Below are 60,948 nucleotides of genomic sequence, written 5' to 3' on the forward strand. Positions count from 1 at the left end.
TCCATATTGCAGATTTGTACCGGTCGACTGATGAAACAGTCGAATTAAAATGCATACAATACAATATAGTAAACGTTAGAGGATGTTACATTTTAACAAAAATATATAGTAAATTCACTTACCTAGCAAAAAATGCGTTCTCCCACTTGACAGGTATTGTCTTGTATTCCCGAGTCCGACTGATTCCCTCCGTACATTCAGACGTCTTGACCCCGCCTTTGCTTCATTTTCATTGGTTGAAGCTGTAAACCAATCATTTTCCTTTCTGACCTCAGAACATTTTTGAGTAAGTAAAACTCCTATCTGCTCAATCTACATTGCTTGGACAAAGTTCTAGTGACTGTGTGTGTAAACTGGATTTGATCACGTCTGATCAATTTAGATCTAACAATACATACAGTTGTACCTTTATGACTTTATTTCTTTAGTTGAACACAAAAGATGTTTAATGTTAGCCTCAGTCTCCATCAACTTTCATTGTATGTAAAAAAAAAGATGCTATTAAAGTGAAAAGTGACTAACATACTGCCTAATATCTCCTTTCTACTCAACTGAAGAGTAAATGATGACATAGTTTGTATTTTTAGTTGCAGAGTTTTTTATTGCTCATCTTAACTAGATTCTGCGCACCTTGTCAAATCAGAAAATAGCGTTTCTTATTACTTTTTCATGACAGAATTATCTTATTTTCTCACAACCTCTCATTCTTAACTCATAAATCTGTGGCTGCCACATGTTGCATAGGAGGAAGGCATTTGAGGGGTTCTTGTGAGACAACCACAGTGTCATCCCCATAAAAATGGACATCTGAGAATTGCTCTGTTTTTTAAGTTTATTTATTTAGCTCTGTTGTCAAGTCATATAAAGTGACTTATATGATGTCACTTCCTCCTAAAGAACCTTAACTGCAGTTGCACTTAGAAGACAAAAAAATCAAATAAAAATTTAATAATGAGTATAAGTTGTCCTAATTAAACATTACTTGAAATGTTAAGTTTAAGCCTCATAACTTAAATATCTATGTTCATAGAACTTATTTACCTTTAAATTATATTGACTTAAGTGTTAATAACTGAAACGTTTGAGTACAAAATTGAGGAAATGAGCAACATCTTTATTCGTTTGTGCTTGAGTTATTTAATTATGTTTCCTTGGTCAAAGTGAACTTATGAGGTAATTTAAATAGTTTTTTTTATAAAGAACTGATAGAGGTTTTAGCTCTTTTGCAGTATGTTTTTTTGTTGCAAAGAGTTGTTTCAACAACATCAAGTGTGGCAGGATGAATGAGGCACAGACAAACAATTCTCAAGTGCACGCTCCCACAATGGGGTGTTTTATTGTGGCAGTAGCAATAGTGAGAGGAAGAGACTTAATAGCATGTGGTATCTATCAGTAAGGATGCTACAGTACAATAGTGCAAGGGGGTGTGCGAATTTCGTGATGGATCATGTTGGTCCACCAGGGGTAACTTGAAAACATCTAGGTGAGCTGTCCGACCTGGGCTTCCAATTCTTTCTTCTGATTCACGGAGAGTTGGTTCCCCAGATCTACCACTGGGGCCTCTGTCTGGGCCCCCATCTCTCTAGATCAGTCCAGCGTTTCAGGAGGTTAATATGGTAGATCTGCTCTGCTTGTCTTCATCCAAATTTGATATGTTACTGGCCCGCGTGTTCCACCACAGTGTAGGGTCCCTGCCAGGTGACCAGGAGCTTGGAAGTGGCGCAGGGGATCAGCACTAGGACCCGGTCTCTGGGGTGAAATTCATGGACTTGGTCAGGATGGTCGTACGAGCACTGCTGGGCCCGTTGGGCCCCCGCCAGATGTTTGCGCACCAGGGGCACCACTTTCCCGGTCCTCTCTCTCATTTCACGCACATGCTCAATCACTGTTCGGTGTTGGGAGGGCTGTTGCTCCCAGGCCTCCCGAGCGATGTCTAGCAGGTGCCGGGGCTGGTGTCCAAACATTAACTCGAAGGGCGTGAAACCAGTGGATGCCTGGGTCACCTCCCTGATGTCAAACAGCACGTAGGGTATCATGAGATCCCAATCACCCCCATCCTTGGTTACTACCCGCTTCAGCATTCATTTTAGGGTCTGGTTGAAATGCTCCACTAATCCGTCCACCTGGGGGTGGTAAAGCGAGGTGCGGAGTTGTTTAACGTGCATACATCTGCCATGAGCCAGGACATAAATGGAGTGCCCGATGAGGATCTCCTTCGGGATGCCGACTCAGCTGAACAGCAGGAATAGATCTTGAGCGATGTTCTTGGAGGTGGCTTTCCTCAGTTGCACTGCTTCAGGGTACCGAGTTGCATAATCCACTATGACTAGGATGTGCTCATGTTTCCGAGCAGACTTCAGCAGTGGTCCCACCAGGTCCATCCCAATGCGCTCGAAGGGCACCTCGATGATGAGCAGGGGAATGAGGGGGCAGAGGGGAGGTCATCGTGGAGTTGTTCTTGGCAGACCGCACAGCTCTGGCAATAGCGCCTTACTTCTGCATTCAACCTGGGCCAATGGAACTGATCCCCAATTCATTCGGTGACCTTCTCAACTCCTAAGTGCCCGGCCATGGGGTGCAAGTGGGCCAACTCGAGCACAATCTCAGTCTTTGTACGTGGCACCACCAAGAGGCGTTCCTCCTCCCCCGCCTGTGAGAGACACAGTAAAGCAGAACATTTTCCACAATAAAGTGAGGAGAGGGATGGGGGGGCGGAATGTCATACTTTGCCGTTGACTATTCTGACCTGGGACCAGCAGTTCTTTAGACGGTCATCCTCCCATTGTTCCTTGCCAAATGCGCCCCCTTCCATTATCTGTTGGAACAAGTCAGAATACACATTAGGGGCAATCACTATCAACTCACGTTCCCACTCACTGTTTGGTGGCTTCCAGTTGGGATACCTGCAGCATTGCCCCTGGCAGCTGGCAGGTTGGACAGCATGGGCAGCTGTTCAAACCCCGGCCAGTCTCGTCCTAAGAGCAGGGGCACCAGCAGATCCTTGACAATCCCGACCTCCACTGGCCAGCTTCCTGGTTCGGTCTTGATGGTGACTGACCGAGCCGGGACGTAGCGCGTATCGGCGTGCACATAGGGGATTTAAATTGATTCTTTGCTGTGTTGGGGGGGCTATCTGGGACTGTGCTCCCGGAATCCAGGAGGGCTTTCACACAGCGGCCCTCGACCTTCACCTTCCTCTCTGGGGCTTCCCGGAGCACTGCTCTGTGTACACTGCAACCTGCCAGCCAGGCCCGGGCATCCGGGAGGTTTGGGTCCGTGGGCATGGGCTCGTCCCAAATGGATGGTGTCGCTGGTCCGCTTACCAGCCACGAGGTGCCCTCCAGAGGTCATCTTTACTGGTTTGTCCTCTGGGGACAGGGGCCAGCTCTCTCTCCGCCATCACAGGCTTGCGTCACCTCTTCCAGTGCCATGGCCACCAGGGTGGCGAGGGTCTCTGGATTCTGCATTCCTACGGCACACCACTGCATGCGGGGGAGGGCCCGGAGAAACGTATCCATCACCACTCATTCCGCTACCTGCACTGGTGTCGGTTGCCCGGTTAACAGCCAGAGATGGGCCAGACGATACGGTTGTGAAGCCTGTATGCAGGCGGGAACCTGAACATCATACACCCATTCATAGAGTGCTGCGCCGCACATATCGGTGAAAGCCCCACCCGTGCCAAGATCTAGTTTTTTAGCTATTTGTAATTGTCAACGCAGGCTGGGCTGAGTTTGTAATAGGTGCGCAGCGCTTCCCCCGTCAGGAAGGGCGCAAGTGTTCTCACCCACTCACTCTCATCCCACCCCTCCCTTTCAGCTATCACCTCGAACGCGTTCAGATACGCTTCCATGTCATCGTGCTCTGTTAGCTTAGTGATCAGCTGATTGTCTCGGGCATGGGGTTCGGGGATCGTTATGTGGGCAGCGGCTTCCAATCGCAGTTGCATGAGTTCCTGTTCCATCCGCTCTTGACGTGCTGTCAGTTTTTCTGTGAAATGTTCTTCATTTTAGCCAGCATTCTCCACCACTGTGGCAGGATGAACGAGGCACAGACAAACAATTCTTAAGTGCACAGTCCCACAATGGGGTGATTTATTGTGTCAGTAGAAATAGTGAGAGGAAGAGACTTTATGGGCATCTACACTGAACATGTTGCCGTTAAGTTTTCATATTTAAAAAGCTGTGTAGTCTAGTGCGTGGTATCTTTGGTGCAGGGGTGGGGTGATAGTGCCGTGATGTTATGTGCTCATGAGTCTCATGTGCAGTGAAGATTTCAATAAGTCCGCGCTGTGATTGACACTCACTTGTCGCTGGAGCCTGGAATTAAAAGAGACAGAGAAGAGGATTAGTGTCATTCTCTGGAGTTGCTCACCATCTTCCTCTTCCTTCGGCATTTAAATCCTCTCCAGTTGATTGATTGCAGGTGAGGCCGATCAGTGTCTGCATTCCAGGGTTGATTGGATAATGTGCTCCAATTCCAGGGTGACGCTGACGAGCACGAGATACTCGCCACACAATGTAATTTGTGTCCCCTTTGGTCAAGTTGGACCCTGTTAACTCTATTTCAAATCACATTGTGCATGTATAAATGAAATAGGTTTATATGTATTTCAGTAAAGAATTAAATTTATTTTATGATTGACCTAGAATTCGTTAACAATTGTCTTCATTTGAGCTATGATATTGTACACTGAAAACCCTATAGTTAATTGCACTCATATGATTGAGTATACTCGTTCCCTCAATTCCATTAGAATTATATAAATATTTAAGTTGAGTTAACGACATGCAAGTAGACTTAACTCAGATTTGAATTTAAATATTGTTGTTTCTACTGTTGTATATTTTAATTGAATTTCTTAAATTTTAGATCAAACAACAGCAAAGCTCAAATAAAGATGATAACTGATTCTAGGCCAGTTATTAAATTACCTTTAAAATGCACATATGCACTTCGGCTGCACAAAGAGAACTAAGATAGTGTGACCTGGGTCCAACTTGACCAAAGAGACACAGATCAACTTAATGGTGAGATTATTACACCAAACAACTATTTGCAACAAAGCATAAATAATACAACAAAAGAGCTAAAATATCCATTAATTCTTAATAACAATTATTTAAATTCCCCAATATGTTCCCTCTGACCAAGGGAAAATAATTCAAGCAGCAAGGGATTGTGGGTTTTCCCTGTAGCCTCAATTTTGTACTCAGTAGTTTGAGTTAATAACACTTCAAATCTTAAGTCTATGGATTTTTAAGAAAAATAAGTTAAATTAACTTAAATATTTGAGTTATGAGAATAACTCAAAACTTGACATTTCAAGTAATACTTAATTAAGACAACTTGATATTTACAGTAATGACAACTTTAAGGTTTACAGTGTATGATCTAAATAAAGTATTTGATTAAATTTATTAAGTTGAAACAACAACATTTAAATAGCAAATCCGAGTTTTAAGTCTGCTTGCATCTAGTTACCTTAATTCAAATAGTTAAGTTCATTATACTGTATATGAACACCAAGTTAAGTGAACATATTTAAAGTGTAGCATTAGATATTAGCTCATGAAACAATAACAAAAGTCAAGAAAATATTATGGAGATTATTTGATTTTTAGCTCAGTAAGACAGACAAAAATATGTTTTAATAAGAGGATAGATAGTGCTTGAGTACAAATTCCCCCCAAAAACACACATGTATTTTACACCCCTGGTTGATTTCTTGATGAGGCACATCAAAAATACTGTATATTTCAAATAGGGTCTTTGTGTGACAAAAATAATTATCTAAGATTACTCTATGGTTTATAGCCCCTGTTCAACAGCAAAAGAGTAGGCAAAACTCCCGAAAGCACAACTTATGTTGTTCAGTGTTTTTGCTATTGCAATGGACAACACGTTCTAGCAGCCTGTCTATTATCTAGTTGCTCTGAGAGGCCTGGTCATTGAATGATTTATTCAGGCAAATTAGCTTTAGTACTACCTTAAGTGGAAAGTAAATGTAAATCTAAAGCCTGCACATGAATAGATTCCTGTTTATAGAATTTCATTCTATCTACCAGTCTCAAATGAAGTTGTGGATGATTCCAAGTTATTTAAATATATTTATTTGTGTTCTTTCAAATATTTATTTATTTAGTTTGTTTTGATAGGTTTGAAGAAACATTTCTAATGTAACTATTCTTTACACATTTCCATACACATTTCTTACAAATAACTGTTTAAAAAACATTTGGTTTTCAAAAATGTATAATTTAGAAATTGTGCTATATTCAATATACCAGCAGATGGCATTGCTCCTCATGAAAGGATTTTCACACCAGGTGGTTGCAAACTCGTCATGAAAAACATCTATCTAATATACAGTTACTTAACTATGACAGTGTTGCTCTTGAAAACGCTATAACCCAATTGTGCAAAATATGAGCCCTCATAATGTAAGTAATGAAATGAGAGCTTGTTGTTTTAAGTTGCTGCTGCACTCCAATGATGTATCAAGAACTACTCTCTGAAACTCGTGCATGTGATGGATTGAGGAAAGCCTATTTGGCAGGTCAACAATACAACAGTGTGAATTCATATTTCGCATTATGGAACCTTCAAAAGCAGATAAGTCTCTGATTCTGTCCAGACTCATTTAGGCTTAAAAATAACAATGGATTTGCTGCACCACCAGAACAGGCTGTTTTATTATGCTAATGCATTTAATGTAGCCTTAATCACACACTTCAATTTGCTTTAACAAAGGTTTTGGGGCAGCGACAAATAACAATTCAATGTTCTTTGACAGAGGTTGTGACAATTGTACACCTACGCCTGCTTTCCTTTACATAATGCACATGACATCCCAGCACACCCAGACACAAACAAAACAATGTGACATCAGCACATCAGGAAACAGAAACAATACATGCATTAATGAACATGTTCATTTATAGTGTATATAATATATATATACACCTTCCTTGTGTGTGTATGCGTACCTGGCAATAAAGCTCATTCTGATTCTGATTGCATAATTGATTGCTTTATTAATAATGCAGAGGTGAAAACTGTACTCGTTGAAAGATTGATCGGCAATATGCAGGGATTTGAGCATATTTTGGCTGTTCTGTGTCAAGCTGAGTTGTCTATTGCAGTGAATGATGCTCCACTTGCTTCAGTGGCATGGTTGCTATGGCAAATGTTCACATGGGTAATAGTGGATTGCATGTTCTTGAGTGCCCTACACATTATGTCATGCTGCTAATTATGGAAAAGCTTTGAAAAAAAGGGCTAAAAAAAGTGATCATAGTTTTGCTGTAATCACAAGTATTTCTTAGGTTGTATTAACATTATTCATAATCAAAAGAGATAGGAGAAATATCATTGCAAAAGGGAATTTAATTGATATATGTTAATAAAAGAAATTGCAGTATATTTTATTACTGTAATTAAGTCTTGCAGCAACAGAAATCCATTCGAGAGTCAGCTATACTGGATGATACACACTGATATATAAGCGTTGTGAGAGATACATGTTTACAGTGATTTTAAACTCACAGCTATGTTGGCATGCAGATATGCTGAATATACACAGCCATTATACACATATCCTGAGTTCTATTAAGATTCTGTGCCTGTCAACGCTATTCTTAATGCCTGTCATTCATGGATGAGCTGAAGATGATTGAGGGTCTCAGCAGGACATGTCCTTTCTAATCAGTCCCACACAGTGTCAGCGTATCAGTGCCACCTCATTCACTTCCTGTCCATTATACAGGAGGGACAACATTACATAGTGAGTTTGCAAGGATGAATTTGAACGTTCACATTGCAAATATAGCACAATTTTGGTATCTCTATTTTATTATAGTGATTCATTATTATTTATGATATAATATTGAAAAGAGAGGGAAAAAAGATTTGGATTGTTGCTGTGAACTGATAACCCAGATTTCATTAGCGTAATTTCAGTGTAGTTTAGTGATCACCAAAGATTTTCAGTTGTTGTTACATCAACAATATCTTGCATTCCCAAAGACTGTCTGTGCATCCTTTTACAGAAACATAATTTCGGGGTCTCACTTGGTTTGGCCTACATTTTCCAAACCCGCCAAAGTTCAGAATTCTGGAGAAGAGCCACCATGCTGTGAATATTCATGCCCCTAAAACACCCATCCTGTGCCTTTGATGTAAGAAGTGAAAGAATGTTGTTTTGATCTATGTTGTGACTGTAGTTCCAGCTTTGGCCACTGGGAGGGGAAGTTTGGATATATGGAAAACATACCCCGAATTTAGCAGACAAAACATTCAACCTCCTGCCACAGATTTTTTGTGAGATCAGTCTAAATGGACAAAGTTAAATATGAATAATTTAAAATTAGGAAACTGATGTGACAACAACAAACCTAAAACAAACGACTGGGATGAAAAGCATAAATAAATAGTTGATCATATTGTACACAAAGGTAAAAGCCAAAAACGGAGAGACATGAAATAACACTTGTCTGCACTGTCTGAGGACATTGTGCACACTGCATGCTGCACACTGAGGTGAGAAGCATATAAAACAGCAAGTGATCTAACCACTGAGGGAGGGGAGGAAAAAAACAGCTGCCGAATGAATGAGCTTGAATGATGATGACAACTATTTAATTACTGATACATTTTACAATTTACTTTCATTGTACACATAAATGCAATGAATTAAATGGTGACTGAGATTAATATACTCCCAAACCTCTCCTTTTTTGTTCCTCAGAGGAAAGAAAGTCTGGAAGTCATGTTTGGAACAACATGAAGGTGAATGCATACAATATAATCAATAATTACAGAATTCTATGCACAGCTGATTATCTCTGGACAAGAGTCCATTGCCTTACAAAGTATTCTGTGCACAAAGAATATTGTTATTATTAGCAAAGTAATTCACCTAAATTAACTACTGCAACTTGCTGTGAGGGACATAAAGATTGAAAATAAATGGTAGGGATAATTTAGTGCAGCATCCCAGGGGACAAATCCAGACTAAGTGCTAATTTTTCCACATTATAGTGCAAAGACTAGATTCTCATGGGAATGAATGATATCATAATAGTCGAACAACTTCATTTACATGCCAGGTTGTGCTTCTCTTCAAATTCGAATGAGTTGAGTTTTACAACGTATTTAAGCATCATTATTCCCAAGTAGCTCTTTGCACCTCCCAAGGCTATATGATTAAATTAGGAAAAACTCTGCAGGAAACAGAAATACAATTTCCTCATTGAGTTAGTGAAGGAGTTTTCATTTTGCAGTTAAACCCCATGCTCGCTATAATGGGATGACTTCCATTAAAAGTTCAGGTTTATTTGCCTGCCTCAGTTGTTAACTTGTACCATAATGTAGTGTTTTAAGAAGAACTAGAGACATGTACATTTTCAGTGGCTTGAGCTACAATGTGTAAAAAAGATCCCTTGTCCCTTGAATAGCGTACGTGTTCTGTCCTTCTGGTAACCTCAAGATGTCTGAACAAGCTTTTTGCACCTTTGTCCCATCAAGCATGAAGGCATGATTAGTGCCTAAACTACAGTACATTTTATTTTTAGATTCATAAGCAGCACCACCAAGGCCACTGGCTACACAATGTGCTCACCCTAATCTTAGAGGGGAAAAAGCTTTGATTAGAAACACTCTCATTCTATCCAGAGTCTGCTGCAAAGTTGCCATGGCAACCTCGCAGAGATGACAAACCTGCAGTTCTTTGCCTGGCAGATTCAGTGTCTGGTGTTCGTTAAATAGGACAGAGCATGCATTGTTTTCAGTGAATGTTCACATGTACAATAATTTCCTGTTTGCATGCGTGTGTGTGTGTGTGATGGACGTAGGTAATGGTGTTTGGTGCATGTGCTAACTGTCTCTGTCTGTTATTCATGAAAGAACATGCAGGGAAATACTGTTAGTGGATAAGTCAGTGATCAGTGTTAAAGTCAAACAAGGAATTTTTACATATTGACATCTTTACCTGAGAATATATTTAATTTACAATGAATGCAACATGAGCCACATATTCAAGAAATGTTTTTGTATATTTATACCATTTTGACCACACATTCGGGCAGCTATGTTTTATGTAGGAAATAGGCATACAATTACAGCTTCTAATTGCATGAGGAAAGACAAACATTTCTAAAACTGTTTGTCAAGACTAATGCCATTAAATATACAAAATATACAAGTGCAATGGTATATTTCAAATCTGCAATAAAATCGAACAATAGTATCATACATTTTTCTTCTTTAGCTCAAATCACACACAAAAAAAGTATTTGTAAGGCTGGTCAAGCTAATGAACATTTGCGTTCGAGAGTAAATATATGCCTTTATCAAAAAGCATATGGGCTCTTTCAAATGAAAGGTGGGACTTATATTTCTAAAGTTGCCATAATAAGCACTACAGTTTCGTCAATTTATTGTCCTTCGAGGAGTCCATCTCCTCCCCCTCACTATCTCTGTATTTAGTACAGCTTTGGAGAGGCCTGATGGGTTGAGACTTTTTGATAGACATGTCTGTCCATCTCTATTAGACTATTGTTTTCCACCTTGACATCACCTTGACAGGTCATGCCTGACAGCCATGAAATGAACTTGACATTTTCTCTCTCCCCTGCTGTTGATTTATGGATGCATTTTCTTTGCCAGGTGACCCCTCCATCTGTCTCCTTTAGAGGTCTGTCTTGTCCTTAAAGGAATAGTTCACCCAAAAATGAAAATTTGCTGATAATTTACTGATATCCTGGTGTACCTGCTCCTCTTGTAAACAATGACACGCTTCCTCCTCCATGTGACGTGTGACCTTATCAATGAGTTAACGTCATCCCTCTCATGAGTGCGTGTCACAGAGATGTGCGGAAGCAAACATTTGTAGTTAAAAGGTATGGAAGTATTGTTTTGTTTCTAAAAATAATAAATTGCTTGGGTTCAGAAGAACTCTATTTGTCGACATGAGTCATGAGGATTATTTTGATGCACCCTAAATATGCATTTTGGACTGTCAAAAAAATGGAGTACATGACTTCCATTGTTTGAAGGAGGCCTGAAATGAAATCCTAAAAATCTTAAATTCTGTTTTGATTAAAAAAAGAAACTCAGATACATCTTGGATGGCCTGAGGGTGAGTAAATTATCACTATTTTTTTTTTTTTTTTAGGTGAACTATTCCTTTAACTGATCCAACACGAAGAGTCCTCTGATCAAATCAGGCTCATAATGCCTCTATAATAACCAAGCAATGCTTGTACCATCTGTAAAGATGTTTTCAGGCTATAAAACCACTACTAAGAGGAAACAATGAACCAGAAGGAATACAGTATGCCTGTTGAACAGACCACACATGCTGTTCACCCACTTATGTTGTGCTTTGGATGCTGGTCCCCAAAATGGGATGCTGATGTGATAGTTTTCCCACTAGGCTGGAAAGTTTTTGAGATCTCCAAGTACTGTTGTGGTCAAGAGCATATCCCTTAACCCAGATTGGTACAGACTAGGAATGGCCCACCATTTATTTACTGCAAATCCCTTTTGATAAAATTAATTGATGAAAGACAAGCACGTTCTGCTGTTTGCTTCACAATATGCAAGTTTTAAACACAGTTATATGTAGCTCTCAGTCCTGTTTTGTACGTTAATGTTTTTTTAATTTTGATAATTCATTGTATCATCACTGCAGAGACTCTAATTCAAAACAATTTGCAAATCTGGTCTTGAGGTGCAGAACTTCTAAACTATTAGTCCATCAGAGTAAATCCACCCTTTAAATGCCATTGGCAATTATTCAAATGAATGGCTTCTTTTTAGAGAGAACAACCTGTTCCTTGTAAGTCTTAAATAAATAGCTACATTTTCTGAAGAACATGTGAGGGGTGCTTGCTGTGGTGCATCAATGTCCTACCAATGGCCTCAGTACACTGACCGAAGTCAGAAGAGCCCACCCCATGCCTCTACAATATGTTGGTGCAGAGATATGGCTGGGGCACTTGAGGTCCTCACAGTCAAACAAGACTACCCCTATTTCTCTACAATACTCAAGAGCTGAGATTTTGTAGGGGCCCCCCAATGGCATCAGATATCTGTCAGATATGGTGTTCTGCGTGGTTGCTAGGGCATTGCTATTTTGTCGCTAGTGTGCTGTGGGTGGTTGTTAAGGTTTCACTTAACTCGCCTTACTACCCCAAGTCCAAAGAGCCCACCCCCATATCTCTATGATATTCTGGTGCTGAGATATGGTGTTCTGGATGGTTATTAGGGCGTTACTATATGATCACTAGGGGTTTGTGGGTGTTTGCAAGGGTATAACTAAACTTGCCTTACAGCCCCAAGTAAACAGAAGAGCAAAGTAATACTGGGCTAAATTGAAATCCTACAGAAGTTAATTGTGGTGTTATGACCTGAATACCTACTGGCCTTGATGTGTAGTGCAATGGCTGGTATGGTGACAGGATTACTTTCGTGATTTAGTGGAATTAAAATCTTTGTCTGCCTTTTAATGTTGCAGTTTATGAGACGTTTTGTGGCAACAAGAATTATTCATAGAATCATAGACAATCTACTGTTATTGGGGATAAACCAGGTTCCTTTCCCACTTTTTCAAGTAATTTAGGGGACAGATGGTTTGGATGTATGCTATGCTGTTCTCTGCCAAATGACATGCAGATAACACATTATATGGATAATAAACAATGTGTGGGTTACTTTGACTGATTTATGGAAAAAATGAAAGGGTGTTGAAATAAAACTAAGAAACCCTATGATAGACTGTATGCAGGAATGATAAAGAACAAAACATTGCTCACCATCCTTGTAACATGCTACAGTATTTTGTTGTTTGCATGAGCCAGGTGGTATGAGATACATTTTCATGGTGCACTATTTTTACTGAGCAATGACCCTTGGCTTCATGGTAAAGACAACACCATGATGTGGAGAGGCCCAATGATAAGCTTGAAAGTAATGGATTAGGGGTCTGCAGATTTGTGTCTTTCTTCAGTATTGTTAATCAGTTTTGTTCTTAGCTGTTTCCCTGTTGTGTTGGTCTCTGATACATTACAGGGCTCTTCACTCTCTAGTGCCCTCTCAGTCTCTACTTTCAACACAATGCATTTGGTCTTCAGGGGAAGCTGCATAAGATGGAGACTAAGAATCTCTTTCTCAATTTAGGTCAGCTTTCTGACCTACATAGGGCCCACTAGTTGGATTCAGCAGTGCTAACCTGCACCACTTTCCATGCTTTTGACACTTCCTGGAGTGTTTTTTTAAATGCTGCTATCATCAAACATTGAGCTTGACATATATAAACAAAGTGAGAGTGAAGGGAAGACCTTTGATTCTATGAACATACTGTGGGGCCATTTGTTAAAGCTAAAACTGGTGCATTTTCTAATGATATGCCCTAAGGTGGACAGACTCGTCTTGGATACAGGACAGATAGATGGGCATTACACTTAATTGGCTCTGGCACACACAGGCTGATGTAATCTGAGGGCATATACAAAGGCAACTTTTGAAAACAGATGGCTGGCCATTATTTTGCTGGACCCTACAGCAACACACTTTTAAACACAAGACCAAGTTGATATAAGTTTTCAATTAATAATTTCTCCTATTCCAGTTTGATGCAGTGGCAACTATAAGTCAGCCATTTTTAGGTTGACTTCCCTCAAGGGTGAAAAAACAATGGGGCTTCCAAAAGCTTTTTAATGTTTGCTTGAGCAGTCTGATATATCGACTTCTGGCTCAACCAATGGAGTGAGTTTGGGCGGGACTTCCTGTTTGCTCGACCAATAGCAGAAAGGGGAAGTGTTTGGGAAACCTGCATGGAAACAATATTGATTGTATTTGGTGCTTTAGAAATAACATACATTATCTTACAGTTTTCAGAGAGTGTCTAAAGACATTTCACCTAGACATATATTTAGGCACAGTCTGATATAATTTACATGAGGCAAGAAGATAGTGTGGGGGAAAGACATTTTTGTTTTGGCTTGCTTTGGATACCAATCATTTATTTCAATATGTATCAAGATATATGAGCCTCAGTCAAAATACATTGCTAAGCAAAGTCCCACAAGGCAAAACTTCCAAATATCTGTCATAAACATGTCATAAATGTTCCACAGAAAAGCCATTTTTCTCATGTACCATATCTGGTTTCGAGAACTAATAAATCAAGTGTCTTTCACCCAAATAATAACTGGCTATCTCTCTCTCAGATCTTAACAGATTACTTTTGCTCTAATTTACACTATCACACAGGTATGCTGGCAAAGTTACAAATACCTATTTACAAGTGTACAAAGCTTTCATGATTATTCAGTTGATTCCGCAAAATGGATTAGAGTATAAATCAAGGTATCATCCATCACTATTAAAGGCATCATAAACAAAATAAAAGCAAAACAAAACAAATTATTTTGTTTACGTTACAATACATACAGTATTAAATCACCATGCATTTGTAATGACAAGTTAAAGCCATTATGTGGGGTACAGTTATGTATACTGTACAAGCATAAAATCTTTAATTGTGTTGGTTCTGATTCACTCTTGTAGAACAGATACTTCAAAATATGTATTCCTTCAATGTTTAATAAAAAACAAACAAAAATAACCAACATAATTTAAATGATCCTGTACATAAATTAGCTAAATTTATCAATCACTGTGTTCATTTCACATTCTTATTTGGCAATATTTATGTATATAATACAAGATGGTCCTAAGAAGGATGTAAACAACGTGCTAAAAATACAAATACACAGTTTAGAAGACACTTAACACAGGACGAATCCTAACATTGCTTGTGTATTTCATTAAAACCTCTTATTTTATGAGCACGCAATGATTGTGCCAATTGTCCAGTGCCATTTCATGCCACAAATAGTGTTTTTTTAAAGCAAAAAAAAGACATCTGTCTATTTAAGAATTCTGCCCATTGTGCGCCATAATAATTAAGTACCATTACAACAGTAACTGTAATATTTTTTACAGTCACTACAAGATACATGTAATCATTAACTTATGAGCAAATAATTATTTTTGAGGCACTCTAAGAATGTGATTCTAAGTATTTTTTTTAAATGTTTAAAAAAATAAGCAATGAATTCCCACTAATACATTTAAGGGCCTCCTTTTACTCTTTTATTGTGAGGTGCTTCTCTGCAATGTGCAGTGGTTTGAAGTGTGAGTCATTTGTTTATGCCCACATGCTTAAAAATGAGGAGGAGGGCGCAACTCAGTAGATATATAACCCTAACCAGTCAGACAAAATGGGGTAAAAACTGTGAATATGATTCACAATACAGTACATCACTGTAAACATACAGCAATGAGCCAAAAAACATATGGTGGTAGGAGCATGGTTGAGTGCCAGCTTGTGAATGGAGAGCGTGATCAGGAGATGAGAATGGTAAGGATCATCACCTGGTAATGATTGTCTCTAACAGCTGTTTGTCGTTGCAGTGAGAGTTGGAGACGGATTTAGGAGCGAGCCAGATGCCAGTGAGAGGAGAGAGAGTGAGCTACCACACTCACCCAGAGACTGTGCTGAACTGTTTCTGCTGAATAGCATGATTTTGAGTTGTTGCTGCTGAAATGCGTGAATTTGAGTTTAAAATAAACATACAGTTTGATTCACCATCTCCTGGTTCCTCCTTTCCCTTAACTGTGAACTTGTTACACACAATTATAACAGTGCTCAAAGGACACTTAATACAACCTGCAAATCAACAGTTATGACTAAATTAGTACTTACTTGTGAGTAAACACAAGGAAAAGTTCTACATTACAAAAGGATATATTACATTAATGTCTTAAGAATGTATTGATTCCTTTCGATTCAGTTCACTCGACACTGCTGTAAGCACTATGGGGAGTGTCCATCACATGACACAACCTTGTTGAAACCCTTATAGAATCATGCCAATCTTCTGTTTGGCAATGGTGTCTGAGCCCTGCCTCTTCTAAGTATGCATTAAGCCTATATTAGCGGGCGCTGTCTCACAATTTCTTCCGAATTTTCTTCATTCAAGACTGCAAATTTCGTCTTCGTATTGGAACCTTTCTACGGCACCGTCATTATACATTACAGCAGATGGAACTTCTCATCAAGATATGAACAGGACTACTCGTCGCCTGTGCTCAGCAACCGCACAAGAGGCTTTTCACTCCCCTTTGTGTTCCGGTAAATAGTTCTCCACATCATCATCAAAGGCGCTCTCAGTGAACGGGTTCTTCGATTCAGATGCTCATCGTTGATCAATGCGGCGCTTCAGTGAAACACCTACCTGCTTCCCACAGTGCTTCGACTGGAGTTACTGTATCCTTATATATATATATATATATATATAATATTAACTACTTGTGTGATACACGTCTTTTTAAAGATGTCGTCCCGCAAGTGTTTCCTAAGCGAATGGCACATCCCACCACCTGATGAGCATGAGAGCTGCGTTCACTGCCTGGGCTGCGCCCATGGACAAGGAGACAGACTCCCCTCACTGCAAGGGCATGAATCTCCAAACGTTGCGCTCTAGGATCAACCTCGTTCTGAGGGAAGATCCAGCCTCTCGTGCCCTCCCTCCCACCTCTTCTGTGTTAAGTCTCGAGAGCCACATGAGGAGGCATGGCAGGGCAGTGAGGTTGAGCTGGAAGAATTGGAGGAGGATCTTGTGCTAGCGCAAGCCATGCGAGCCCCCCAAACATCCGATTCAACATCCTCAGCTGTGCAATATGTGCTTGATGAGCTTTAGCCCTCTACTGGAGCGCATTGCCTCATTACATTTGGCGGCTCTGACAATGGGGATGATGCTGTGTCACTCACAGCTTCAGGTGAGTGGATTTCTTTCCCCTAGCAAGGGTGAAGCCACGGACAAGGAGCTTCTTCACAAACAGCTCGGTCTTGAGTGGTCCCCTCCAGAAGAGCAGGAAAAGTATAACCTGGATTAATGTTTTTTGCAAACCGGCCATCTTCAATGGTCCAGAGGAGCGCACCATTCTTACCAGTGATCCATGCGGAGCTCACAAAGACCTGGCGTGCGACCTACTTTCTGCATACTAAGGTTGGAGATTCTGCCATCTTCATTAAAGTGGACCATGCTAAATGACTCCTCAAAGCTTCCCCCAGTTGAACAGGCAGTCGCAGCTCACCTCTGCCAAAATACTGCCATGAGATGGAAATCCCGCCTCGCCCCGCCCATACCATCCAAGCCATGTTGAATGACGTCTGCACTGGCTGAAAGAGCTTCTACAGCAGCATGCCAAGCTGACCCAGCACTCCACAGCATGTCGATGCTCCAGGTTTTTCAAGTTCCTCAAACAAATGGATGAGCAAGGCCCCAATCCAGAGCTGTTCAAAGAGCTTCGCACCACTACAGATTTAGTGCTGCGAGCCACGAAAGCTACCACTCAGGCCATTAGCAAAGTGGTGAGTAGCTTGCTGGTTCTGGACCAGCATCTTTGTCTAATTCTCACGGAGATGCATAAGGCAGAGAACGCCACCCTCCTCGACACCCCAATGTGGCCAAACAGTCTCTTTGGCAACACCGTGGAAGGCTTTTTAGAGTGCTTCATCACGGAGCAAAAGTAGCCTCAAGCAATTAAAGATTTTATGCCAAAGAGAAGTAGTACTTTCCCTTTCCCGGCATGCTTCCAATCTAATTCTGGTCAACGCCTGGCAAAGAATCCATTTCTCGCTTCCCAGCGTAGCCAAAAGCAACTACTGTGCTGTCTATGAAGCCACGCAAACCGTGGCCCAAGTGTAAGCATCCGCCATCTCAGCGCGAGAAATGCACAGCCGGAAAAACCCCAGCCAGGCAGCAGGAACGTTCCTGACATGCCCAGCCCCGTTAAGAGGAGCCAAGAGCTTGCCTTTATTCATGACCCAGAGCTGAAGATGGATCGATTCAAGGCGCACAGTAAGTAATTCTCCCCTCCACCCCAATACTGCTCATTGGGAAATTGTCCAAAATGTTCCTTCCGTGTATTACTCAAACAGAGGTTGTTCTCATAAAAGAGAAAAAAGCGGCCATTGTACAAACATGGGATGCTCACACAATCTCAGAAAAAGTGCCATTTCCTTTTCACGTAACATCCACCCAACACACTCTGCTCAACCGCTTCCCTTTGGTGAGCGGCGCTCTATCTCCTATAGCTAGTGAATCAATAAGCCCGCTGTCCTGCTGCATGAACGTGACATCCCAGGCATGTCAGACAGTGTGTTAAAAATTATAGAGCAGTTTTACGATCCAGTTTGTATGCTGGCCACCTCGCTTCACCTCAGGATGCGCTGTCACTGCGCACAGAGGTTCACTATCTCCTCGCTGTCCCAGACTGCAACACACACAGTGTTAATGTATCATTTATTAAGAGATTATTGAATGGTACTTTTATGACAGTTGAAGTTCACACAGCAGCGTGCTGTGTCACTCAAGCCGAGTCCATCACTGCTGCAGCATCAAACTCTTCAAATTGAAACTTTCTTCGCTCTGCACAGTGAAAAAAGAATAGTTTAGTCTTGCATTGCCTTCATTAAACAAAAAAAGATATTTCTTATATTCTAACCTATAAAAGATAAGTTGTGGCTCTGTTGCTAACGCAGGCTTTTCTGTGTAATGTGATGGTAATTTTCAGGGTGATCTGTAACTGGGCCCTAATGACATCTGTTTTTAAGTGTACATATTTAAATTAGTGCAGTAATATATCAGTGTGCTTTGTCCCACTTCTGCATGTCATGAGCAGTATTTATGCATTTACTCTGTGGCCTCGCGGGGGTACTGTAAACTATTGCAGCTACTTCAGGCAAATTAACTGTATAAAACCATGTAAACATCTAAGTTAAGTGTAAATATAAGCATTTTGCTCTGCCGTTCATTGACAACTGGAGTGTGAACAGACATAATTTTGGTGCGTGCAAAGCGAGGTGTGCAAGGCGATCACATGGTGAAGAGAGTTGCTGTGTCTGAAATCGTTCACTCATGCATTATGTCCTATATAGTGAATGGCAGTAAGTGCACTATATCTCAGCACTGAGTGAACGAAATGAGTGAATCTGGGGCTGTCACAGAACCAATGTCACATATGAACTTTTAAAATACTTGGGCCTTACTCGTTGTTCTTATTAAATACTTTATTAAAACAATAAATCTTCATTCTGTTTGCCATTTTTAATATATATGTTAATATAAAGAGAAAACACATTTTATCATGTGTACATTATTGTATTTATTTGTTATACTTTAGTATCTTTTTACAGGCTGGGTTGCATTTCTGGATGCATAGCACTCTCATTCGACCAAATTATGATAACCTACATGTTATAACCGAATATTTAAGACATCCACAGCATTATAATTTTCACTGTGTACAGTTTCCTGAGTTAAAATAGTATCACCTCATTTAATTATTTAGTAAATAATTTTTCTTTCATCTTAATGGCAACATTCTGCATAAATGTTTCTGTATGTTTTGCCTCTCTACATGTTATTATGTTATTTTAATCAAGGAAGGATTTGAAAAAAGTAATCTAATACATTCAGCATGAAATAAAAGGAGTGAAGGAAGCAGTAAACAGCAGACACTCCCACAAAATGGCGGACACCCACAATAATGCACTATATTGGGGATGGGGGGTTTCAGACACAGCAAGTGTTCTGCGACTGGGGTTGGTGCCCTATGGAGGCTGTGTACTCTGTGTTTAGAGAGCGGCGGTAGTACTGCTGTACAGAACTGATGATCTAAATGCTTTTGTCACTGTAACTACGCTAAAATGAGAATCCTCGCAGAACTTTAAAAACTATGAAATAGTGAAAGTAGGCATTAATAAAGCATGATCTTGCTTTGGTTTATATTTCAGCATTATATATAATGTCCATGTGGGACATTTTCACCGTAATAAAATTAGAAAGGTTTCCAAACCTCTCTTCTTATTGACAAATTCATCCAGATCTGACAAGAGCACTTAAAGGGATAGTTCATCCAAAATGGAAAATTCTCTCATCATTTACTCACCCTCATGCAATCACAGATGTGTATGACTTTCTTTCATCTGCTGAACACAAATTAAGATTTTAAGAAGAATTTCTCAGCTCTTTTGGTCCATAAAATGCAAGTGAATAGGTGCCAACATTTAAAATTTTAAACAATCAAACAAGTCAGCGTAGAAGTAATCCATAAGACACCAGTGGTTAAATCAATATCTTCAGAAGTGACGTGATAGGTGTGGATGAGAAAGAAAAGTGGTGACAATAGACGCATCCGACACAGGTTGGGGCATGGTGTGTGATGGACACCCGACTGTCCCAAGCCTCACTGGCCAGCGAAACACAAGTATGCATATCCCCCAGTGCACCTCCTTCATTCTGTCATCCGCAAAGTCCGAGAGGACATGGAAACAGTTCTATTAATTGTGCCGAAATGGCCCAATCAGTCCTGGTTTCTGGAGATGATAGAAATACTAGACAGCCCTCCATGGGAAATACCGCTGAAGAGAGACCATCTCTCTCAAGCACAAGGCATGATTTGGCATCCCCAGCCAGAGCTGTGGAACCTATATGTGTGGGCCCTGAATGGAGCACATAATTGTCTCAGTCGGAGATGAATACCATTTACAGTCAATATGGTATATTATATTACAGTCTTAAATGGCACGTGTGTGCAAATTGCTCGTCTTACACCGTCAACGCTCAAGGTTTATTTAGCGACTATCTCAGCATACCATGCCCTGGAGGCTTGCTCTTCAATAGGCAATAAAAGTTAAAAGTTTAGACATAAAGATCCTTAGGGGAGCGAGGTGTTTGAACCCCTTTGCCCCTGCTATGGTGCCATCTTGGGACTTGAATCTGGTGCTGAAGGCACTCACAAACTCCCCGTTTGAGCCATTGGAATATGTTGAGCTGAGGGGGCTTTCCTTAAAGACCACACTCCTATTGGCTTTGGCCTCATTTAAATGGGTGGGTGACATGCATGCGCTGTTGACAGCTCATGCCTGGAGTTTGGTCCAGATCTGTCAAAAGCCACCATTAAACCTAGAAAAGGCTATGTGCCAAAGGTTTTATCAATGAACAGTGCTCAGATGGTACATTTGAAAACTTTCATGCATATGTTATGCCCGGTGAGGGCATTGCATACATAGGTTACGTGCATCCATAAGTTTAGGATGTCGGATCAGCTCTTTGTTTGTTATGGTGGACACACAAAAGGAATGTCCGTCTCCAAACAAAGGTTCTCTTGCTGGATCGTTGATGCGATTGCCCTTGCTTATGAATCACAGGGCGCAAATTGGCCTCTTCATGGGCATGGACAAATGGTGTATCCTTACAGGACATACACTCACCTAAAGGATTATTAGGAACACCTGTTCAATTTCTCATTAATGCAATTATCTAATCAACCAATCACATGGCAGTTGCTTCAATGCATTTAGGGGTGTGGTCCTGGTCAAGACAATCTCCTGAACTCCAAACTGAATGTAAGAATGGGAAAGAAAGGTGATTTAAGCAATTTTGAGCGTGGCATGGTTGTTGGTGCCAGACGGGCCGGTCTGAGTATTTCACAATCTGCTCAGTTACTGGGATTTTCACGCACAACCATTTCTAGGGTTTACAAAGAATGGTGTGAAAAGGAAAAACATCCAGTATGCGGCAGTCCTGTGGGTGAAAATGCCTTGTTGATGCTAGAGGTCAGAGGAGAATGGGTCGACTGATTCAAGCTGATAGAAGAGCAACTTTGCCTGAAATAACCACTCGTTACAACCGAGGTATGCAGCAAAGCATTTGTGAAGCCACAACACGCACAACCTTGAGGCGGATGGGCTACAACAGCAGAAGACCCCACCGGTACCACTCATCTCCACTACAAATAGGAAAAAGAGGCTACAATTTGCAAGAGCTCACCAAAATTGGACAGTTGAAGACTGGAAAATGTTGCCTGGTCTGATGAGTCTCGATTTCTGTTGAGACATTCAGATGGTAGAGTCAGAATTTGGCGTAAACAGAATGAGAACATGGATCCATCATGCCTTGTTACCACTGTGCAGGCTGGTGGTGGTGGTGTAATGGTGTGGGGGATGTTTTCTTGGCACACTTTAGGCCCCTTAGTGCCAATTGGGCATCGTTTAAATGCCACGGCCTACCTGAGCATTGTTTCTGACCATGTCCATCCCTTTATGGCCACCATGTACCTATCCTCTGATGGCTACTTCCAGCAGGATAATGCACCATGTCACAAAGCTCGAATCATTTCAAATTGGTTTCTTGAACATGACAATGAGTTCACTGTACTAAAATGGCCCCCACAGTCACCAGATCTCAACCCAATAGAGCATCTTTGGGATGTGGTGGAATGGGAGCTTCGTGCCCTGGATGTGCATCCCACAAATCTCCATCAACTGCAAGATGCTATCCTATCAATATGGGCCAACATTTTTAAAGAATGCTTTCACCACCTTGTTGAATCATTGCCACGTAGAATTAAGGCAGTTCTGAAGGCGAAAGGGGGTCAAACACAGTATTAGTATGGTGTTCCTAATAATCCTTTAGGTGAGTGTATGTTCAAGCCCTTATTATGGGTGGGATACCGACTATAATTAACACAGCCACCTAATTATATGCTGTTGAACTGCTTCATTTAAAGTCATAAGCACGCCCATAAGAAATAAAACGTACTTTCCCAACCTTGTTGTGAGGTGGATAATAATCCATACTGTGTATATCATAAGACAACATTAGTATTCTTCTGGCATCTGCCACGTGGGACTATTCATATACACTTTTATATGACTTAAATGTCATCGGCTTGTGGCACGGAGTGGTGGTGGTGTAGTGGTCTAAGCACATAACTGGTACCGTAATTTCCGGACTATAAGCCGCAACTTTTTTCCCACGCTTTGAACCTCGCGGCTTATACAATGACGCGGCTAATATATGGATTTTTCCTGCTTTCAAATTTTATAATTTAAAAAAAAACAAAAACATTGTGACGTGCTCAGTTTTTTTGTGCCGTGAAGCTTTCATTAGACCACGCTCAAACTTCCCATCATTCTGATTACGGTAGTAATTTTGTCACCCTCACCATGGCAAAGACATGGAGAAATGCATATGATGCTGCTTTCAAGTTGAAGGCGATTGATCTGGCTGTTGGAAAAGGAAATAGAGCTGCTGCACGGGAGCTTGGTCTTAATGAGTCGATGATAAGAAGTTGGAAACAGCAGCGTGATGAATTGACTCAGTGCAAAAAACTAAATCTGAGGCTATTCAACTCCGACACCGAAGGAGATGACTTCAGTGGTTTCAGTGCACAGGACGAGGAAGATAGTGACCAATGACTTTCTTGGTAGGCTACTGTTTACTGCAAATGTTTTATTACAAGCCGTGTGTGGCAGCGGGGGCGTGGTCAAGCGCCCGTCCGGGAGAGAAAAGCTGTAAGGGCACTTACACCTGCGCTAAATTATGTCTAACACCGGTGTCTAATTTCAAGTGCCCTGCTTCACGTGTCCTTCTTGGGAAAACTGTCACACGGGCACCAGTGTGACAGTTTTCAGCAGGGCACTTGATGTTCCAGGTAAGGCTTTTAATGGCCACAGCAATGTTTACAATCAATTTTATAAAGTTTCTCAATTCTTCTATGCGCCAACACTAGACTGACGTGTGTCACTCTCTCAGCTCTGTGGCTGCTGCCTTTTTATGCCGCTCTCCCCATGCTTACTGAAATTAGACACCGGTGTTAGACATAATTTAGCTCAGGTGTAAGCACCCTTACCGCTTTTCTCTCCCGGACGGCCGCTTGACCACGCCCCCGCTGCCACACCGTGTTTCATTAAAGCCTATTTATTTTTGTTACAAGCTGTGTTTCGTTAAAGCCTGAGTAAAGTTAATTTGTTTCAATGTACCGGTAGGCACCTGCGGCTTATAGACAGGTGCGGCTTATTTATGTTCAAAATAATATTTTATTTAAAAATCAGTGGGTGCGGCTTATATTCAGGTGCGCTCAATAGTCCGGAAATTACAGTAATCTGATAATCAGAAGGATGGGTCGAGCCCCACAGCCACCACCATTGTGTCCTTGAGCAAGGCACTTAACTCCAGGTTGCTCCAGGGGGATTGTCCCTGTAATAAGGGCTCTGTAAGTCGCTTTGGATAAAAGCGTCTGCCAAATGCATAAATGTAAATGTAAATGTGACTTCTTATGTATATATCTATTTAGTGTTATAACTCTTGGTGTAATGCCATGTAGTAAAGCTTGATGGGCTATTGTTCCCCATTGTGTCGAGTGAACTGAATCCAAAAGGAATGTCTTCAGATACACATGTAACCTCGGTTTCCTGAGATGAAGGGAACGAGACTTTGCAAAAGCTAGCCGCACTACAACTTCAAAGTTTTATAATACGAGGGAGTCACTCTTGTCCCTCAGTCAGAAAATTCTGAAGAAATGGTGACTGAGCCCCTGCTTATATAGGCCTATTGTGTGCCTAAAGGGGTGGGACTCATACACCATTGCCAGTCAGAAGATTGCAGTGATTGTATAAGTGTTTCAACAAGGTCTTGTGAAGGACACTCCCTCCCCATAGTGCTTACAGCAATGTCTCGTTCCCTTCATCTTATGGAACCAAGGTTACATGTGTAACCGGAGACATTCTCTGCAAGTCTCTTTAAATTCATTGTCTCTATGCCAGCAAAGGGCACTTTCAGCTGTTTGATTCAAAATTGCTTTTTTGGTCACCAAAACACAGTGCATATGGTTAAACAAGCCCCTCTACACAAAACATCCATTTGTTGAATAAACCATTGATAAAACTCTCGATAAATATCCATCGCAATAACAGTCTCCTTTTCATCTAAAAGCAATGAGTGTGATTCAGCACCTGGCTAAATTATTTCATAGTGACATAGTGAAAACAATTAACAGCCATAAGCAATGAAATCACCATGAAATGCACTGAATGGTCCACACAAATATTTATATTGAGAAAATATATTCACTGGTGGCCAAATGTTTGGAATAATGTACAGATTTAGCTGTTTTGTAAGGAAATTTAAACTTTAATTCACCAAAGTGGCATTCAACTACTGATCACAAAGTATAGTCAGGACATTACTGATGAAAAAACAGCACCATCACTATTTGAAAAAAGTAATTGTTGATCAAATGTAGACAGGACAAAAAAAATTAAGATTTCATTCAAAGGTATACACTACAGTCTCTAACAAGGACAGAAAGAGATGTGGAAGGCCAGATGTACAAGAGGATAAGTAAATCAGAGTCTCTAGTTTGATAAACAGATGCCTCACATGTCCTCAGCTGACAGCTGAAGATTCAGGGGCGCAGGCCTTATGGAAAGAATTGCAAAGAAAATAGCCACTTTTGAAACAGAAAAACAAAAAGAAATGGTTAGAGTGGAAAATGAATCACAGACATTGGACAACAGATAATTGGAAAAGAGTTTTATGGATCTTAACCCCATTGAGCTTTTGTGGGATCAGCTAGACTGTAAAGTGTGTGAGAAGTGCCCGACAAGACAGCTACATCTATGACAAGTGCTACAGGAAGTGTGGAGTGAAATGTCACCTGAGTATCTGGACAAACTGACAGCTAGAATGCCAAGGATCTGCAAAGATGTCATTGCTGCATTTGGAGGCTTTTTAGATGAGAACTCTGAAGAATTTTAAGAAGTTCTGAAAAATTTTCTCAAATTGTATTAGTAATGTTTCATGTTTTTAATGTCTTGACTATACATTGTGATCAGTTGAATGCCATTTTGGTGAACAAAATCTGCACATTATTCCAAACTTTTGGGCGCCAGTGTATAATTTTACAAATTTATGGTATGTTTTTAAAAGCAACAACATTGCCATGAGACAACAGATAACAGGGATCTGAGAATAACAAAGCTTATCCAAAAGCTGTTTAAAACAAAATAGGTAAATCACACAATTACCTTTTAAAAACAGCCTCAGATTTCATATTTTGTGCTTATTAAATGTTTTAGTAACAAGAGACCTACACAAAGTAGATTTAAAATGCACAATGTTGCCTAACATGTTCTGGAGAGAGCAGGTTTGTTTACTGGTCAGGGAATGGAGATATCCAGAATGACTGGTTTACTCGGTCCCCCAATGAAGCCTCAGAGTTCAGAGAACAAGGCAACTCTTGGGAATGGTTGGCAAGAAGTTTTTCTTACTCTTTGTAAGTCAAAATGGGGGGAGGTGTCGGGGAAGGTTTGAAAAAGTGAGGCAGGTTCCTGGTGTTCTCTGGACTAGGCCCTCTGTCGGACAGCAAGATGATATTGCCTTTCCTACGTAGGGTGGAGTCTCGACTGGAGGTGGTAGAGAGAGTTTCAGAGGTGGCTTCACTGCCCCCTTCTACTGGTGTGACTCGGATGGTGGTGATACTCGGTTGGTGGTGGTGATGGTGAAAATGGGGATGATGGGGGTTGCTTATGTCAGGAAGACTCCGGTTGCCATCTATGGAGCCGTAGCCATCTTTCAACGACTCACAGCTCTCAGAGTCCCGGTTTAGGTCGCTAAGCTCGAGGGACTGCCGAATGCTGTCGCGCTCCTGTGGTTTCCACCTCCAGGATCCACTGCCATCTGTAGATGGTGGTTTCACAACAGGCTTGTTCTCAGGGTGGGCCTCCACTCTTACAATGCCTGTACTGAGTTCCTGATCCATTAGGGCTTTGTAGCGGACGGAGCCAGTACAGCTCACAGTACTGCCCTCACTTTTAGGACTACTGTGCAGCATACCCTGCTGCTTGGACATAGCAATGACCTGCATGATCCGTGGTTGGCTGTTAGTCCTGCAGACTGTGCTCTTCTCAGCCACCTTCAGCCATTTAGAGTGCGCAGTCCCGCCCCCTCCCCCACCATCATTCACCTCCCCACCTTCCTCCTGTGGTAAGGAGCTCACATTCTCTTGTGTCTCCTCAGGGATATGAACCAGTTGGGAGGAGCCTGGCCGTGACTGAATAGATACCCTGGCTCCACCTGCCAGGCCACCAGTGTTATTATGATTGGCTAGTGGGACAGTGCTAGCAGCAAGCTTTATGTACTGCCCAGGGGGTCCACCACGGAACTCACCATCCAAGCCCATAGCAGAAGGTTCAGAGCTGCAGCGGAACTCCATGTTGCATTGGGGAGACTGGCGAGCCTCAGCCTCCATCACTTGCAGTGACATCTTACGGTTCTCGTTCTTGATCTTCCATTGTGAGAGCAGCTGTTTGGAACGTGTGGAGTCCATGGAGGCATGAATGGCAGCGTGGCGGCGAGGCACATGTTCTTCAACTCCAGTTGAGTGTACACGAGGCAGGGTGTTGCTGAATGTCACGAAGCTCTCTTGGCAGAGTGGGCTGGGTGGCATAATGAACTCCACCTCTGTGCTTGACCTCTTTAAGCTCGACATGGAACTGCTCTCTCGGGAGGGCCCACGTAGCAGGATACTCTCCGAGCGTGCCGAGGTGGGACGTTCCCGCATGCTCAGGCTCTTAAGAGGTAGTAAGCGCAGTTGATCTGTGTTCAGGTTGGGAAGCGGTCTCAGCGGCTCCCGCATAGTAGGTGGAGGCACCACTGGCTGGGGCTGTGGTGGAGGTTGTGGTTGTCGGTGATGCTGATGCTGATGTTGGAGTTGATTTGTCTTCAAAGATTTGTCTTCACTAGGTTTAAAGTTTCTGACTGCATACAGACCCTGAAGAATAAAGCAGCATTTTACTACTGTACTGAAATCTCCTTTATCTGTACTGTACAGATAAATGTACTGTAATTTATGCACCAGTTTATGTACTGTATAGTATTGTGTTTAGAGCACAGCAGTGGCCACCAACTTTTTGAGCCTGGAAGGTTCTGGAAGTATTTTTCCTATTGATTTGTAATGTAGGCATTCCATAAAGTACGTCATTAAAAAGCTCAGAGGAGAATCACAACATTACAAACTTTGATTTAAAGCAAAAAGTATTAGAAAATCAGACAAAAGACAAAGGTACAAGACCAGAAGGGTTACCAGGATATCATGTTTGGGGGGGCATTTGGCTTGTTTGGGGGGGCAACATAAACAATTGAAAAAATCAGCGCAAAATTAAGCTATACTACACACAATCTGTTTTAGTGCATATCTTTTTCTAAGCCAGGAACCCAGAGATAGGCACAGGGCCCATATTAGACTATAGGGCTATCACATAAAAGTTAGTTAAACCAGGTCAACATTAATAATATGTTGATGATATTATTATTATTTATTATTATTATTGACAGATTCATATATCAGATCACAGTGATTGTCTGGTGATGAGTGACAGGTGTTTGCTTGTGAGAAGACGTGCTACACGAGTAGGCAACCGAGACGAGAGAGTTTTTTAAATGAATCTGAAGTCACATTTGTATAGACAAGAGGTAAATTAATTTGTTTCTTCTTCTAAGCTGTTCCAGACTTAGGTGCTACTTTTAGGGCTAAAATGCTTCGTGAATTACTCTTAGTAAAACACATTAGGAGTCTAAAGTTATAAAGCTACTTGTAGCCTCTTATAAGATTCTTTGTGAATGCGGCCCCAGGTAAAAAAATTTGATATGCTCATTTGAACGGTATGAGAACAGTATTTTAATGTTATTCTCTGGTTGTAAGTGGCTTTGGATAAAAGTGTCTGCTAAATGAATAAATGTAAATGTAAACAGTAGGCCTATATAAAAGAAAACATAAGATATTAGGCTACAGGGGGTCAGGAGACCTAGAGAGTTGAAATAAAAGCTATTTTTGTGAAACTATTAGAATTGAAATTATGATATGATTAGCAGAGGCAACATAACTTTTTTTTATGTATTTTTTTATTTTTTTTATTTTTATTATTATTTTACCCTTTTTGTGAACTATTGTAGTACATCCAGTGTATCCTATCTACAGGACCAGTCTGCGGCTAGTCTTGGCAAATTCAGAAACAAACTGATTCATGTCCAGACCTTTTGTGATTTTCTTTTCGTGTGCCAAAATGACCAAATCTCTCTTCCTTGAATGCAGCATTGATCTTCGGAGAGGGGTAAGAATGCGGCTCAAGGTAGAAAAAGAACTATAGCAATAGCAATAGGCTACATTATTTTTAATGAACGTTCTAGTTAGGACTGTTCGTTTTTTTATTTAAGGGGCTACTGGAGGAGTTTTGAGATCTATAGTCAAAATAGACTTAATTAATTAATTAAATACTACTATTTTTCACAGTCTCATATTTACTTTAAGACCAGGGTAAAGCAAGGAAAACTAAAATTTACCTCAACAAGGTGGGATAATGAACGACTCTAGTCTCATTCGTGGAGGTGGAAAAACAAGTTCTTTGTGAAATGCAAGATTTATTGTATTAAAATTTAAATTCAAAAGAAAAGGTATGAGTCTGCTGTTTTTGTCAATTTTAAGATTTAATTTAAAATGTTTGCGATTTTAATCTAAATACATGGTTAAATATTTTTCCACTTAATTGCTCGAGCAAATTAATATATACATCTGTATAGAAGTAATGCATTGAATACGTTGATTAAATTGGGTTTTAACGTGAATACGTCTATTAAAGAGTGTATATGTGTACAAAGAGAATCGCAATGCTGACAAAACCTTTTTTTTTATTTATTTATTTTTTTTTTTTATAAAAGTTGCTGATAACTTCTGGATTTGAAATAAAAAAAATAGTGAGTATGCCTATGTGTTTCTGGTACAGTACAGCCGCGGATCAGTTAGCCTACAAAGTAACGCAGCATATGTGAAAGCATCTCGCGCTGCTCGTGCACTGTATACAGTGCACTGCACACTGCTTTCTCATCGCCGCACATTCTATCAGCTGCAGTTCTGGCGCCTCGATCAGTCCCCGAAAACTCGACGTACATTCACATCATATGTTAATGCAGCGGTAGAGTTACACTCACAGGACACTGCACTTATTCGCAATCACAAAAGTTCATTGTTTGCTCGTGCTTTAAAGCTCTGCCAGGTAAACATTTCATTGGCGTTCTGTTCTGACATAATGCACTTTTTCTGAGCGCGTACGCTGAGCTCGCGCTGATTTTTGTTGTGTCAGACCTCACTCATCTGCTAGCGATGGAAAACTATGCACAAAACAATCCACTTATAAATTGTAATTTATCATCAGATGGACAGATTATTTCTCAAATTCTCAGGGGAGGCACTGCCTCCCCCAGCCTCCCCTAGACACGCCCCTGTACAAGACTATATCCTTAATGTCTTTAATGAGGGAATGAACTACAATCCCAGGAAGCAGTGATGAATAGTATTGCAAATGACGTAATTCAATTTAGAATAATTTTAAAAAGTCTAAAATCTTGATGTAAAGTTATTGATTATAATGGAATTATTTAAAATGAAAATATAAAAATATTTCTGAAGTTTCAGAGAGTTGTTGGCAGTAGTAGCGTGGGTGCATGCAGCGCAAAAAGGAACGGGACGACCGCTTACTCTCAGCACGATGCAGTGCGCCACAACAGATGCTTCCAGTGTAGACAGCATCTTTGATTATAATGGGTTCTATTGCTTTTTTCGGTGTAGAAGGGGTTTAGGATTAAGATTAAACACAATTTGTGAAAAGGTTTAAATAATGGCAACTAATGGCTTCAACAGAAGCATATACCATTGATTATCAATCTTGGAGCTCAAGGTGGGTCTGTCTTTACCAGTTTATACATTATTGATAATAATAATTGCCCATATGAAAACACTTAATAGGATTTTGACTTCCGGAACCAGACTATTGCGCTCTATTGGACATTAATTTGTATATTGCACATTTTGTTTTGTGGAGTGGATATTGTTTATGTATATTTTATTGTATTGTACACTGCACACAGTATTACATACTGCACATTCGTACATTCACACACTGCCTCGTGTATGTCTTATGTCACATGGAAAACTGTACCTACAACACCTTCCCAAACTATTCTATTCTGTTCTCTAGCACTTTTTGACAAATTAATTACCAGTAACTTGGACTACCGCCAATAAAATGTATTAACCTGAATACATTTATCCACTTTTTAATTCACAAAATGTTCATGATTTTTTAAGATTTACCCAGGATCCATGATTTTTCCAGCCCTGGAAATCCCTATTTTAAAAATATATTTTCAGTTTATCCATGCCCACGGGAACCCTGTATTCTATTCTATTCTATTCCAATATGAAACAACAGATCCCAATATCATGAACGTATTAAGAAGTGTCCTCATATTAATGCACAAATAGCATGTTAACCTGACCAGGGGATTACTGCAGTAGCACCGCCAACAACCCGCAAAGCCCTGCAAAGGGTGGTACAAACTGACACATCATCGGAGGTGAGCTTCCCTCCCTCCAGGACATCTATACCAGGCGGTGTGTGAAAAAAGATTGTAGGATCATCAGAGACTCCAGCCACCCGAGTCATGGGCTGCTCTTACTGCTACCATCAGGCAGGAGGTATTGTAGCATCAGGACCCGCACCAGCCGACTACATGACAGCTTCTTCCCCCAAGCAATCAGACTTTTGAACACTTGATCTCTCACGATCAATATACATCAGCACTGCACTTTATTAATCTTATTATCTCACACTGGACTGTCATAATTATATTCTCCACAATACAACTACTGTATATATATTTTTTATATACTCTTTATTTATTATTTTTATTGTATGTGTATTCTATATTGTGTGTATTGTTTACTGTATATTGTATATTATTATTGTGTTGTGTAAGTATGTGTACATTTGATATGTAAATTGTGTTGTGTAAATATGTTGTTTATTGTAAATTGGTATATGTCTCAGTGTCATGACTGCTATGTTGCTCGACACTGCACAGAAGACTTTCACCTACTGTTGCACTGTGTACATGGTAGTGTGACAATAAAGTGATTTTATTTTATTTTATTTGTTGAGATACTGTACACAAATTGTGGCACTTCACACTCAGCAAGTAAAATAGCATTACATAGGTAATCCCTTGGTCAGGTTAACATACATTATGCAAACAATAAAACAAGGACTTGATGTACTGAATTACCTTAACTGTGTTCATTTCTCCAAAAGGAGTTCTGGCATTGTTGTCAGTGTTAGAAATCACATGGTGTACATAGCCCTCAGAGCAGATTGAGCAGAGAGGAAGGAGAGAGATTGAGAGAAAACGAAAGAAACAGTGGGAGGAATATGTGTGTGGGTGCAGAGCAGAACTGAAGCCACAAGGGATTTGCATGAGTAAGCTATTTATAACACCATTAAAACCGCTTTGTCTTATTGCTCCTCAATAATTTTTCATTATTCTTTTCTAGAGTTAGCGTTGACAGAGTCACGGTATAATGAAAGGATTTATCAGCCTTGCAGTGGCTTTGAAAGCTTCTATGACCGCAAGACTCACCAGGTAGACGGCTATGCTCCCTCCGATGAGAAAGCCACAGTAAACATCCACGGCATGGTTTTTGAACTGAATGATGCGAGTCAAGCCACAGATAATGCCACAGATGATGAAGGTGAAAACCAGAAGCGGCTTCAGGAGCTTAGAGGAGTCAGTCAGGGTGGCATTGAAGTACATCTGTGAAAGAGAAGCACTTTCACGCTCACAACAAAGGAGACCAACTTTTTGACTAAAGTTTCAGTGAATGTTTAGTAGAGGAAAAGACAGTAGTGAACTGTACCATGGGTCAAGTGGATTACTTACGGAGATGTACACAGCCGCAAAGGCAGCCAGAGTGGCATGCTGAGATGGGAAGGACTTCCTGCAATGAGAGACAGGCAGCCCAGTCAGATCATTAGATATTTTTCACACTGAACATATTTGAGGTTAAGTGCCAAGTCAGAAGACTGCAGCTATAGTGTTACGATACTGGTGACATTTGAAATAGTGTGCCAAACTGGATCAGGACAAGGTGCAAAACTACATATTTTTCACAATCGACTAGGCAGTCCTGTATAGTTAATATATAGAAGTAAAATAAAAATGCAACACTCCTAGGCAAAAAAATCCCTCTGTACAAGTATGGCTTTAGCAGTGCTTTAAAGTGATGAATTTAAGGATGCAACATTTCGTTAAAGGGTTTGGCCATGCAAACTGTCTTGCTTTCAGAATGCTAATTAAAGCACCATCATATATCAAAATACATTATAAAACAAAACCATCTAGATAAACTAGTTGACCTTATAAATTGACTAGTTGACATCCTGACAAAAATGTCTGTTATAAATGTTGATGGTTGACAAAACCAATATTCCTTGCCCACATTTCAATGTACATCAAAGAGCTGTATACCTTCAGGTACCTTCATGTCTGCACCACAACGATCCTCTTTACATATACTTTTTTACATTATACAACATTTCTGCATAAAATGGCTATATTGGGGCTTTTGAGAATTTATGAAATGAGTGAAAGATTGAAAAGTTGAGCTGCGCAAATGGTGTGGGTGTGCTGGAATGGGAACCAGGATTGTGAGTACAGCACCAAGACTGAACTCTGTGTGGGTTTTCATGAGCCAAAGGACAGTGCCACATTGATTCTGCTGCCTTCACATTTCTGCAAACTGTTTACAGCAGACAACAGATTATATACTAATATAGTGATCAAATTAAACCTTTTAGTGCATCACTGATGTTTAAGTTTTAGGGTGAGCTTTAAAACGAGGAGAAATCTTGAAAAGCTACTAAATTAAAACCACCTCTGCTGAAAAGACCAGCTTAAATTTCCATGCTGGTCCAGGCCAGTTTATGCTGGTTTAGAGCTAATCTAGCTGGTGAAACAGCATAGCAATTATATTTACCAGCAAAAATTCTAGCCAACATAATCACACAGGAAGTCAGCATGATATTTTTGAGAGTTCCAGTACACTATGATTGGCCACAATACGGTCAGAAAGACAGAAGTTTGTTCAGTGCCGGTTTTACCCCATTTGGCTCCCTAGGCAAGACCCTCAATCAAACCTTCTCAAAGCCTGCTGTGGCAGTATCATGGTACAGTGATGGTACAATATGGTAATACCTTGGTATTTTTTTTTATAATATTTGATGGTATTTATGGTAGGATACTCCAAGGAACATGTCCAATAAACATGGTATTGGCTTGGTAATTTTTGGTTTAAATATTCATGTAATGTTTTTATTTTGATACTCTTTTATTTAGAAAATGTCTTCACCTGCAATAGACAATTGCTCACAGCACTCGCACATGACCTCTTCTTCATCACTGGCAAATGATTGAATGATGCTGCTGTAACGGTTACCTTGTCTAGTTTATCCGTTGCCCTTTGTTTGTCATGTTCTGTCACTTTTGTAATTCCATAGTTTTCACTTTTGTCCCTTGTTTTGTTCCATAGTCTCCTTGTGTAACCCGGACACACACACACAAGATGAGACAGTCACAATGTAAGTCAAAAACTGCTTTTATTGTTAACAATAAAAGCAGGCAAAAGTACAAATGGGCAAATCCAGTGAAGAGTTGTCGAGGGAAGCGTAGGGTCAAAAGCCGGGGAATCAAAGAGAGTAAAGGGGGCAAATCCAGGAGAGTAGTCGAGGGGAGCGAGGGTCAAAGCCGGGGTAAACAGGATCGAGAGGCGGGTAAACTAACAAAGGGAGTAGACAGGGGTACTAGGGGAACAAGGAGCTGGCAAGCTAAGGAGGTAATCAAGAGGAGTTCAAGAGGTGATCAAAACTAGACGAGACTAGCGGGAGGAGGAGGAGCCATAAAAGACTTGAGAGACGGAGCCCCGAGAGGCTCGGGAGGAGGAGGAGCCCTGGAAGACTCAAGAGACGAAGCCCTGAGAGGCTTGGAAGGGGGTGGAGCCCTGAAAGACTCGAGAGGCGAAGCCATGAGAGGCTTGAGGGGTGGAGCCATGAAAGACTCGAGGGACGGAGCCCTGAGAGGCTCGAGGGGAGGAGGAGCCCTGAAAGACTCGAGAGGGGAAGCCCTGAGAGGCTTGAGGGGAGGAGGAGCCCTGAGAGACTCGAGAGAGGAAGCCCTGAGAGGCTTGAGAGGGGGAGGAGCCCTGAGAGACTCGAGAGGCGAAGCCGTGAGAGGCTTGAGGGGTGGAGCCATGAAAGACTCGAGAGGAGAAGCCCTGAGAGGCTTGGGAGGGGGAGCCCTGAAAGACTCGAGAGGAGAAGCCCTGAGAGGCTCGAGAGGAGGAGCCCTGGGAGGCTTGGGAGGAGGAGCCCTGGGAGGCTTGGGAGGAGGAGCCTTGGAAGGCTCGAGAAGAGGAGCCCTGGGAGGCTTGGGAGGAGGAGCCTTGAAAGACTCGGGAGGAGAAGCCCTGAGAGGCGGCGCTCTGGGAGGCTCGAGAGACTTGAAAGGCAGAACCCTGGGGGGTTGGGAGGTAGAGCTCTGGGAGGCTCGAGAGGAGGAGCCTTAGGAGGCTCGAGAGGAAGAGCCCTGGGAGGCTTGAGAGGAGCCCTGGGAGGCTTGGGAGGAGGAGCCTTGGGAGACTCGAGAGGCGGAGGCCGCGAGGGCTCTGAGGGGCGAGCAGAGGCTGGCAGAGCCGTGGAAGACTCTGAGAGTGGAGCAGAGGCTGGCAGAGCCGTGGAAGACTCTGGGGGTGGAGCAGAACCCAGCAGAGCCGTGGAAGACTCTGGGGGCGGATCAGAACCTGGCAGAGCCGTGGAAGACTCTGGGGGCGGAGCAGAACCCGGCAGAGCCATGGAAGATCCTGGGGGCGGAGCAGAACCCGGCAGAGCCGTGGAAGACTCTGGGGGCGAAGCAGAACCCGGCAGAGCCATGGAAGACTCTGAGAGCGGAGCAGAGGCTGGCAGAGCCGTGGAAGACTCTGGGGGCGGAGCAGAACCCGGAAGAGCCGTGGAAGACTCTGGGGGCGGAGCAGAACCCGGCAGAGCCGTGGAAGACCCTGGGGGCGGAGCAGAACCCGGCAGAGACGTGGAAGACTCTGGGGGCGGAGCAGAACCCGGCAGAGCCGTGGAAGACTCTGGGGCGGAGCAGAACCCGCAGAGCCGTGGAAGACTCTGGGGGCGGAGCAGAACCCGGCAGAGCCATGGAAGACTCTGAGGGAACCTCTGCGGTCTTGAGCACAAGACGAGACTGGGGAGAAGGGGCCCTCTTCCTTCTCTTGCGTCCTCGGCCAACAGGGGACGTGGCCATGGGGACGGTCGAGGCTACAGGCGCTGGCTCGCCGACCGTGGCGGGCATGGGCGCTGGCTCGTTGGCCGTGGCGGGCATGGGCGCTGGCTCGTTGGCCGTGGCGGGCATGGCCGCTGACTCTCTGGCCGTGGCAGGCATGGCCGTTGACTCGCTGGCCGTGCCAGGCTTCAAGACTGGGGCAGTGACAGGCTTCGGGACTGGGGCCGTGACAGGCCTCGGGACTGGGGCCGTGTCAGGCTTCGGGGCTAGGGCCGTGTCAGGCTTCGGGACTGGGGCCGTGACAGGCTTCGGGACTGGGGCCGTGACAGGCTTCGGGACGAGGGCCGTGACAGGCTTTGGGACTGGGGCCATGTCAGGTTTCGGGACGGGGGCCGTGGTAGGCTTCAAGACGGGGGCCGTGGTAGTCTTCAAGACGGGGGCCGTGGTATGGAACGCTGGTTCAGTTTCTGCCTCCCACACAGTAAACGAGGAACCAGCGTACAGTAGGGCGAGGTCAATAAACTGAGCCAGGTTGAGAGCGCAGCGACCACCTGGCATGAATGATGAGGTTGGCTCATTCAGTCCACATTGAAAAATGTCTTTCAGAGCCACCTCATCAAAATTCACCTGGTACGCCAGGGCACAAAAAGCTGACGAACCTCCCCTCTCGATCCCGGGTGTGCTCTCCACGGGTATCGACACCTCCACGCTGCCAGCTTGGTCCGCTCCAGAGCCGGTGTGCCCAGCCTCCTCTGTTCCCAAGCCGGTGTGCTCAACTTCGCCCGCCCTAGCGCCAGCGCTCAACTCGTCTGCCCGGAGGAGGGAGAGAAGACGGGCTTCCGCCTCCCGGTCCACGCATGTCACTGTGAGCGAGCCAGAGCCCACGCATGTCACGGTGAGCGAGCCAGAGCCCACGCATGTCACTGTGAGCGAGCCAGAGCCCACGCATGTCACGGTGAGCGAGCCAGAGCCCACGCATGTCACGGTGAGCGAGCCAGAGCCCACGCATGTCACTGTGAGCGAGCCAGAGCCCACGCATGTCACTGTGAGCGAGCCAGAGCCCACGCATGTCACGGTGAGCGAGCCAGAGCCCACGCATGTCACGGTGAGCGAGCCAGAGCCCACGCATGTCACTGTGAGCGAGCCAGAGCCCACGCATGTCACGGTGAGCGAGCCAGAGCCCACGCATGTCACTGTGAGCATTTTTTTTTTTGCCCATCGCGGTAGTTTTGTTTGTTCATACATGTTCGTTTCCATTCATGTCAAATAAACCCTGCATTTGGATCCTCATCCCTTGTCTGACTCCGTCCTCAATCGTAACAGCTGCAGGTTTTGTTTCAGTGAAATGTAAGTAAATATCCACTTCATTCAGCATTGTTTTTGTCTTCTGTCCTCTAAAGCATACCGTTACTGTTTTACTGCATGACAAAGCACTTCAAACGATTCAGCCTGCAAGTTAGACAATTTTATGAAGAAGAAGAGACTCAAAAGAGTGATTATTTCATTAATTGCTCCGTTGCACGAGCCCCACGCTCTTGAGTCTATGACCATGTTCCCAAAGGCATCCTATCCATACTTCTCTCACTGTTTTTGCCAATCACAGAAACAGTAAAAGTAGTTTGGTAGTAAGGCATTTAGTACACAGTCTATATATTCCGTGGGGAGTGCCACAGCAAACTATCGCAATGAACAGGGCGCATTTTGTTCTACACAGTTTGGACACATGCTAAAATTGGCTTGGTAGATCGGCACCCCAAAGCGATGACGCACTAGGCTCTCGTCTGTGTTGCCTAATGAGTTGACCGGCCCTGAGTGTTGGGAGACCAGGGTTCAGATCCCACACTGAAACTAGGAAGTAACTGCGTTCGCATAATCAGTGATAAGTGAGGTTGCATTTTTCCTACTAGCATTACATTTTATCTCCACTGATGTTTAGGTTTGGGCTGGGGATACAGTTTAACAGTTTATAAAATATGCATTCCTCAGTACAGCCTGCATGGCTAAAAACAACTTGCTGCATAACTTTCAAATTTCAGCAAGAAAGAAAATTCAACTGATTTCACTGTGAGATCAATCTGGACCAGCATGGCCTTTCTAGTGAAGCTGACAGACCAAGGAAGTCTTGCTGGTTAAGTTAGTGAAGAAGCCTGGCAGGAACACCAGCATCCAAAACACAACATATGCTGTTGACCATCTACATGTATGTTTTTTTTTCAACATGGTTGACAATTTGAACTCTGATCAAGTGAACTGTAATTTGATGTCTGAAAAACTTTTTGATTAACATTTTTTGAATACTTTGCAATCATCATCATGACTAATCACATACTTCCCCACACTGGTCCAAATTTAGACCTTTATTATATGTGACTACGCATTAGGGTTCAAGAACTACAGTATGATACAGATAATGCTATTTCACCTGCCAGCGTTGATGGCCATTTTATCAGGCCCAGAGCAGATGTCATCCACAATGAAGGAGTTCTCATCACATGACATGTTTAGGCTGGTGTAGTTGGGCTTGCAAACAGTGAGGAAGTAGGGGGCGTAGTATCCTGTGGACAGCTGGATAATATCCGTGATGAGTGCTGTGATGCATAGGCCAAACACATGAACCCCTGATAACCACACACACACAAACACACACACACACACACACACACGCACAGTAATTCAAAGCAATTGCACTCAGTACATTTCATAAGTAGTAAGTAGGTTTCATAAGTGTGAGACAAAATATATGGAGTTGTCATTAATAATATTAGATTTCATATACAAGATGGAAGTTTAAACTACTAAAAACAGATGAAACAGACAAAAATAGATTTGCATTTCTTGACAGAAATAGCTTGAACTGCAGAAAAGAATAATGTTAAAGTTTATTTATATATATATATATATATATATATATATATATATATATATATATATATATATATATATATATATAAAACCCTTCATCTAGTGCCACAGCTTTTAAACTGGGAGGCACCGGATGTTGTCAGGGGAGGCGTGGAGAATGATGAAAAATTATTCTCCACCAAGTAAAATCAAAAGATAAATAAACACCTAAAAAATTTACTGTGAAGAAAAATGAAAATTATAGCTAAAGGGGGGCAGGTCTTGTACATGTTGTCATCATTTCAAAATAAAGTCCCTGGTGTGTTTTGGCCTTGTTTAGGAGTCCCACGTTGTGCAACAAATCTGATTTGAAACAGGTTTTCCTGCCTTTTCCAACACAAGAGTTATTGTATCTGCAAAATCCACTATTAGTCGACCTCTGTCAACATTGTGTTTACATTTTGAATGCTGTATTATCTGTCAATGTACACCAGTGGGAGATTTTTAACATTTAATCTCAAAAAATATAATTTCAATATACCAAATATGTCTTAAACTTATGCTTACAAAAAACATATATAGACAGAGCATCCAAGACTGAAATGATCTACCAAACAACGTTTGAATAAAGTCAGTCTGACAAGCTTTTCAGACAGAATAAATTGCAGAAGTTTACACATAGGGTTAAGGACTTAGAAGAAAAAACCCCTAAGCATAAATTTTGAGGAATATCAATTCATTGCCATATTAGTCGTAATGCCAATAATAGGTGAATCAACTATTTTCTTTATAGAGTTACAGATGGCAGAAAAATATACACCCACCCACAAACCTCACAGCACGTCGGATGTAAGAGTTGAAATTGCAGCCAGCAGCATTTATGTTAGCCTCTGTTTTGATGGCAAGATTTCTTCTGGCCAGACAGCAGTACAGGATCCCTTCCCCAATCATAATCTGTGGGAAGATGGTCATCTGTGTTTACCCAAACATAAAGCACCCTGTTATTTCTAATAGCCTCCAGTGGTCACAGACACGTTAAGCCCATTACTGTAATTAAAGTAATCTGTCCCATCCAGCCATTCATTCATAGCCATATGATTTGATTTCATCCAAAGCTCTAAATTTGGGGGTGCATGCCTCCATTATGGCAATGAATCAACTGTTAATACCATGTAAATGGAAGCAGAACCCCATAGATGTATATGTAAATCCTTCTGCAAGGGTGCATCTGCTGCAAATGATGACAGGAAGAAAAATAGAGAGTGAAAGAGAGAAGCATGCGATCATACCCCCCCACCCCCTGAGATCAAGCTTGCCATCCACCTTCAGTCAAGTGCAGTACTCTATTGTAGCAGGTGCTACCACAACAGCTGGAGCTACCAGCAGGACACACATTCACATGTTGCCCTCTAGCACAGACTCAGCTATAATGACCATACTTAAGCCCAACACACATTTGAGTGATTTAGGTGAAACATCCCATGGTATTTGAAGCAGTTGAATCATTAGATGTGAGTCCAAAGACAAAACTATGACTCTTTGGGCTGAAGTGGCCATTTCTCCCCAAGCTTCACTGCAGATCAAAATAGAAGTCTCCATGCATTAACAGTGGCAAAGTTAACAAATTCATAATGCCCAGCATAAACCTATGGAAAAGCATTAGCGATAGAGCTTACATTCCCTATGATTGTTTGCTGGTCTTAGACAAGCCTGGTCTGTTTGCTGTTTTTTATCAGCTGGTCCAGAATGATTACACTGTGAATCCAGCAAAAAGTAGTTTGAAAGTTTTGCTGCTGAAGTGGGTTTGTGCTTACTGAAATTTCGAACACTTTCCCACAGTGGGCAAAGCTGGAAGTTTCAGGGTGAAATGTCCCCAGGGTGGCGCCACAAGCTAGTTGTATTTTTAGTTGTAAATTAAGTAATACAGTAAACAGGAATGCATATTTAGTTAACTCTACCTCCTAACAAAGGCTGGGTGATATGGACCAAAAATCATATCCCGCTATTTTTGGCTGAATGGCGATACACAATATATATCTTGGTATTTTATACAAAGTGGGCTAAATGTTTAGTTGTAAGCCAAAGCCACATGTGAGATGGTAAATGAAGCTTGCAACGCACTTTGTTTCAGGGCAGAAGACTTTTCATGTTGCAAAGGCTTCACGGCCAGGGTTGCAGCAGCACCGCAAAGTTTAACACACTCTTCATACTGCAGTTCATGGTGCTGTTGTAAATGGTGGAAGAGACTTAAAGTGCTTCCACTTTTGGGTGCAACCTGTTTATGGCATTCTCTACAGATGACATGGTTTTGGTGCTCATCTGATCATTTAAATCCGAACCATTTCCAAATAATTGAACCATTTTTACTAACCAGGTCTTCTTTGGCAGCGTGAACCGGAGCTGTGTCTCCCTCCATGTTGCAGGATAACTTGTGAGCGAGTGGGGTCAGGTTTGCAAGAAATGGGTTATTTAACACAACGTCAAACTATATCGATATAAACTGTATTGTCTCATCCTGTATCTCGTTTGAAAATATATCGAAATTAAAAAGTCAATATACTGCCCAGCCCTACTCCTATCCCAATCCCCAAACCTAAACTTGACCATCAGTGCAGTAAAAATAGAATTTTAAAGTGAAAATTCAACCTACGAAATTGAACTCGTAATTTAACACAATTACTTCCTGGTTTTCACAGGATCAGAAACCATGTCTTGGAGTTTACTCGCCCAACATGCTATCAGTTGCACTAGATGGAAATGCGTTTATGCTTAAATTGATGCAAAAATGTCTGATGGTGGTCTTTTGTTAGTAATTGGCTGAATGAGGTTGATTTCAGTATACACGCTTTGGGCACTTTTTAACTAGTCATGCTTGAAGACCAGCAGGCCAACCAGATATAACAGCTAAGCAGTAGCTTGGCCAGCAGACCAGCTAGACCAAATGAAGACCAGCTTGGACAGACTGGGAGACCAGCCAGTCTGGCTTAAACCAGCTTAGACTAGGAACCTATCTTAGGTTGTTTTAAGATGTGTTTTTTTGAGTAAGGTAAATGAGAATATCTGTCTTGCAAATCTAATTATGCCAGTAGGGTGGAGCACCTAATGTGATGAAAACCTCCAAGCGAGGTACTGGGAAGTTGAAACAAATGTCATTAAACATTTAATGAATCCGCTCTCTTATGAACACAGGTACTTATTCATGATAACGATATGAGATCAACACTGGAATAATGCATTTATTTGAAGCCATTTTGAACATAAGATAACAGCAGCTGTGACCCAGTGACTTACTTTCTAACATCCAGCTACAATATCCATTTTTAAAGATCCAAAAATGTGCATATTAGAAATTCAGAAGGAATGTGAAAACTAGGCCTTGGAGAAATTTCCACTGGCAATTATCTGAGCTGCCTTTGCAGTGATTGTGTAAACATCACATATAGACATGTATACAGAAGGTAAAAGGCAATTTGTGGCCAATCTATTAAACTCATGAGTTTTTCACCAAGGGTCTTTTCACCCACGATGCACTCACAACATGAACTGAGAGGCTTGGTGCCTGTCGCCCAGCTCACGCTTTAAATGCATGCTGGGTGGGCGGCAGTCAAAACTGCCCTGGCAGTGAGGGGAGAAGAAAACATGCAAAAGAGAAAGAACATGACAGTCAAAGAGCAAGAAAGAGAAAAAAGAGAGAGAATACAAACATAGATGCTAACAATTCAGATAAGGTGAGAGGCCTTGACCTTGCTTAAATAATCATGGTTATTTTATCATACCGTGGTTATTTGAGATAACCGTGATTATTGTGCACTTTAAATTCCAATCACAATTTACTGTCCAAACAAGGGAATGAGTTGAACTCCATCTCACTGTGCACTGAGTGCAGCTCCTAAAGAGCGTGTGAAGATTGACTGTTTCTATACCAGACTCAAAGCGGTACAATGCACACGCCGTCTGCACAGGTTCATGCCAAACTCCCGTGAAAATATACACAAGGCTTTTAGTGAATGCAAAGTGCTCCGTTTTCACTTTCATTTAACGATCGTGTAATGGCAAATGTTATTTGTTGTGTGGGTTCCTACACTCCGTGTTCATGACATGGAGTGACCCAGAGGGGGCCCGTGTCACACCTGAGATGATAGAAGGAAGAAAAACAGAAATAACAGTGAAATAAGGGCTTAATCGGAGAGGCTTAAATTAATGTGTGAAAGTGAAAAACTTTTGTTAGAAATAATTCACTATAAAATACACTAATTTACATTGGTAGGTAGATTCCCTGAAATGTTTAAAAACTGTAGTACTATAAAAACTTTGCTTTGTTTCTTTGAGCATCCTGACCAGCCTGACACAGCAACATTGACCAATGTCATGAGCCAAACAATGGCAGACATAAGAATTGTTCATGAAAACTTGTTTGAAAATTGGTAATTTTTACATTTTCACATACATTTTAAATGTTTACATTATTTTAGTGACACAGAAATTTCACACTCTGCATTTGCACTAAACAAGCAGCAATTTACTGTAAAATACAGCAAAGATTTTTTCGTCCCCTTAAAATTTAGGTAAGGACAGAAATTGGAGGCACAAAATCAAAAATGAACTATTTAATATTCATTTCAATATTCATTCTTGTCCCTCTTAACAGAGATCAAACACAATGCCTAAATGATTCAGTAAGAGTGTCCTCTAGACTAAATAAAGTGTGAGTGCAAATCTGGTGCTTACCATTGCTGCTGGCCCTGCGAAAGCCAGACTAAAGAGCATGAGGAAGGGGACAACCTCTTTTGTGGGCTCAATGTAAGGCATGCTGAGACTGCGGTCACTGCAGCTGTAGCCTGAACGCACTGGTTTAAAAATGTCTGTCAACTCCAAGAAATACAAGCTGACCACCGAGGACACCAGAATCGGGAGCTGAAGGAAGAAAACAGTAGGTCATGTTTTCTAAAGATACAAGATTATGGAAATTATGTTAGTTGCTCACATCCCAAAATGGGTAGCAAGACACAACTAATCTGTCAAGACTATTCGATCTCCAAAACTGTCAAAAACTTTAAAATAAGATATCTTTAAAGGGTCCCAAAAATTTCAATTCTCTTATCAGTTGCGAACAGTTTTGGACTCAGATGTGTATAACTTTCTTTCTTCTTCAGAACACAAACAAAGACTTTTAAAAGAACATATTTGTGAATGTTGGCCAGGCATTTGCAACTCAAAAAGGCATATAAAGACAGCATAAAAGTAATCCATACGACACAAGTGGGTTAATCAATGTAATATGAAGCGATCGACTCAGTTTTAGGTGAGAACAGATCAAAATATAACTCCTTTTTCACTATAAATCTTGACAGCGGCCTCCTTAGCGATTTTGATTTCAAGCTCGATTACACATGACCTATAGTGATATCTGGTGCTCTGCATATGCGTCAAGCACTAAGAAGTTTAATCGAGTTTGAAATCATCATTGTGCCAAGAGATTGCAATGGCATGATGCAGTGAAAAAGGTGTTATATTTTGGAATTGATTATTTTATTGTTGCCTTCATCTGCTTTTTGGAGCTTCAAATGTCTGACCACCATTCACTTGCTTTGTTTGAGTTCTACAGAAGAAAGAAAGTCATACACATCTGAGATGACATGTGATGTAAATGGTATGACCAAAATCTTATATTACAATATCACAAATTTTATATCACAGTATATCATGATATAGTTAAAATAATTAACAAAAAAATTTATAACAAATTGTTTAAATATTAAATAACCATATTGTAATGCCTATTTTTGAAAATCCAGTCACTGAATCAAATACTTTCTAAATGAAAACTACTTCCTCTTATATAATTTTCTCTTTATTTGGAACTTGATTAACATAGTCAGAGTAAAAAAACAAAAACAATTGGTGGTATTCAAAAGGTGGTAAATCAACCTTTCCACAATGCTAAATTTCACATTTCAGTCTGACGTTGTTGACGAGAATTATTATTATACATTATTATACAACAATTCATTAGGATCTTAATGGCTTAAGTCATCTCTGTAGACAATATTTGAATACCTGAAAGCAAAGCTGGTTTGGTTTCTAATATCGAACATCATTCATACTGAATTTAATTAAGGGTGCAAATGTGTAGTTTAAAAAAATCTCCATGACAGATAGCACATAATTGTTCAAATCAAATCAAATCACTTTATTGTCACACTACCATGTACACAAGTGCAACAGTGTGTGAAAGTCTTGTCTGCAGTTCCAAGCAACATAGCAGTCATGACAGTGACGAGACATATACCAATTTACAATAAACAACATATTTACACAACACAATAATAATATACAATGTACAGTAAACAATACACACAATATAGAATACACATACAATAAAAAATAAAGAGTATATAAAAAATATATATACAGTAGTTGTATTGTGGAGAATATAATTATGACAGTCCAGTGTGAGATAATAAGATTAATAAAGTGCAGTGCTGATGTATATTGATCGTGAGAGATCAAGTGTTCAAAAGTCTGATTGCTTGGGGGAAGAAGCTGTTATGTAGTCGGCTGGTGTGGGTCCTGATGCTGCGATACCGCCTGCCTGATAGTAGCAGTAAGAGCAGCCCATGACTCGGCTGGCTGGAGTCTCTGATGATCCTACAAGCTTTTTTCACACACCGCCTGGTATAGATGTCCTGGAGGGAGGGAAGCTCACCTCCGATGATGTGTCTGGCAGTTCGCACCACCCTTTGCAGGGCTTTACGTTTGTGGGCGGTGCTAATGCCGTACCAGGCGGTGATGCAGCCAGTCAGGATGCTCTCTACAGCGCTGGTGTAGAACCGTGTGAGGATGTGGTGTTTCATTCCAAACTTCCTCAGCCATCTGAGGAAGAAGAGGTGCTGGTGAGCCTTCTTCACAATGGCCTCAGTGTGGACGGACCATGCAAGTTCCTCAGTGATGTGGACACCAAGGAACTTGAAGCTGCTGGCTCTCTCCACCGGTGCTCCATTAATGGTGATGGGGCTGTGTCCTCTGTCTTTCATCCTGAAGTCCACTACAAGTTCCTTGGTCTTACTGACTTTGAGGGAGAGGTTGTGCTCCTGACACCAGCGTGTCAGAGTGTGCACCTCCTCTCTGTAGGCTGTTTCATCACTGTCAGTGATCAGACATACCACCGTCGTATCGTCAGCAAACTTAATGATGGCATTGGAGCTGTTGCCACACAGTCATGTTTGTACAGGGAATACAGGAGTGGGCTGAGAAAACAGCCCTGCGGGGCTCCAGTGTTGAGGGTCAGTGATGAGGAGATGTTGCTGCACATTCTATCCACCTGATGTCTGCCTGACAGGAAGTCCAGGATCCAGCTGCTCAGTGAGCTGTTTAAGCCCAGAGCCTAGAGTCTACAAACAGCATTCTCACATATGTGTTCCTTTTTTCCAGGTGGGAGAGAGCAGTGTGTATTGTAGATGGAATGCCATCATCAGTGGAGCGGTTGTTGCGGTAGGCAAACTACAATGGGTCCAGTTAGGTGGGCAACACAGGGCAGATGTAATCTCTGATTAGCCTCTCAAAGCATTTGCTAATGATGGGGGTCAGAGCAACAGGATGCCAGTCATTGAAACAAGTGATTTTTTTATTGCTTCGGTACAGGCACAATGGTGGATGTTTTAAAGCATGTGGGGACTACAGACAAGGAGAGGGACAGGTTGAAAATGTCCGTAAAAACACCAGCCAGTTGGTTCGCACATGCTCTGATGACGTGGCCCGGAATGCCGTCTGGACCCGCGGCATTGCAGATGTTCACCCGTCAGAAGGATCGGGTTACATCCGCTACAGAGACGGAGAGTGAACTAACCTCTGTAGCATCGGCAGCGAGTGCTCTCTCCCTTCGAGGGAGATGTTATTTCCCTCGAAACGAGCATAAAATATATTTCGCTCTCCCTGGATTTAAAAGCGGAGTTCCGTTCATTAAGTGCCGCAAGAATATCGCTGTTAACCCATGGTTTCTAGTTGAGGTAGATCCTTATTTTTTTGGTCGGAAACAATGTCCTCTATGCACTTCCTGATGAAACACATTACACTATCAGCTTAGACCTCCATGTCGTCATCAGAGGCGGACCGGAACATCTCCCAGTCCAGGTGATCAAAACAGTCTTGTAGCAGTCTTGGTCCGACCAGCACTGGATCATTCTGAGGGTGGGTGTTTCCATTTTTCAGTTTCTGCCTGTAAGCGGGCAGAAGCAGAACGGAAGAGTGGTCTGATTTGCCAAATGGTGGGCGGGGGAGGGATTTGTTGCCATCCCGGAAAGGAGAATAGCAATGGTTCAAAAGCCGGTCCCCTTGTGTGTTGAAGCTGATATGTTGGTGGTATTTTGGAGCGATTGTTTTTAAATTGGCTTTGTTAAAGTCCCTGGTCACAATGAACACGGCCTCAGGGTGCGCGGTTTCCTGTTCACTTATACTCCCATACAGTTCCTTGAGTGCCTGGTCTGTGTCGGCTTGTGGAGGGATGTACACAGCTGTGATAATGACCGCTGTGAATTCCCTTGGAAGACAGAATGGTCAACACAGAAGCATGAGAAATTCCAGATCAGGAGAGAAGAAAGACTTGATAAAATGTACGTTCCTCTGATCACACCATGATTTGTTGATCATAAAACATACACCTCCACCTCTGCTTTTACCTGAGAGGTCTTTAGCTCTGTTCACTCGGTGCACGGAGGACTCCGGCCCACAGGTTCGATGGCTGAGCGACGTCTTACTCTGATGAGAATGGCGGCTCTTTTTCCCCCTTTTTCTTCTGCGTTTCTTCGTTTGTAAACAGCTGGTCGGCATTGAGGAATTTGAAGTGCGGTTTTCGGTGTGTAATTGCAGAACCAATGTCTAATAGCATTTGTCTGTCATATACAATAAGGCAGACAACATCCAAGACAAATAACAAAGAACTGTAAACAAAACAAACAAAAAACTGCAGTGTTGTGTCGGAGCTCGCAACGCAGCAGCCATGCTCGGCGCCATCTTGAGTCCGGGAGTATTGTTGACGCATGACACATTGTTTTAGCTGCTTTCCTCTCCAGTGTTGGTTAGAATATCAGGCTTTCTCACTGTTTGATATATATGACTTCATAGCACTTTAAGGTAAATAAACCTCAAAACTCTTAAGAATTTGAATGGGTCACGCAAGTTTTTAAGTTTGTGCCTCGGTAGAGAGAAACCAGGTTGAGTAGCGAAACTGTCTGTGGAGCCCAATCGAAGCATGCTAGACACACGTACACTTTCATGCTTTAGAGATAGCTGCGCGAACATCACATGAAACACAGCTGTATGTGACTGAAGAGAAGCATAATCAGAATGCAAGATAAACTGCATTGAATTTGATTCGGCAGGCCGAAATTTAGCTTGGGTGGCCGCAGTACCTGAAAAACCCTGTTTGTTCAATTCTGTCAGATTCACTTGAAACCACTCTGCCTTCCTCCTCCACTTTTCCAACAGAAAACGACCTGGACCACTTGCCATCATTGAAGGAAAAATTAATTCCCAGTTTGTCAAGATATCGTACCTTCAGGATAATGTCAGGTAGTTGTGCACCAGCTGAAGCTCAGTAGAAGCTGGGTGATGCAGCAGGACAATGACCCTAAACACTTCTACCACTACCGAATGGATTACAAAATTAAAATTAATTTCACCTTTTGGAGAGGGCCAGTCAGAGCCGAGACTTAACCCAATAGAGATGCTGTGGAATGACCTCAAGAGAGCCATTCACACCACATCCTAAGAATATGGCTGAGCTGAAGCAGTTCTGTATGGAAGAATGGTTCAAAATTCCTTTGGAACATTGTGCAGGTCTAATCTGCAGCTACCAGAAACAATGGTTGAGGTTATTGGTGCCAAAGGTGGTTCAACCAGTTATTAAATCCAAGAGTTCACTTACTTTTTCCACAGCACTGTGAATGTTTAATGGGATGTGTTCAGTTAAGACATGAAAGAGTATAACTGTCTGTGTGTTTTCAGTTTAAGCATGTTGTGTTTGTCTATAATTGTGACTTTGATGGAGATCACATTTATCACTTCCACGGCATCTAGTTACCGTAATTTCCGGACTATAAGCCGCAACTTTTTTCCCACGCTTTGAACCTCGTGGTTTATACAATGACGCGGCTAATATATGGATTTTTCCCGCTTTCAAATTTTATAAAAAAAATAAAAATAAAAAAAAACATTCTGTGACGTGCTCAGTTTTTTGGCGGCGTGAAGCTTTCATTAGACCAATGAAATTGCCGAACGGGTTAAGGTCAAAACAACTTTTTTGTTTACTGTTTAGATTAAATCGAGCGCGCTCAAACTTCCCATCATTCTGATTACGGTAGTAATTTTGTCACCCTCACCATGGCAAAGACATGGAGAAACGCATATGATGCTGCTTTCAAGTTGAAGGCGATTGATCTGGCTGCTGCACGGGAGCTTGGTCTTAATGAGTCGATGATAAGACATTGGAAACAGCAGCGTGAGGAATTGACTCAGTGCAAAAAGACAACTAAATCTGAGGCTATTTAACTCCGACACCGAAGGAGATGACTTCAGTGGTTTCAGTGCACAGGACGAGGAAGATAGTGACCAATGACTTTATTGGTAGGCTACTGTTTACTGCAAATGTTTTATTACAAGCCGTGTGTGGCAGCGGGGGAGTGGTCAAGCGCCCGTCCGGGAGAGAAAAGCTGTAAGGGCGCTTACACCTGCGCTAAATTATGTCTAACACCGGTGTCTAATTTCAAGTGCCCTGCTTCACGTGTCCTCCTTGGGAAAACTGTCACACGGGCACCAGTGTGACAGTTTTCAGCAGGGCTCTTGACGTTGCAGGTAAGGCTTTTAATGGCCACAGCAATGTTTACAATCAATTTTATAAAGTTTCTCAATTCTTCTATGCGCCAACACTACTGACGTGTGTCACTCTCTCAGCTCTGTGGCTGCTGCATTTTATGCCGCTCTCCCCATGCTTACTGAAATTAGACACCGGTGTTAGACATAATTTAGCTCAGGTGTAAGCGCCCTTACCGCTTTTCTCTCCCGGACGGGCGCTTGACCACGCCCCCGCTGCCACACCGTGTTTCGTTAAAGCCTATTTATTTTTGTTACAAGCCGTGTTTCGTTAAAGCCTGAGTAAAGTTCATTTGTTTCAATGTACCGGTAGGCACCTGCGGCTAATAGACAGGTGCGGCTTATTTATGTTCAAAATAATATTTTATTTAAAAATCAGTGGGTGCGGCTTATATTCAGGTGCGCTCAATAGTCCGGAAATTACGGTAGGTGTTTGCTTGTCATACTGTAATTGCTTTACTGTATAACCTTCAAACTATAAAAAATAGTTTACACTTTCAAACAACGTTTGGTAAAGCCAACATCAAAGTTTGTCTTGAAGCTGACAAATTTTACTTATCTAGTTTTACATACTGTCATGCAGTTCATGTTTTTATTAATACATTTCAAATTTAGATTTTAAGGATATTTTTTGGCATAATAACCAACTTTGGTACAATGTTGGGTTGCCAATTGATATCTAATGTAAAATTTGGGTCCTGATGTAAAACCTTGAGAACCACTGATTTACTGTATAATAATTTATTTGGTAGTCACTATCTGACACTTGCATTCAAGGCAAGACCTTAACCATGTTTTGAATGTTGGGAGGGACCAAACCATTTTTGGAGGGGTGGTTCACGAGTGTTGAGGTCACAAATATAATGGTCCTCTTTGGTCCTTTAATGTAGTAAATGCATTGAATGCAATCATTTTGTGAATAAAGCCTTGAAATGCGATAAAGGCCCAACATTTTTATAATTTTTGGTTTTAAAAGATACATGTTTTAAGACAAACACTGTGTCTGCATTGCTAGCAATGTGCCAGTATCAGTCATCTTTTCTTTCCTTTTTGTGCACAAAGGAAAATACCTTTGCCCGAGTGATGGGCAGGTGTGCCAAAGAATATAGAATCGAGCTGCTCTTCTGATCATCCTTGAGATGGTTCTACACCTTCAATTGAGTCCAGCTGTGTTTGATTATACTGATTGGACTTGATTAGGAAAGCCACACACCTGTCTATATAAGAACTTACAGCTCACAGTGCATGTCAGAGCAAATGAGAATCATGAGGTCAAAGGAACTGCCTGAAGAGCTCAGAGACAGAATTGTGGCAAGGCACAGATCTGGCCAAGGTTACAAAAAAATTTCTGCTGCCCTTAAGGTTCATAAGAGCACAGTGGCCTCCATAATCCTTAAATGGAAGACGTTTGGGATGACCAGAACCCTTCCTAGAGCTGGCCGTCCGGCCAAACTGAGCTATCGGGGGAGAAGAGCCTTGGTGAGAGAGGTAAAGAAGAACCCAAAGATCACTGTGGCTGAGCTCCAGAGATGCAGTCGGGAGATGGGAGAAAGTTGTAGTAAGTCAACCATCACTGCAGCCATCCACCAGTCGGGGCTTTATGGCCTCTCCTCAGTGCAAGACACATGAAAGCCCGCATGGAGTTTGCTAAAAAACACCTGAAGGACTCCAAGATGGTGATAAATAAGATTATCTGGTCTGATGAGACCAAGATAGAACTTTTTGGCCTTAATTCTAAGCGGTATGTGTGGAGAAAACCAGGCACTGCTCATCACCTGTCCAATACAGTCTCAACAGTGAAGCATGGTGGTGGCAGCATCATGCTGTGGGGGTGTTTTTCAGCTGCAGGGACAGGACGACTGGTTGCAATCGAGGGAAAGATGAATGCGGCCAAGTACAGGGACATCCTGGACGAAAACCTTCTCCAGAGTGCTCTGGACCTCAGACTTCAAACGACGGAAGTTCACCTTCCAACAAGACAATGACCCTAAGCACACCGCTAAAATAACGAAGGAGTGGCTTCACAACAACTCTGTGACTGTTCTTGAATGGCCCAGCCAGAGCCCTGACTTAAACCCAATTGAGCATCTCTGGAGAGACCTGAAAATGGCTGTCCACCAACGTTTACCATCCAACCTGACAGAACTGGACAGGATCTGCAAGGAGGAATGGCAGAGGATACCCAAATCCAGATGTGAAAAACTTGTTGCATCGTTCCCAAAAAGACTCATGGCTGTATTAGCTCAAAAGGGTGCTTCTACTAAATACTGAACAAAGGGTCTGAATACTTAGGACCATGTGATATTTCAGTTTTTCTTTTTTAATAAATGTGCAAAAATGTCAACAATTCTGTGTTTTTCTGTCAATATGGGGTGCTGTGTGTACAATAATGAGGAAAAAAATGAACTTAAATGATTTTAGCAAATGGCTGCAATATAACAAAGAGTGAAAAATGTAAGGGGGTCTGAATACTTTCCGTACCCACTGTAAATGAACAAAAACACTTTTCAGCTAGCTGTGTCAAATCATGAAGACAGCCAAACAAGCGGAAAAGCTTCGAACATCTCTCCCTTGTCTGCCTCTGTCTCTTCTCCTTAAGTACTACCGCCTCTCCTCGCTGGAATGTGAGGCCAGTGTGGCACACTGGTTTGAAGTCATTTGCCACTTATCTTCCCGGCCTCGCTCTGCCTAGACACCGCTCGGCTCCACCCTGCTCACCACAGCATGCGAGTTGAAACTCTGAAGGTACAGTGGCGTTATCACCACAGAGAAATGAGCTCACAGAGAGCTGCTGTGCAGGAGGTTACACCCTAACACAGGGGGCATCCCCATGAAAGGACAGTGTCACCCTGGACAGAGGCATGGTTTGACATATGGGCTCTTGCAGCAAATGGTGCGAACCCCGTGGGAGACTCGGCAACTGCTCGAGCAAGCAAGCCCAACCAGTGTTCGAACAGGAAGGGCGTTCGAATGGGAAGGGTGCTCACAGCAGAAAGGGGGAGATTGGAGAGGGATTGCAAGTTGAAACACTGAAGGGACAGTGGTGGTATTGGCCACAGAGAAATTAGCTTTCAGAGAGTTGTTATGCACAGGAGGGATCATTAAGCCCTAACATGTGGGGCACCCCTGTGAAAGGTCACCCTGGATGGAGGCATGAATCCTGACCACCTAGGCAGACCTTAAGTCTCCCTCCTGGCTTAGTTCGATGGATGGGCTTATGTGGCAAATAGTGCGAGCCCCGTGGGAGGCTCTGCGGCTGCTCGAGCAAGCAAGTCCAACTAGCGTTCGAATGGGCGAGCCCACAATACAAATAAATGTGAATATCTTACGCTGTATTCGGGCAGAAGATCTCGCTGAGACAGATTTGAGGTGTTTTTGGAACCAGAATCGTGAATCTGCATGGTTTTGTCATCTACAAAAAGTGAATCGAGGGGGGTTCTGGTTAGTGATTTCTGTAATGGCGATAGTGTGCTAGCGATTGGAAGGTTTGATAAAGTTTCTGATTGTCTCGTTGTCTATGATAGGGAGGTCTGAAATGGTGGGGTGGATTATTGGGTGAAATTTAGCTGTGGTAGTGTGTTCTGAACATCAAAGGAAGCCGAATGAACATTGCATCTCGTGTTTTGTGGTGTTTGGCGAAATAAAGCCCTGTCGGAGAGTATTTAAGCATCTCAGTAGCAGGTCTATGGTGAGGGGGAGCCTGGTGTTGGTTTTGGTGGCTTGGAATTTGTATTTGTATCAGGCTGAAAATGAAAATCGGATGCCCTCTTTTGGTATGGACTCTTTAACTCTGAATGACAAGGTTGTCTAATGGTCTGTGATATGGAGGTCTGAAATAGTGGGATGGATTCTTGGGTCGAAGTTTTTGCTGTGGTAGTGAGTTCTGAACATCGAAGGAAGCTGAAGAAGGCAAGAATGAAACATTGTGTCTAATGTTTTTGAGGTGTTTGGAGATCTGTAGGCCAGGTGGAGTGTAATTAGATATCAGATGAGCAGGTCGATGGTGAGGGGTAGCCTAGTATCTTTTCTGGTGTTTTGGGATTTGTGGATTCTCTTGATGAGAAGTGAGATCTGGGGATAGTTTATTGAGGAGGAGTTTTGCAGAGAATTAGAATAGAGAATCCTTTATTTTGGTCACACATTATACACACAGTTTTTTTTGCATATACTGTATACAGTGAAATGTATTAGTTTTCACATATCCCAGCTAAGATGGGGTCAAAGTGTAGGGTCAGCCATGATACGGCACCCCTGGAGCAGATAGGGTTAAGGACCTTGCTCAAGGGCCCAACAGTGGCATATTGGTGGTGCTGGGGCTTGAACCCCCAACCTTCTGGTCAGTAAGCCTGAGCCTCAACCACTGAGCCACCTAAAAAAATTAGTTTATAGAAGTAATGGATGCTGCTTAGTTACACCATGATGGTTCCAGGATGGAGGTTTTTGGATTGGTTGAGATGTGAGGATATGGAGAGGAGAGAAAAATCAAAAAATGACAGGTTGTAGGTTTGATGGAAATTCTGGGCTGGCTGAAAAAGGATTCTGGATTTCACTTGCTGAGGCATCCGGTTCAAGGGTAGGAGAGAATAGGATGGTAGGAAGGAGAGGTAAAGTGAGGAGGTGAATGAGTCTGGGGCAGAGTTTGCCGGCGGAGGCAGCCTCATGCGGGAATCTGCTCCAGTGGGCCATACACATGAAGAAGTAGGGCGAAGGATGTTAGCATGAGGAATGTATTTGGTTGGAAAGACAGAAGCATTTGGAATGGTTGTTGATAGAGAACGAGGGAAACACCCCATGTGAACAGTGGAAATTTCAGAGGATGGATGGTGGGCTTGGTGCATGTAGGGAGATGGGATTGTTGAGAGATCTGTTATGAGTGGGGATTTGATGTAGTAGCTTGGAGAGGAAGAGCAGGAGGCAGAGGGGCCGTGGATGCTTAGAAGCATGGCTTGAAAGATGTGCCGTGGTTGTGGCACATGAATGGCTGTTTGCAGTGTAGAAGGAGTTTGTCGAATGGCCCGAAGACACCACAGTTGTGGCGCTTGGACAGAGCACACTTGAGCGGTGTGTTGTGCTGTTTACAGTGTTGTATGAGTTTGTCACATGGCCTGAAAGACAACACGGTTGCGGCGCTTTGACGGCGCGTTTGCACTATATGCAATGTAGTGGGAGGTTTAGTCACACAGCCTGAAAGACACCGCAGTACACCGCGGCAACTGGACAGCACATTTGTGCTGCTTATGGATGTATTGTGCTAATGGTAAACATGGTAACGTTGTAAACGCAGCATCTGCGGATGCCTGAACACAACTGGTTGCTAGTTTAAATTTCGGGAACGAATGTGAAGCAATGTCTGGAAACATACTTGTGTGTGCGTACATACAATGTAATTTAAGGTTGGTTTATCATGAAATTAGAAGGCACCTAAAAAAAACATATCTGAATAAATACCTTAGTCTGATGTTTATTTAACTTAAACGTAAGGTTTGGTGCTTTGTAGATTGTTTTCCAATGTGAGGTGAGTAATTTCATAACTCTGTATTATTGGCACGGGGTGACTCGTCTCATTTGACAAGGACTTGTGAAATCATTTGGAGATTGTGCCTGGGAGTTCGATTGAAAAGATACTATATGGGCACCATTTGCAGTAGTGAGATGAATAAAACATCTTGTTATATTGATGACCTGTAATAATTCTGCAGATAAACAGAATTACTGTGAGTATGAAGCAAAGTGCAAAGCTGAATCATCCAGCGGCTATTTAAAACCATTACTTTTAGACTTAGGTGGAGTGTAAATACCTCGTATTGCTCGTGCAAGTTTGACCGCTGGATTATAAATTTGTGTTTAAACTCACATTCATGCAAGTAACGCGAACCCACGAGTATTCCCATTCTATTCCTGAAAAGGACAAGAGGAGAGGCTTCTACGACTTGGTTCATAGTAAAGTACAACCAAAAGCTGGAATCAAGTTGACGCGCATACTTTCAGCACTTACCAGTTAGTCCAACTTCCTTGCTCACTTTCCTCCAATCTATGTATTTTTTCATCCGGTCTCTGTACATGTATGACGTTGTGTCATATAATTCCGGGTGCCCACACACCACTACAACAATATTTTCATCCATTTTTCCAGATTTCTTCACCTACTACATCAGTGAAATTTGGACAATGTCAGTGCTGATAGGCTTTCGCGGCAACGCGCCATGAGGATTTCTACACGTCATGCGGATTAATACGTGAATTAAACAAAATGAAATGATTTCGCGTGTTTGAGTCGCACAGTGCAAATTCACATCTATTCGCATCTTTGCATTAACTTTGTATGTAATCGCGCCAAGCAAAAGGCTCGCTTCGCGGTATATGTGAATGCTACATAAGATTGGCAGATTGTTGAATGCTTTTTAAGTCATGCAGCTAGGTTTTGTGGTCAAACTTATTAAAAGTTTGTAATCCAATGATTCAAGTAAAAGTAGAAAAGACTTGGTTTAGATGGTTAGACACAAGGCAAAAACCTTCGATAGTAGCCAGCCAGCCCCTGAAACTTGGTCTTGGGCGCTGGGCAGACTGCGATTGCTGTGGTTTTGTTAATTTGGGGACGCACCTGCCCATGGCCCAAGTGGAACCCCAGATAACGAACTTCAACCTGCCCAATTGTGCATTTCTTTGGGTAGGCCATGAGCACCATCTGCTGCAGCGATCTCAGGACGGCTCTCAGATGTTGCATGTGCTGCTGTCAATCATTACTATAAATGATGATATCATATAGATTAGCGGGGGCATATGCCATATTTCCATGAGACCCTGGAACATGGCGGGGGTCCCGAAAAAAAATAAAGGAAGGGTCACAAATTGTGTAAACTTAAAAGTGTGGAAAAAGCTGTTTTTTCTTGGGAGATTGGAGTTAAGGGGATCTAGCAATAAATCTTTTTAAAATCCAGTGTCGAATAAAATTGGGCACTCATCAAATATAGACACCACTTTCACTTTCGATAGTCCACACAGAATCAGACCGTCCCATCACTCTTAGGTACCAGAACCACCGGGCTGGCCCAATTGCTGTGTGACTCTTCTATTATGCCCATCTATTGCTAGATCCCCTAATTCTTCCTGAACAGCCTTTTTTGTGTTCAGGAAGGCAATAGGAGCAGCTAAGCACCACCCCGGGGGTGGTGGTCTCGATGTGGTGCTCTATGAGGTTTGTGCAACCAGGGAGAGGCGAGAACATGTCTGACAATTCCGCTTGCAACTTGGCTACCTATGTGAGCTGCAACAGTGAGAGGTGGTCATATCTTATACTTGTCCCCTTTCAAAGTATATTGTGGTTATGGCCCTGATTCAAGGTATACATGTTTTCAGTAAATACTATGTATGTTCCCTGAGAATTGAACCCATGACTTTGGCATCACTAGTGCAATGTTCTTCCAGCTGAGCTACAGGAACATTTACATTTAAAACATGCAATGGTGCACAGTAAAAACATCCTTGCTTTTAAGACCTGACAAAGCAAGCCATCTATTATGGCATTATCGTTATCTTGGCGAATGAGCTCTATCAATGGTACAAATAATAAGGGTTTGCATGAAACTTTGCTGGAGTTACATGCAGCTCCCAGGAGGAAATGTGATGTGTTGTTCAATTCAAAGTGAAAAAGGGCCATAGTAGTGAATTATTACAAGACTTGGATGGACAGCATGAAGATCATGGGTGTGTGTGTAATCAGCCTGCTTGGGGAGACCATCTGCACAAAAAACAGTTCAGATTTGCACTCTGAACTGCTTCCATTGATGCTGTTTCCTACAGTAGCATGTACTGTATCTGCACAGACAATCATAAGGTCTATAACGTTTTACTGGATCAATTCTAAGAATAATTTTACTATAATTTCATATTGTTCCTGGTCACATAGAATATTAGTTATTTTCCCAGACCAGCCATAACTGTCGGAGTCAATCACTTTCTGTAGAGTTGAGCAATCACTTTCTATTTAGCAGTAATTTGAAATTGCTATATCTTAAGCTTCAAACAATTGTCATATTTTTAACATACAAGACACTAAAATGCAACTTATGTGCAATACATTCTTCATTTAAAAAAATAAGAACAAAACGATGAGTAGCCTAAGCCTTTTCAAAGTCGCAAGTGATTAAAACCTGAGAATCATGTTTTCAGACAATACTGCAGCAATCGCCCAAATCTTTAAGAAAAATTGTTTCAACAAACCTAAAAAGAGCAGTGCACATTACACTTGATCCCAAAGAAAAACATTTTTGTCCCATACAATACACCCTGTTTCAGCTTAACCAAAATTATGTGTCAAAAGCATACACGGCATTTTTTGGTGGGACAACATGTTATTACTCGGCCCTTTTGTTAGCTCATTTTCGTTAAGTTAAACAAATAAGTAAAGCTGTGAAGTTAAAGGAATATTCCGGGTTCAATACAAGTTAAGCTCAATTGACAGTGTTTGTGTCATTATATTGATTACCACACAAATTAATTCTGACTCGTCCCTCGTTTTCTGTAAAAAAAGCAAAAATCTTGGTTCCCGTGAAGCACTTGCAATGGAAGTGAATGGGGGCAAATTTTTTCATGTTAAAACACTAAGTTTCAAAAGTATATGCCACAAGATAAAAAGGATATGCATGTAAACATGATTTTAGTCTGATAAAATCCCTTACTAAACTTTTCTGTGTAAAGTTATAGCAAATTTTACAATTTCGTTAACAAGACGATGTAATGGCAAACATTAAAACCCTAAATTGACTGTAAAAATTACAATTTAAAAAACTTTACAGCTCAAATAATTCACAAGTTTTAACAGAAGAATTAAGGAAAGTACTTATATAAAATTAAAAGCTTCACATTTCTGTGTTAAAAACTGTCCCCATTCACTTCCATTGTAAGTGCCTCACTGTAACCTCAATTTTGCTTTTTTAAAAGAAAAGGAGGGATAAATCGAAATGTATTTTTGAGGTAATCAACATTATGCCACAAATGTTGCTGATTGAGCTTAACTTGTATTGAACCCGGAACAGTCCTTTAATTATGTGAAATTATTGAGATGAAACAGATTAAATGACTCAATTTTAATTCATTCTCAGCTTCGGGAATGAATAAAGGTCCCTGCGGCAAGGCAACTCTATAGAAGGCAACCAGGTCACACCTGGGAACATGACATTAGCCTACTGTTCTTTGAGTGCAGCTGTAAGATTTGATTCTGTGTCTGATCTAAACAAAATGGACTGAAATAGGCCAGCTGTTGACATAAACTGACTTGTTCAACACTTGATATGACAAATTATGTCTCATGTACTGTTCTTCAGTCCCCAAATAACATAAAGGTAATATGTAAATATCAGAAAATATTTCATAACTCTTTCAGCAACATATGTGATTTAATCCTTGTGTCAATTTATTATACAGTTCAACAATCACACTAAGGTAACAGACTCACATGTCAAAAAAGTGCTAAGGAATGCAGTTTCATGTAACATCTACCATAAGTTCTTTATGCCCTCATTCTTTAGAGAGCATTAACTGTTTACTCAGAGAAGATGGAATCTTTAGTTCATGAACATGGTATGTAATACATATAATATCATATTTAATACACTTAATCAAATACTTAATCAAATCAAATCACTTTATTGTCACACTACCATATACACAAGTGCAGCAGTATAGGTGAAAGTCTTGCATGCAGTTCCGAGCAACATAGCAGTCATGACAGTGACGAGACATATACCAATTTACAATAAACAACATATTTATTGTAAATATTGGTATATGTCTAAGAAGTAAGGAATTCAGCTTTGTGGCTTTATAAGTAAACAAGTCACATGGTAGATCAAGGACTGCCACCATCATCTCCATGACACCAGTGATCAGTGTTCAATTCCTTGTAATATCATTTATATAGGGCACATCAGATATTTGAACCCCATTAAACTGGATGGTGCCCTATTAATTCTGTGACTGAGAACATTTGCCCTTGAACCCATCATCAAACCCTATTTTCAGAAGATTACCTGTCCCACTTCATAAGTATGTGCATGATTCCCTTCACCTTGGCATACAAGTATATTTATCCAAGCAAACACAGAACGTTCCCCATTTGGATATGTATTAGTTAACCAATTCCTAACGTTCTATGAACGTTCTAATAAGGTTAGGCTATATGTTTTATTACCATAAACTAACCTTTCCACAACAATGCAGAGAGGCTTTTGTGTGACAGCCTAATAAGAACTTATATAGAACATTATATGGCTCTTTTTAGTTTTTATTTAGCCGAATCATCTTTCCATTATTTGTCATTATCATTGTTTTTCATCATTTCCTCATTTTTCTAAGAAAGGCCACGTTGTCTATGCCTTTTTGTCTATTTAGCTTATATTGATCAGAATAAGAGGGTTTTTAAATTGCAGACACGATTATGCACACGAGCCAGACATTTTTTTTTCTCCCCACAATACATGTCCCCCTACAAATACAATGTTTTACACCCATCTCGCGGCCAACACTGCATGTAAAGTTAACGTGCAGTCATGCAGAAGGATGTGGAGTCTAATGCTGAACAACAAATGACTGAGGATACTGTGCTCATCTGCTTTATTGCTTTGATTTTGAACGTGACATTCGAGTGAACCAAAACCATTTCATTTACTGACTAATTTAACGAGTCATAAGACAAAAGACGGGTCGAATACGACCACATATGACGCTCTTAACCATTAGGCACTTACCTCCACAAAATAAAAGCAGGGCAGCAAGGTAACGCTGTCTTTGGTCATCTTGCCTTTGAGTCTTTCCTTCGCAGACATGATAATATCCCTTTATAACGGTGAACGGCTGAAGCCCAACTGGTGTGATTTATCCCCGTGTAAAGTAATTGCGCTCCTTCAGGCTACCGCTTTCTCTATCCCCAAGTGCGCTTTTTACTGCGGATACAGGCACACGGAACGGTGCTGTATCAAACCTGGCGACTTCTGTTTATCGCCAAATCCAGCAAGACTCCGAAACCATGACAACACAACCACCAACCCCTGAGGATGTGCTGCTGATGGAGACATTAACAATGTCATTCCAACACTGATTAATGTTTCAGATCAATGTTCAACCTTCTGATTAAAGGCAATATGCTGACCAA

The 60,948-nt window shown here is 41.8% G+C and overlaps 1 protein-coding gene across 1 annotated transcript; it reads right to left on the reverse strand.

The window, feature by feature from the left end:
• Positions 1 to 26,190: 26,190 nt before the first annotated feature.
• Positions 26,191 to 60,622, reverse strand: LOC127644675 (phospholipid phosphatase-related protein type 4-like). Its single transcript, XM_052127985.1, has 7 exons — positions 60,545 to 60,622; positions 43,662 to 43,847; positions 39,758 to 39,887; positions 38,515 to 38,710; positions 32,694 to 32,751; positions 32,394 to 32,567; positions 26,191 to 27,696 (listed from the first exon to the last, which is right to left on the reverse strand). The coding sequence occupies exons 1-7, from the start codon at positions 60,620 to 60,622 to the stop codon at positions 26,191 to 26,193; spliced, it is 2,328 nt and encodes a 775-aa protein (XP_051983945.1).
• Between the last annotated feature and the right edge of the window lie 326 nt (positions 60,623 to 60,948).

Source organism: Xyrauchen texanus, chromosome 6, assembly GCF_025860055.1.
Source record: "Xyrauchen texanus isolate HMW12.3.18 chromosome 6, RBS_HiC_50CHRs, whole genome shotgun sequence".
In the NCBI taxonomy this organism is placed as follows: domain Eukaryota; kingdom Metazoa; phylum Chordata; class Actinopteri; order Cypriniformes; family Catostomidae; genus Xyrauchen; species Xyrauchen texanus.

Coding starts and splice junctions, on each gene's coding strand:
- LOC127644675 (XM_052127985.1), bottom strand. CDS start 60,622: ATGTCTGCGAAGGAAAGACTCAAAGGCAAGATGACCAAAGACAGCGTT. Junction 32,568..32,693: donor TTGCGGCTGTGTACATCTCC/GTAAGTAATCCA, acceptor TCTCTTTCACAG/ATGTACTTCAATGCCACCCT. Junction 27,697..32,393: donor GGAGCATAGCCGTCTACCTG/GTGAGTCTTGCG, acceptor TTTATTCTTCAG/GGTCTGTATGCAGTCAGAAA.